Source organism: Protopterus annectens, chromosome 5.part0 (genome assembly GCF_019279795.1).
Source record: "Protopterus annectens isolate FY-2018-M chromosome 5.part0, PAN1.0, whole genome shotgun sequence".
Classification (NCBI taxonomy): Eukaryota; Metazoa; Chordata; order Ceratodontiformes; family Protopteridae; genus Protopterus; species Protopterus annectens.
Genome location: NC_056735.1, coordinates 1,792,283,539 through 1,792,355,627, shown reverse-complemented (window position 1 = coordinate 1,792,355,627; position 72,089 = coordinate 1,792,283,539).

The following is a 72,089-nucleotide window of genomic DNA, read 5'->3' as shown; positions in this document are numbered from 1 at the left end:
GAATTTGGTGTAACGTCAATCAAGGACGAGTTTAATTCTTCGTCCTGTTCCTGTAAGTCTTCTTGCTGCGTTGCCCTAAAAAATTGTTGTTGCTATTCCCTGCATTATGTGTAGTGTGGCTCCTGTTAACATTAAAGCCCCTGTCACTTCTCTCGTGACTTCCTTTGTCTTTGGCAAAGCCCTTAATTCTATTACTCCTTCTAGGTGTTGGAGTGACGTAATCGTCATTGATGTCTTCTTCAATAAGGTCATCTGCCCTATTTTCATCCTCACCTGATGGAGGGAAAGGGTTTTCATTATTACTACTTATACGAACATGTCTAGTTCCCTTTAAATTAGGGTAAGCAAAATTCTTACCATAGGCATCTCTGTCCCTACTCAATTTTTTACTCTTATTTCCCTTTAGTTTAAGTAACAGGGTATCTATACTGGACAAAATACGTCCATAATCAAACTGATATCTACTGAAATCTAGGTGCTGCTTAATCTCATTATCTAAGTCATTGATTTCTTTCATTAAGACATCAACATGTACACCATAATGCTTAATAATTACATTCATTAACTCGGCACCATGTTTTTGAAATAATGCCTCCAAATCAACCAGAAAATCATGATCTGGAACTAAACCAGAAGGCATAAAGTTGTTCCGCAGGCCTTTTGGTACAATATTTTCGTTAATGCATTGTTTAAAGTATGCCGACTCAAGCTGAAGTTTTTTTAATTTTAGTAATTTAGAGTCAAAAATTTTAAGCTTTTCTGATAGGCATATGCTATCATTATTTGCAACAGTACCTGTGTTCATCCCTTGCTGGTTGAATGAAAAGTTAGTAATATCCAATAACCAGCCAAGGTCTGAAGTCTGTTGTTAGACCCAATATACCGGTTGTCAATACTGGTACCATCCGCCACTCCATTCCGAGCAGTTAACTGAACAGTGGTACGTTCACTGGATGCTGCTGCAGCATACGAACCAGTCCGCCTTGCTACTTCCACGCCACTCGCACCTAGGCCGGAAAGCTGCAAACTGCCTCCCTGACTGGCGCTTGTGCCAGCAACATCGGCGGTCAACAAAATCCGAGGGTCAGGTTGCGCTGCTGGGATCCAATCTTCATTTGATCCCTGACTCTGCTCCAATGTCATTATGTTCCCAATCGGGCCATTTCTTAATGCCTGAAAAGAGGCTTGCATCCCATCCATCCTGGAGTTCATATCATCCAATCTTGCTGATAGACCTGCTATCAGCGAGGTTAAGTCCTTATCCATGGTAGCACTACCAGTCGCCATTCGCTCAGGTGCTTAACGGCTGCCGGTAAACAAGAATTAAAACTCGGGAAGCTGCAAAGCTGCAAAACCACAGGAATCCTCCAAACCACAGACCACGAAAACAAATTGCAAGCCAACCAAACCGAAAATACACAAAGGAGGAACCTTGTTTGCAGTCAAAACACCACCAAGTCGAGAAGCTCTTAACGCTTTTATTAGAACAAACCAACAGAGCGTTTTCGCCACGGACCACCGTGGCTTCTTCAGAGACACAAATTCAAACAGAAACACTCCATTTAAAAACTATTAAATCAGGAAGTGACACATTCCTGTTTCCTGTTACCGACAGCTTGTGTTTAGAAACACATGCAAATCATTTAAAATTCAAAACATCTGAAGGTTAAAATCATTTCAAAATAACATAAATTAGCTTGTATGGATAAAGTCTCAACCACTTAACATAAATGTGGATGACAATAAAAAGTTGTCGTTAATATTTACAACAAGCAGACATGTAAAATATGTAAGTGAATATATAAAATATATGTTTAAGACATGGCAGATCAATGTGTCTTGTAACATTTTTGAACACATATAGTGAGACCGGTCGGTTGACTGATCTTTTGGTGACATAGGGTTTGATTCAAGCTAACAGTTAGGTATTCCCATACTGTTTATAGATGGCCCCCTTAGGAAGATATAACTGACACTTGCATGTAGAATTATTAAGTATGCACGCACTTCTGAAGGGGAGCGTGTAGGTCTTTTTCAGTAGTGCATGGACATCACATAAATAAAATGACTTTAATGACGCTTGTATTGAGTACACATGTGTAGTATATATACTTTATACACTTGTACGCTTTTTATGTTTAAGTAAACATATATTTTATATATTCACTTACATATTTTACATGTTTGCGTGTTGTAAACATCAACGACAACTTTTTACTGTTATCCATATTTATGTTAAGTGGTTGAGACTTTATCCATACAAGCTAATTTATGTTATTTTGAAATGTTTTTAACCTTCAGATGTTTTGAATTTTAAATGATTTGCATGTGTTTTTAAACACAAGCTGTCGGTAACAGGAAACAGGAATGTGTCACTTCCTGATTTAATAGTTTTTAAATGGAGTGTTTCTGTTTGAATTTGTGTCTCTGAAGAAGCCACGGTGGTCCGTGGCGAAAACGCTCTGTTGGTTTGTTCTAATAAAAGCTAAGAGCTTCTCGACTTGGTGGTGTTTTGACTGCAAACAAGGTTCCTCCTTGTGTATTTTCGGTTTGGTTGGCTTGCAATTTGTTTTCGTGGTCTGTGGTTTGAGGATTCCTGTGGTTTTGCAGCTTTGCAGCTTCCCGAAGTTTTAATTTTGTTTACCGCAGCCGTTAAGCACCTGAGCTAATGGCGACTGGTAGTGCTACCATGGATAAGTGATTAACCTCGCTGATAGCAGGTCTATCAGCAAGATTGGATGATATGAACTCCAGGATGGATGGGATGCAAGCCTCTTTCAGGCATTAAGAAATGGCCCGATTGGGAACATAATGACATTGAGCAGAGTCAGGGATCAAATGAAGATTGGATCCCAGCAGCTAACCTGACCCTCGGATTTTGTTGACCGCCGATGTTGCTGGCACAAGCGCCAGTCAGGGAGGCAGTTTGCAGCTTTCCGCCTAGGTGCGAAATGGAAGTAGCAAGGCGGACTGGTTCAGATGCTGCAGCAGCATCCAGTGAACGTATTCACTGTTCAGTTAACTGCTCGGAATGGAGTGGCGGATGGTACCAGTATTGACAACCGGTATATTGGGTCTAACAACAGACTTCCAGACCTTGGCGGCTGGTTATTGGATATTACTAACTTTTCGTTCAACCAGCAAGGGATGAACACAGGTACTGTTGCAAATAATGATAGCATATGCCTATCAGAAAAGCTTAAAATTTTTGACTCTAAATTACTAAAATTAAAAAAACTTCAGCTTGAGTCGGCATACTTTAAACAATGCATTAACGAAAATATTGTACCAAAAGGCCTGCGGAACAACTTTATGCCTTCTGGTTTAGTTCCAGATCATGATTTTCTGGTTGATTTGGAGGCATTATTTCAAAAACATGGTGCCGAGTTAATGAATGTAATTATTAAGCATTATGGTGTACATGTTGATGTCTTAATGAAAGAAATCAATGACTTAGATAATGAGATTAAGCAGCACCTAGATTTCAGTAGATATCAGTTTGATTATGGACGTATTTTGTCCAGTATAGATACCCTGTTACTTAAACTAAAGGGAAATAAGAGTAAAAAATTGAGCAGGGATAGAGATGCCTATGGTAAGAATTTCGCTTACCCTAATTTAAAGGGAACTAGACATGTTCGTATAAGTAGTAATAATGAAAACCCTTTCCCTCCACCAGGTGAGGATGAAAATAGGGCAGATGACCTTATTGAAGAAGACATCAATGACGACTACGTCACTCCAACACCTAGAAGGAGTAATAGAATTCAGGGCTTTGCCAAAGACAAAGGAAGTCACGAGAGAAGTGACAGGGGCTTTAATGTTAACAGGAGCCACACTACACATAATGCAGGGAATAGCAACAACAATTTTTTAGGGCAACGCAGCAAGAAGACTTACAGGAACAGGACGAAGAATTAAACTCGCCCTGATTGACGCTACACCAAATTCATTGGTGGCAGATATCTCTTGTATTGTCGATGCTGATGTTTTAAGTTCACCTTCTAACTGGGTTCCCTGTTATTCTTACCAACATGAATGGTGACTTCATGATTTATAATTTTTCTGATATCATCTTAGATCAACAACTGGTAGAACTGTTAGCTTTGGCAACACCTTTGTTCCAACCACGATGGGAATGTAGCGAAGAAATCATAGAACTTAAGTGTTTCAGAAGAAAATGAATCTTAAGTTACTGTTCAACCAAGAAACTGAGTCCAGAACCTAGGTGAAGTAAATACCACTTCTAATCTAGGTTCTTTGAAATTGTCCAGTGTTTTCAACCCTCCGCTGCACTCTACTTTGGAATTGTTTGAGAATATGTGTGAATTTGACTTTAGATTTTTAAGCAACAATTATAACGATCAAAACAAGATTACAGCTTCCAACATTACCAAAGAACAACGGTTATTGTTGGATCTAATTCAGTCAGTTGCCCATACGGTGTTAAAACCTGACAAGGGAGGAGGGTTGGTGATTTTCCACAATTCTACCTACAACGAGAAGATGGTTTCCTGATAGTGATGCCTACACAAAATCTTCAAGAAATGAAGTTAATGGTAGTATACAGAGGATCAGGGATACTTTAGGGACCTTTTCTTAACGGGGAAAATTGATATTAAGACATACAACTATATTGACATCATGTCCCCTAAGATCCCCGTTATGTTCGGGATCCCTAAAATTCACAAAAGTGTCATTGATCCCCCTATGAGAGCCTTGATTGATAGCAGATCCTCTATCACTTATCCATGTTCCAAACTAATTACACACATTCTGGATAAATACATCAAACACATTCCAAGTGTGTGCAAGGATTCATGGACATTTTTGGACAGTATAAACAAACTGCCATTTAACAGTGATGACAACTTGTTAACTATAGACGTCATTGACCTTTACACGTGTATACCGCATTTAGAAGCGGTTGAATGGACAGGGTCAATGTTACAGCGCTTTGGGGCGTCTAGGTTAGAGGTTGACCTTGTCACGGAATTACTTGAAATAGTTTTAACCAGTAACTATTTCTTATTTGATGGTGATTTCTTTACAGAAACGGTGTATGGGCTCCCATGTGGAGCAGGTGTGGCCAATTACGTAATGGGTTATTGGGAAGCTAACATCTTGCATAAGCTTCCTGGTATTATGGCCCCTGTTACTTTTTACACTCGTTTCCTTGACGACATGTTCTTGTTGTTCAGGGGGTCGGAAACAGATGCGAAAACCTTAGTGGATAATATCAGTAACTCTACTGAGTTCTTGAAATTTACTTTTAAATTTTCTACCATTGAGATGGATTATTTAGATGTCAAACTTACAAAGGACCTTTGTCAGCAGTCCTTTAAGTCCACCAGATTTAGGAAAGCTACATACTGTAACTCTTTCTCAGACTTCACCAGCTTTCACCCTTACAAACAGAAAAAGATCTATAGTGAAGGGACAGCTGGTGAGGGCAGGAAGAATGTAGTACCTTAGTAGATTTCTGCTAAGGAATGTTCCTTGTTGAGGGAGATGTTTACTAATCGGGGTTATCCTGAGAAAATGGTTGGTGAACTCATTGAGGAAGTTACACTTAAAAGAACCAGAGGTTTTTATACCCCTTTATTGACCAAGCAGAAGGTCCCCTCCCTTGCAGACAGCAGGTTTACAGAAGATGTACCTACAAGGGACATCATGAGTAACAATGAAGATCATAGCGGGTCAGATACTGATTTGTCTTTGAGTTTTGCTACTATTTTTAGTACTAACTCAAAAGCAATCTTGGACATTGTCCGCAAAAATTGGAGGTTGATTTCTTCAAATTCTTTACTGGCAGGAAAACTAGGAGGTGAACCTAGATTTACTTTTAAACGATCTAAAAACCTTAAAGAATTATTACAAAGGGATGTACAACAGCACAGCTTTTACAAAAGGAAAGGAATGTCCAGATGTGGATTCTGTAACTTTTGTAATAATGTCCGAACAGGTGAGTCATTCCAAGTTAGGGACAGGAAGTATGCCATCAGGTTTGCACTCAATTGTGAGAGCAAATCGGTTATATACATCGCCATGTGCAACTGCTGCCCGGTGTTCTACATCGGAAAAACTGATAGGCGTCTTCGAGATAGGATGTATGAGCACCTGTACGCAATTAGGACATGTAAAGATGATAATGCACTGGCCAAACATATTGTCCTGTACCCAGGTCACAGCTTTTGCTTTATGGCTATAGATCATGTCCCTTTAAAGATCAGGGGGGGCCCTTCATCTTTAATATTAGAAAACTGTGAGTTAGACTGGCAGTTGCGCTTAGACGCTTTTTGTTTCCCTGGGCTGAATACCAACTGTAACATTGCCCCTGTACTTAAACTAAAAAGTTACTTTAGGTAAAACCTGCTAGTTTATATTATACAGCCAGTTGTTACCGTTGTCTGAATTTGGGCATAGCATTTTGCAGCTATTTGAAGACATGGCAGATCAATGTGTCTTGTAACATTTTTGAACACATATAGTGAGACCGGTCGGTTGACTGATCTTTTGGTGACATAGGGTTTGATTCAACCTAACAGTTAGGTATTTCCATACTGTTTACAGATGGCCCCCTTAGGAAGATACAACTGACACTTGCGTGTAGAACTATTAAGTATGCACGCACTTTTGAAGGGGAGTGCGTAGGTCTTTTTCAGTAGTGCATGGACATCATATAAATAAAATGACTTTAATGACGCTTGTATTGAGTACACATGTTTTGTATACATATTTTATACACTTGTACGTTTTTTATGTTTAAGTAAACATATATTTTATATATTCACTTACATATTTTACATGTCTGCGTGTTGTAAATATTAACGACAACTTTTTATTGTCATCCACATTTATGTTAAGTGGTTGAGACTTTATCCATACAAGCTAATTTCATTTCATTATATTTCTTTTATGTTTACACACTATATAGCAATTTGTGCATTGGTTACTATGTACAAGTTTGATCCTTTTTTGGATCTATATACATAAGTCTACATCATGTTCTATATGTCACATCTCTAGTATTTCTGCACTAATACACTTTATATTTTTTAAACATTTATGTTTATTCATAATATTCTGTTAAACATAACTTGTAATTTATGATGAGTAGATGAGTATATACAGATATATTATTTAAATGTAATAAAACATTATTGTAGTTTAATTGTTATGCAAAAAACAGGAAGGAGGATTTGTTTTTAGTTTTTGTTATGATTTGAATTGTATATTGAGACTATTAGTTCAGTTATATATAGGCAGTATACATGAAGTATATATTTATGTGCAATATTGGTTATATATATTTTTTATTATAGATTGTAGCTCTTAGATTTGTTGAGATTAAATATAATTATTCAATGATATCTTTTTCTACTAAACAATATTAAGTATTGAAAAACAAAATGTAAATTCTATGTTTCTGCTTTATTATGAACATATGCTAATTGTATATATTTGCTCCAGCACATCTTGGTTTGTTCTGTTTTGATCTGAGCTGATGTGCTGTGGTTGCAAGGAATACACATTTTTTAAGAAGCATTTTGACTTTAAGAATATAATTGATTCTTTCATTTGGATCAATTAACCAATTAACGGATATAGTTGAATGATATATAAGTCAACAGTGTTTTAGAGTGTTTTAAACTTGTCTGAAGAAGCGTGCATCTGGCAGCACGCGAAAGCGCTTACATCCTGGATTTTATGTGAATTAAAGCTTTTTCATCAATCGTGGTGTTGGTCTACTTCGTTTTTACTATTATTGGCTTTTTGTGGCTGACCAACTTCAAGGGGAAGGTGCGCTCTCTATCTCAATCATATTTTTTGTTACTTGGCTTTCACCGGATCCCTACACGATGGAGAACTCAAATATTGAACTAGAATATCACCCTGAAAGAAATACTTCCAATTCCAGATGGGTCCAACTGATGGAACAGAGGCTGAACCCGTTACTGAATATGGATTTATCTATTCAGCTGAATGCAACTGAAACAGGTACTGCAAGTTTGCTTAATGACTTTAATCCGCTCTATAAAGAGCTTGAAAATGACCTGTATAGACAATTTAGGCTAATATGGCAACGCCGGCACTTAGAGGCATGCCTTCATCATAAAGTAGTACCCAGGGGAATGAGGGTACTATGCATGCCCTCGTACGGCAACAGCCATCCCCTGCTATTAAAGAACTGGCAAAAGTTGAACATCGAATTAGGTTATAAATATATACAACTCATCATTGACTATTTTCAACCTATTGAGGATGAACTAGCAACGAAAACTGAGTCATTGTTTAAAGACATTTGCAAAAGATTCAAAGGTGAAATGTTTACCAACAAAATTGATAGCCTCATTAATCAGGTCAGTGCTTATGGGGAACGCTTGCAAATCTCCAAACTACGTAAATTGCAGCGAGATGTTCATGATTTCTCCAATGGCCAAGTGTTCTTATGGCCGCGTTACAATCAGAGGGAAGGACGGCAACAAACTGAAGTTTTTGAAAGAGAGACAAGAGGTCCAGTCGAAATTGCTGAATCTGTTTCTTTAAAAGACTTAGTAAACTCCGGTGATGTCATCACGGCCAGTGCGATGAACAGCTTACGCACTTCCACTGATGACAGCACACCTCCACCCAATCAACAAGCGCTGACACACTTACGTGAGCCGGGAGCCAAACCCAAACTACAACAGTCCAATCTTGATTCTTTTTTACCTCTACCTGTACGCCAACGGAGAGAGTCCAGAGGGAGATCGATGAGCCATGGAAGGCGGAAAAGACATGTATCAGGGGAAACGACGAACAAAAGGGGACGAAGAAAAGATTAAAGGACTTAGTGTTTAATCTATCGGATAGAACGCTAACCCATACGGACTACCAGGTATTAAATAGAGGATTGAGCTTCATTCCTGCTCAAATTAGTGATGTCTCTACTTTGTTAACTGAATTACGTTTTTTCACCCGCAATATAGCGTTGGCTTTGTTTCATAAACCATCTATTTTGAATAATGATGTTTTAAGTGAGGAAGTGGGTGCGTTTGAGTGTTATAGAAAGAAAAGCACCTTTTCACCTGTTTTACATCCTTATGTTGAATGTTTTCTTAAAGCTTGTGAAAACGACCTATACAAACACTATGATAGTCTTGAGCAAGGCTCTAAAATACTTTTCCATAACATCTCCAGGGAAGAAAGATTAGCAATGAATGCCCTCTCGAATGACAAAGAGGTAACAATTAGACCAGCAGATAAGGGAGGGGGTATCGTCATTCTTAACACAACTGACTATGTTGAATATATGGTTACACATTTAAATGATGACCTCACCTATAGAGAAATAGATAGGAAGACAGTTGATACGCTGGTATATGAAGTACACCATGATTTGTATGACATGATGGTAAATAGGCAAATCAGTTATGATTTTTATTTGTTTTTGTTAATTGAACATCCGCTTATACCAAGTATCAAGGGGCTCCCTAAGATGCATAAGGGTATAACACCACCACCCCTTCGTCCAATTGTTGCAGGACATCAGTGGGTTACAGAGAATATGTCTATATTTGTTGAAAACAAGTTAAAACCCATAGTAAATAAAATCAGTACCATTTTGAAAGATTCCTATCAATTGATTGACCATCTTAACAACATACAGGGTAAGATTCTAGAGAAACATCTACTAGTTACATTAGATGTTAAGAGTCTTTTTACGGTGATACCCAATGCATATGGCTTAGAAGCCATAAGACATCTATTGAATGTCTTTGGCCTTTATAATAACAGTGAACAAATTTTATTAAATGCTCTACTAGAATTAGTACTCACAAGAAATGTTATGATGTTTAACAACGCCTATTATCTACAACAGTGGGGGGTAGCCATGGGCACCCCCTGCGCCAATTCATATGCTAATTTGGTGGTATATGAATGGGAGACTACTAGTCTGTTTCCACATATAGAATTTAACAAAGTAGTAGCTTACTTCAGGTTTGTAGATGATATACTGATGATCTGGGATGGGACACCAGAGCAACTCGAAGCTTTCATCAAAGATCTAGAAAGTACTACAGATTTTCTGAGATTTTCTCTAGAATATTCCTATTCAAATGTTAACTTTCTAGACCTAAACATTAAAAAACCAAAGGCAGGTAGGATAGTCACATCTCTTCACAGAAAAGATTGTTGGAAGAACACATTACTAGTACATGATAGCATGCATCCTAGGTTCATCTTTTCAAATATAATTAAAGGACAGTTCAGCAGGATAAATAGGATTTGTCAAGACAAAGATGAACGTGACATTGAATTTGACAAACTTGAATGTCTCCTCTTAGACAGAGGGTACAATCAGGTAAACATAGCACATGTAAAAGAAAGATTTATTAATGATGAACAACATAAACCTAGGGTAATGCATCAATATTATTATGGCTATGGACAGCATAAATCCTTAGAACAAAAGCAAGTAAGATGCATTATTAGTTATACAAGTGATAATAAGTATATCACTGATATAATTAGTAAAAATTGGTCGATTTTGACAACTAGTGATGAAATTAGGAACTTAATAGGAAGTAGAGCATCATTCACATATAAGAACATGTTAAATCTGAAAAGGATTTTATGTAATGAGAGGTCCAATGACAATACTATTAGTAGTGCCATTAGAGGCACTATTCCCTGTGGAGGATGTACATCTTGTAAATGGGTATCTACCGACAAAAAATTCTCTAGTCCTGAATTGTTAAAGGAGGTCACAATTAATTGTTCAGCTAGCTGTAATGATACAAATGTTGTTTACTTAGCTACCTGTATGTCCTGCCCTGTTTTTTATGTGGGCATGACAACAAGGAGGCTCAGGGATAGGATACAAGAACACCTGTATGCAATAAAAAAGAAGGACCAAAAGAATGCATTGTTTAAACATGTCTCTGAATATCCAGACCATACCTTTGCTTTTAGAGTTTTACAAAAAAGGACACCTAATTTAAGAAAAGGTGACAATTTTAATGACTTAGAGAGCCTGGAGCTGAAATGGATATTCAGAATTAGAGCACATAAATACCCTGGCCTCAATAGCTATGTTAGCATCAGATCACAGCTAAAGAAAAGGAAATATCATTCATAAGTGCCCTGCAACATATATGCATATTCCTTTGGAGTTTCTGTGTGCTTGGTATGGCAATCCTAATAGTTAGATGCATATTATTTCTATACATTTTTTCTTACACAATATTTAGTTTGTACAAAGTTTTGTCTAAACTTTTAAAAATGTATGCTTATTTAGTACCATATACATTTCCTTTTGACCATTTTTTAGTTGATACTATACTTATTAAACTGTAGACACGACTTTCTGATTATTGTAAGAAATGTAATCTTCTCTGATAGGTTGCTCCACATAGTCTCTAAGTATTCGGCCCTTCAACCCCTATACATTTTGATACAGATATTATTGGCTATTGTATTTTAAGTAACTTTACATGTCTCCTGTGTTTGGGAGCTATCCTATTTTATATTTTAGTATTTTTCTACGCAATATCCAATGGTTTATTTAATGAGTTTTTGCAGATTGTATATGTCTGTATAAAATATGAATTTCTCTTGAAAAGAACATTAGTAATAGGATGAGACATTAAAAATGTATATTATTATACTTTCACAATACTCAGGTCTCCACCCAATTTTGCTGTTCTATAAAGAGCAGTAATTTTATTTATTATTCTCTAATTTCATTTCATTATATTTCTTTTATGTTTACACACTATATAGCAATTTGTGCATTGGTTACTATGTACAAGTTTGATCCTTTTTTGGATCTATATACATAAGTCTACATCATGTTCTATATGTCACATCTCTAGTATTTCTGCACTAATACACTTTATATTTTTTAAACATTTATGTTTATTCATAATATTCTGTTAAACATAACTTGTAATTTATGATGAGTAGATGAGTATATACAGATATATTATTTAAATGTAATAAAACATTATTGTAGTTTAATTGTTATGCAAAAAACAGGAAGGAGGATTTGTTTTTAGTTTTTGTTATGATTTGAATTGTATATTGAGACTATTAGTTCAGTTATATATAGGCAGTATACATGAAGTATATATTTATGTGCAATATTGGTTATATATATTTTTTATTATAGATTGTAGCTCTTAGATTTGTTGAGATTAAATATAATTATTCAATGATATCTTTTTCTACTAAACAATATTAAGTATTGAAAAACAAAATGTAAATTCTATGTTTCTGCTTTATTATGAACATATGCTAATTGTATATATTTGCTCCAGCACATCTTGGTTTGTTCTGTTTTGATCTGAGCTGATGTGCTGTGGTTGCAAGGAATACACATTTTTTAAGAAGCATTTTGACTTTAAGAATATAATTGATTCTTTCATTTGGATCAATTAACCAATTAACGGATATAGTTGAATGATATATAAGTCAACAGTGTTTTAGAGTGTTTTAAACTTGTCTGAAGAAGCGTGCATCTGGCAGCACGCGAAAGCGCTTACATCCTGGATTTTATGTGAATTAAAGCTTTTTCATCAATCGTGGTGTTGGTCTACTTCGTTTTTACTATTATTGGCTTTTTGTGGCTGACCAACTTCAAGGGGAAGGTGCGCTCTCTATCTCAATCATTTATGTTAAGTGGTTGAGACTTTATCCATACAAGCTAATTTATGTTATTTTGAAATGATTTTAACCTTCAGATGTTTTGAATTTTAAATGATTTGCATGTGTTTCTAAACACAAGCTGTCGGTAACAGGAAACAGGAATGTGTCACTTCCTGATTTAATAGTTTTTAAATGGAGTGTTTCTGTTTGAATTTGTGTCTCTGAAGAAGCCACGGTGGTCCGTGGGGCGAAACGCTTCTGTTGGTTTGTTCTAATAAAAGCGTTAAGAGCTTCTCGACTTGGTGGTGTTTTGACTGCAAACAAGGTTCCTCCTTTGTGTATTTTTTGCTATGTGAAAATACCATACAGCCATAGCTGTCAACTGTACAGGTTTCTGCAGAATACCCAGATACCTGCCTCACATACTTCTCATGCTCCTAGAGCAAGAAAGCTGCACACAGCCATAAAAGATGGACAAATTTTAAATATTGTACTGACAAACCCAGAAAGCCGATAGAAAAAAAAGGTGTCATTATCATGGATGTCCTCAAGGGTATGAAGTCTGAAAACCAAATATCTGTCAGTATGTTCTGACTTAAACCCCGTGTGATTTGCCAATGATCTGCTAGAAAAACACAGTCAAACTTCTTAAGTTTGTAAGAGCAATAAATGACATCTCTCCCTATGAGTCCCTTTACAATCACCCGTACTGTGACTGACAAGGAGTACAGATTCATATAAATAAAGTGGTTTTATGAATTGTTTTATTTTTTCCATTCTAAGTTATGTTTAAGCTTAGCTGAGCAGGTGTGCACATTATGGCCCTCTGCCCAGCATTGCTTAAACATCCCACAGGAGATAAATAAAAATATACAGCTGAAATTCTCATGCTGAGATAGTGTAGTGATTAGAGTTCTGGCTTTGCATGCTGGCGTTTATGGTTTGAGTACCAAAACAGCCACTTTTTTTTTACATGGGAAAGCAGTGTTAAAATTAATAATTTAATTTTAAATTAAATTTTAAATTATGTAATAATTGATATTTGTAAACCAGGGTAGTATAGCTGGTCTAAAATGTAAGTGTGAGTGCATATAATGGGAAATCACAAGTGTCCCTTACAGTATAGTCACACCTCATGGTAATGTAATGAAAGCACATAAACGGATGTCATGGAAAGTAAATCATATACACTTACTAATATGTCAGTAATGATTAATTAAGTCAGTATCCTGATATTTTCTAAAATGAAAAGTGAGCAATGGTTAGCACTGCTCAGCTATTCTTATTCAGTGTTAGCATTGCTTACATGTGAATGCTAAGCAGCAGTCAGCTCAGCTAAATGGATTTGTGCACTAGTAAGCAATTCTCAGCAAATACCCCTTTAAGCACTGTTCAACCCAGCTTAGCTCAGCATTTTCAAAATGGTCCAATTATGACAAAAAGGTGGGAATATGGCCTTATTTAAACCGTGCAGACAAGAATGCAGCCATAACCTGGTTAGTTTGATCTCTGCAGGAACATGTCTGGCATTGGAGAGGGAGTGGGCTTTTGGGCACAGCACTGGGTCATCCTGGAGTCTAGGGTCATGGCTGGGCTTACAGAGTAACCCTTCTATGTCAAGTATGTAACCTTGACATGTACAAGCCCCCTCCAGTAAAGTAGCCACAGTGTACCCAGTCTGCCCCATACAGGTTAACAGTCTAACAGGTATGTATGTGCCACAGAAGCTATGGGCCATAGGTAGATGCAAAGTTAAGGCAGACCTGTAGAGTACTGAGCAGTACTGTTGTGAAAAATAAACACCAATACAGTTGTTAAAGGACTTTATATTCTCTCACCCCACCCATCATCTGCATCTAAAATTATTATTCATATACTATATACCCAGCCACTGGGGATGCACAAGCCAGTGCATTTCTTTGTGTTGGTCCCAAGCCCAGATAAATGGGGAGGGTTGCGACAGATAGGGCATCCTGCATAACATTTTGCCAAATCATACATGCGGACAACAGTACAGATATACATACCGGATTGGTCGAGGCCTGGGTTAACAATGACCACCACCAGTACTGTTGGCCAACAGGGTGCTGGCAGAAATTGGGCTATTGCTGGCCAAAGGAGGAGAAGAGGGGGAGGCATGCCCAATGGCAGGTAAAGGCTAGGACTGTGATAGTGAGGGTTGGAACTTTGAATGTTGGCAGTATGACTGGTATAGAGGAGAGAGCTAGCTGATATGATGGACAGAAGGAAGGTTGGTATATTGTGTGTGCAAGAGACCAGATGGAAGGGGAGCAAGGCTAGGTGTATCGGAGGTGGGTTCAAATTGTTTTATCATGGTGTGGATGGGAGAAAAAATGGAGTAGGGGTTATCCTGAAGGAACAGTATGCTAAGAGTGTTTTGGAGGTAAAAAGAGTGCTGGATAGAGTGATGTTTATGAAGCTGGAAGTTGATGGTGTAATGATGAATGTTGTTAGTGCATATACTCCACAAGTTGGGTGTGCGATGGATGAGAAAGAAAAATTTTGGAGTGAGTTGGATGAAGTGGTAATGACTGTACCCAAGGATGCGAGAGTGGTGATTGGAGCAGATTTCAATGGGCATTTTGGTGAAGGGAACAGAGGGGATGAGGAAGTGATGGGTAGGTATGGTGTTAAGCAAAGGAATGCAGAAGATCAGATGGTAGTGGATTTTGTGAAAAGGATGGATATGACTGTGGTGAATACGTATTTTAACAAGAGGGAGGAGCATAGGGTGACATACAAGAGTGGAGGAAGATGCACACAGTTGGATTATATCTTATGTAGAAGAGCCAGTCTGAAGGAGATTGGAGACTGTAAAGTGGTGGCAGTGGAAAGTGTAGTTAGGCAGCATAGGATGGTGGTTTATAGGATGACATTGGTGATGAAAAAGAGGAGGAGGAGTGCGAGGGCAGCACTAAGGATCAAATGGAAATTGAAAAAGGGTAATTGTGAGGTGGAGGTCAGGGAAGAGTTAAGACAGGCACTGGGTGACAGTGAAGAGTTACCAACTAACTGGGTAACTACAGCAGACATAGTAAGGGAGATGGCTAGAAAGGTGCTTGGTGTGACATCTGGAAAGAGGAAGGAAGACAAGGAGACCTGGTGGTGGAATGAGAAAGTACAGGAGAGTATACAGAGAAAGAGGTTGGTGAAGAAGTGGGATTGTCAGAGAGATGAAGAAAGTAGACAAGAGTATAAGGAGATGAGGTGCATGGCAAAGAGAGCGGTGGTGAAGGATAAGGATAAGGCGTATGAAGAGTTGTATGAAAGGTTGGACACTAAGGAGGGAGAAAAAGACCTGTACAGATTGGCTAGACAGAGGGAGTGAGCTAGTTAAGATGTGCAGCAAGTAAGGGTGATAAAGGATAATGGGGGAAACATACTCACAAGTGAGGAGATTGTGTTGAGCAGATGGAAAGAACACTTTGAGGGGCTGATGAATGAAGAGAATGAAAGGGAGAGAAGGTTGGATGATGTGCGGATGGTGAATCATGAAGTGCAGTGGATTAGTAAGGAGGAAGTAAGGATAGCTATGAATAAGATGAAGAATGGAAAGGCTGTTGGTCCAGATGACATACCTATGGAAGCATTGAGGTGTTTAGGTGAAATGGCAGTGGAGTTTTTAACTAGATTGTTTAACAAAATCTTGGAAAGTGAGAGGATGCCTGAGGAATGGAGAAAAAGTGTTTTGGTAACGATTTTTAAGAATAAGGGTGATGTGCAGAGCTGTAGTAACTACAGCGGGATAAAATTGATCAGTCACAGCATGAAGTTATGGGAAAGAGTAGTGGAAGATAGGTTAAGGGAGGTGATCAGCAGTATGGTTTCATGCCAGGAAAGAGCACTACAGATGTGATGTTTGCTCTGAGAGTGTTGATGGAGAAGTACAGAGAAGGTCAGAAGGAATTGCATTGTGTCTTTGTGGACTTAGAGAAAGCATATGACAGTGTGCCTAGAGAGGAGTTGTGGTATTGTATAAGGAAGTCAGGAGTGTCAGAGACGTGTAGGTTCATAGGTTGGTGCTAGGCTATCGGCCCTAGGGCCTATACAAGCCTAGCCATAACAATTCCCTGGCTATTTCTTCTCACACTATTTACTTCCCTGGACCCCTGTCTAGCAGGGTGACTGATGTGACTTTCGTATGTAAGAGTGGTACAGGATATGTACGAGGGTAGTGTGACAGTGGTAAGGTCTGTGGTGGGAGTGACGTATGCATTTAAGGTGGAGGTGGGATTACATCAAGGATCAGCTCTGAGCCCTTTCTTATTTGCAATGGTGATGGACAGGTTGGACAGACGATATCAGACAGGAGTCCTCATGGACTATGATGTTTGCAGATGACATTTTGATCTGTAGTGAGAGTAGGGAACAGGTGGAGGAGACCCTGAAGAGGTGGAGATATGCTCTAGAGAGAAGAGGAATGAAGGTCAGCAGGACTAAGACAGAATATATGTGTGTGAATCAGAGGGAGGATAGAGGAATTGTGAGGATGTAGGGAGTAGAGGTGGTGAAGGTGGATGAGTTTAAATACTTGGGATCATCAGTTCAGAGTAATGGTGAGTGTGAAAGGGAGGTGAAGAAGAGAGTACAGGCAGGATGGAGTGGGTGGAGAAGAGTGTCAGTAGTGATTTGTGACAGACGAGTACCTGTAAGAGTGAAAGGGAAGGTCTACAACAGGGTAGTGAGACCAGCTATGTCATATGGGTTGGAGACAGTGGCATTGACAAAAAGGCAGGAGTCAGAGCTAGATGTGGCAGAGTTAAAGATGTAAAGATTTGCACTGAGTATGACAAGGGTGGACAGGATTAGGAATAAGTATATTAGAGGGTCAGCCCAGGTTGGAAGGTTTAGAGACAAAGCCAGAGAGGCAAGATTGCATTGGTTTGGACATGTGCTGAGGAAGGTTGCAGAGTATATTGGGAAAAAAATGTTAAGGATGAAGCTGCAGGTAACATGAAAAGAGGAAGGCCGAAGATAAGGTTTATGGATGTGGTGAGAGGACATGCAGGTGGTTGGTGTAACAGAGCAAGATGTAGAGGACAGGAAGAAATGGAAACAGAGGATCTGCTGTGATGACCCCTAACAGGAGCAGCTGAAAGAAGAAGAAGATACTGTAGGTATGTTATTCTCAAATACTATTGTTGGGACATGTGTTCTATTATTGTTCATATATTTCATTGGTTGCATATTAACATACCTTGTTCAAATACCATTATTGGTGGCCTGTTGCAGTCAATGTAACTTGCATGCCATTAAAATGCTTACTGTTGTTCCATTTATGCATGTGTTCTGTTTACTATGCAACTGTTTCAAATCTGTTGGTTTGGGTTAATGGGAACACCCACACATGCTGTTATAACTAATTTTGAAATGTGTTGTTCATGACTAACCAATATATCCTGGAAAATCACACCATAGCACATTTGGGAAGGCCAATCCTGGTGGATCTGCCTATCCCACCTCATTTGGCCATGGCACCAGGACCCAGCATGTCTGGGACCCAACCCGGAACATCCTTCTCCACTGGTCCTGCACCACTTTTGGATGGAACCACTTCAGGGAATGCGGTCCGTTCCCCCACTGGGCATTGGTGTGGAGAAGAGCTCATCAACCGCCAACAGTTCCAGGGTATGGTGCGCAGCATCATCCACTCAGAGTTTGGTGGGCAGCTGTGCCAGATGGAGGGCCACCTGGTGCACCTGGAGGGGCAGGCTGCCCCTCTTGTCCAGCCCCCAGCACAGCCACCTTCGGGACCGTGAAGGTACAGTGGTGACTGCTCATGGGTGGGGATCTCAGTCCCACTGTATCTGTTTAGGGGCTCATGGGCCTCTGATTCCCAACCACCTCCTTGTCCAAGGTGTTTACCCCCTCATGTGTCATATACTGCCCCTGTCTGCTGTCTTGTGTGTCTTGTCTGTCTGCAAATGCTACCTATCCTACCAAATCTACCTCCCCACAAATATCCACAGCCCTTCCCCAACATCCCATTCTTACCTAAGAAAAAAAGGGCATCTGTCCAGCAAAAAAAATAATTGCCCCATACATAGCTTTACATTTCACCCCCATGTACAGTGAAATTAATCAAACTACCCACAAATTATTCTCCAAGTGTTTGTCACCAACACCCCTCCCTGTGGGGTGTGAGGCTATAAATTCCAAATTCTACAAATTATCCACAGCTGTTGCTGCAGAAGAAATGTAGAGCTATGGTTCTTTCCTCTATACCCCATCCTGCACATCCCTAGCTGGTTTTCCTAGTGTTTTACCCCTTGCTTGCACCCATTTCACCACTTTCCTATCACCCTTTTTTCATTTCTTTAATTAAAATTAGTGTGGGTGTAAGTGGGATTAAGCAGTGCTAAGTGAAGCTAAGATGGTTTAACCGTCAGTTAGTAACACTTAGCTTCATGCAAAACCACACAAACCTGCTTACAACTGCTTAAAAGTACCTTAATCACTCTGTCTCCATCAGGCCTTGTTCTACCCAGCAACAAAATAGCTATGCCTGCCAAGTTTCAAACCCAGGATGCTATGCACTACGATCAAAGCAACATACCACTACATCATCTGAGTTGCAGGAAGTTCCAATGCTTTTACAAACATATAATGCATTCTGGTCATTTAACATTAATGAAAAAAAAAAGCATCACTTCCAAGTCTTGAACCCAGGACACTGTGCACTACAATCACAGCAATATACTTCTACACTATCTGAGCTGTAAGAGTTTGCAATGTTTTAACAAACATATCATGCAGGACAGTCATGTAACATAAGGGAAAATATATACCCTTAATACTCTGATATACATATATATGTATATGTACATACCAATATATATATATATATATATATATATATATATATATATATATAAACAAACTTACTGCAAGACATCTACAAAAAGCCTGACAAAGTTGAAGGATAAAGGGTAAACAATAGTGACAACTTTGAAATATGGCTGTCATATGCATAGATGTCTGCTAGAGTGGCATGGTTTGCTGTAACATATAGTTCCAGATAGATTTGTGGTCTGAAACACAAATGAATGTCATTATTTACTGATGTCAATGCTCACATCATCCCAGTGATTTGTCAGAAACCCACAACTGTTATGGGCAACAGACCAAACATATGAGGCACACATCTGGGCAGTGTCTAGACATCTGGACAGTGGAGTGGTATGACCGCAGTTATGTAACACAGTAGAAAAAAAGTGACAGCTGCCAGCCATGTCTCCCAGCATCTTCTGAACCACAGGAAGACTAACACAACACTACCCCAAATCAGCTCTGGGGAATTACCCATGTATATCCAAATATATCATGCACTACAGGAATGTAATTGTAGGGAACAGCAGATATTGGTGCAAAAATGTCCACCCACAACCATTTGCACCACAGTCATAGTGACATACCAGTACCCCAAATTAAATCTAGAGTAGAATGACTGTTTGAACAAGCATATCCTGATTGCCAGTCACACACTACACCAACATATACTGGCCAAACTCACAGTCTACTGGGAATCCTGAGATGTTACAGGACATTTCTCAGTCTGCCCCTACAAACATACACCTGATAGACCACCAGCAACTGTAGCAGCATGCACAGTCAGATAGAAAAAGGATCTATGACACTCACATCTGTTACTCTTCCTAATCAGCTCAACAAACATTTACACACAACACTGCTACACAGTCTTGGCAGTCTGTTAAAAATGGCCAGACATACATAACTCTCAACTGTACAGATTTCCACAGAATGTCCAGGTTGTGGGACCATATTCATGGCCACTGCCGCATACCACTTCCAGGAGTCTTCTAAGTTACTGAGATGATACCTGGAGTGTAGTCACTAAATAATGATATACCATACCTCTGAACCTCTTACTGCAAGACATCTGGACAAAGCATGACATACTTGGGGGGCAGGGGTCCAGACAGAGGGACATATCTCACATAATGGTGTTACAAACTGAAACAGTTGCTGATGTTACAGGCTTTGTTGTAACATACCATCCCTGAAGAATATGATGTCTGAAACACCAATGGATGTCAACATTTACTGACTACAATCCTCACATTGTCCTACTGATTTCACAAAAACAGATGTTGTCTGAAGAACAGACCAAACATAACAGGCAAACCTCTGGGTAGTTTGTGGACATCAGGACAGTTGAGAGGCATATCAGAGACATATCACTGTCAGACATCAAGTCACACAGAGAATGCATGTCCAGACAAACCCTGCTAAACTAGCAACCCTCTATGTGTGTAACAGCACTACTTACTTACAATCTCTACCCAATTCTCGAGCTTTGTCCCCCATGTTGTTGGGCTGTCTCCACATATCCTGTCCTGAAAGGTATTCCCACCTACTGTCTGTGAAGCTGTTTCCCCCACACCTGCCTAATGTCCTCCACATAGGCAAGGAAAAGGGGCAAGGCCTACATGAAGGACGTAATTATAGCACTATGTTGCTATGGCATTGGCTAATGGAAAGACAACACAGCTGCTCTGGATGCAAGTAACAAGTGTGAGACACCGATTGATGCACAGGCCATCACATGCTCATGAGTATTACCTACAAAAGGCAAGCTGCTGCCTATGCAACACAGGTCTCAACCCATCTACACAAAGACAGACTGTGACTACACAAATGTAACTATTTGCATTATTGTGAGGAAACTCTTCAGCATTATAACAGGTATGTCAATCATATAAGATTGTAATGGAATGCAGAAGGGGGTGCAATAATGTCAAGTAGGACATTAAACACTAGGCTGCAACAAGACCTGCTGGACTCACATGCTGCTGTCCAGTACCTATGGCCATTCCAGCTTGCCCTTTCTGCACTGACATGGATCACATCTCTGGCACCTGAGTCACTCCAGCAAAGGTCAGCTCATGTATGACTACTACTGGAGTGTCTGTTGTCTAATACTGAGTGTGGAACTGCTAGTCCAGCTACCTGGGATGTTGTAATTATTCATATGTCACCTGTGAATGCTACTCTGATACATATGCTTGTCTTACAAATGTAGGGGACTTATACAGGGTATGTGCATAGTACACAACAGGTGCAGATGAGTGTGTTGAACTGTATGTGATATACTGAGTCCATACCTGACAACTTTCTAAAGTTTTGTAGACTGACCACATGTCTGCCTCATATTTGTAGTCAATGCCTCATACAGTTGTTTATTGTCTGGCACATCACTGGTAACCCATTACAGACTGCAGTAATAACATATTAGCATACATTTGATTGTCAGATGTCATATCCTGCAGAGCAGACCTGTGAATGTGACACCATCTTTGGTGGCAACTGTGTTTCAGCTAGATTCATGAAGTGACACTATTTACTAGCCTTTTCCCACCAGTGATGTGTGCCTTTGTGCAGATGTCTTGCACTAACAGGTGCTAGGTGTCTTACCATGAAACCCATGTCAATGCAAATGTACCTTGTCCTGTAGAATGCCGACATTTGTGCAGTCACTGACACCTGCTTTGTAGCTGTGGAGAGAAGACCAACCTTGCCAGGTCACTCATTCCATCATACGTTTAGACCCCAAATGGAGGCCTGCAAAGCCACAGGAGGTGGAGTGTTGAACATTATCATACACATACACACCTCTAGGCTGGCCAAGCAGTATGATGCATGGGAGACATCCCGAGTGCAGTTAACAGGTGACAAAACACCTACTCAAATCATAGCTAGGTACAGGCCTCTAACCATGACTATGGACACCCACCACATCTATTGTGACCTGCTGGAATCTGTCAGGATTCAATCATCTACCCTGCACCTGGGTGACTTCAAATACTCAGCCATAGTGTGCATGACCTTTGCCACCTCAACATGAATGCACATAGATTCCCCGACTTTGTCAATGGCAATGCAGTGGATCAGCCAGTCAACACTCCTATGATAGGTGGAAATATCCTGTAACTGGTCCTAACCAGCATGAGTAGCCACTGTGGCTCTCCTACAGTGCCATCCTCCTTGGTAATATCCGATCACGTAGTCATCACTGTTCAGGTCACCATCTCACCTGCCCACCCCCCCTTACAGTGTCAAACAGAATTAACTGTACACAAATGACTATAAATACCTCAGAGCAGGTAGAAGTAGCTGTACAGCCAACATCCCATTTGTTGGATCTAACAGCAGTGTCCAGGCCCACACCACAATACTATGTGGGTGCCTACATAGCTGCATGGACACAGCAATACCTGACAGGACAACATCGTCTCAGTCAAGGTAGGGTAAACGCCAGTGGTGGACAGCAGCAATACACAAATACCATAATAGGTGGAAATAATTGTTGGATGGGCCAAGAAGGAACAGGTGCCTCACTGGAAGCAATGACACTTTGTTTTGCACAAGCATATAAGGTCACAGGTGATTTACCCTAAAGTTATGTTTGAGTGAAAATTGGACATATCCACCAAGAACAATCACTAGACCTTCCACATATGTGTCTGCAATTACAGAGGCAACACACACATTTTCTCTGTAGTGGTGGTCAATAACACCACATGCACATAAGGCATAGATATAGGCAACCAGCTGCAGACAGGTGACATGTAAACATCACCCCCCTGTCCCCCCATTGGTACACATGTACATGCACAGCACCTGCCCCCCTCCCCTCATCATCAGGAAGCAGGTCCATAATACTCTCTCAAAGGCAACACACAGCAGTCTCCATAGGCCTGATACCATCCCTAGCTGCATCCTACATGAACACAGGAATGGGATCTCAGATCCATTCTGCAATGTAGTCAACCACAGTCTGAGCACTGGTGTCATCCCATCTGCACAGAGGACAGCCACTGTAATCCCTATACATAAAGGCGGGGCAATCCACTGACCCAGGCAATCATATGCACATCAGCCTAACTAGCCTGCTCTGCAAGGGCATGGAAGGCAATATCAAGGACATTATGAACAGGGACATTGGCAATATTGAAATGCCTGAGCCCACACAGCATGGTAATGTCAAAGGGAGATCAGGCCTGTTAAACCTGGTCAACCTCTCTTAAGTGATCAACAAATACTAGGACAAGGGGAAGATGGTGAACAGTGCCTACCTTCACTTAGCCCAATTCTCTCACAATAATCCCCAGGCAGCCAGGATACATATGCCTACACAGTTAGGCACCAACCTGTATGTTACCAGATAGGTAGCTAACTGGCCCAATGATAGTACCCACTCAGTCAAAGTGGTAGAACCCACCTCTATTAGTTGATTCTACCAAAGCATTGTACTCCAAGTATCAGTTTGAGGACCTCTACTGTTTGAAATATATGTATCTGAGTTACAAGACAAAAGCAGTGGTCTGTGGCTGACCAGGTGTACAGATGCATGCAAGCTGGCCACGTTCTTACATTCCCCTACTGATGTGAGCATCCCCCAAGAGGTACTCACCCAATTAATGACTGGTGCAAGAAGCATTACAGCAAATTGAATGCCAGGAGAAGCATCATTCTCCCTGCTGTGGCAGATGTCATCCACACTAAGTATGACAGTAATAATGTACTGAGCATGCAATCAGATGAGAGGCGACTTGTACACCAAGATTGGTAGCAACCTGACAGTTTCCCACCATGTGGGCACCATTGTACAGAAGGCTGTCTACATGGTCCACCTCACAAATATGGGTATGTCATCCCGGAACTAGGAGGCCACAACATCCCTGTACTCCACCCTCATCAGACACATTACCAAGTACAATGGCTCCTTTGGCATATACCTTGCCAAGCAAATACAGATGTTGCGCAGACCACAGAGGTTCCTGACCAGGCAATTCCAGGGTCTACAACACCTATCCTATACAGGTAGGCTGGAAACCCTGTCCCTGTAGTCAGTCTCATACAGACCGATCATAGGTGACCTGTGCCTTTCATACAAGGCCATGTCCAAACCAGCCTTGATGGCATTTCTGCATATTTGTAAGACAAACTGCATTCAAGCATCACCCACACAAGGCCCTCATCTGGTCTGTGAGATGTATAGCACTTGTTGGCAGGATAGTGTGGTGTCCCACACAATGCACTATCTGTAAAATACACTCACTCCCCATGTCCAGCAGTGTACGTGTATAGCCCTCTGGAAGAGGAAGCTGGATGACTGCATGGGAAACAGATGAGACACCCCTGGGATCCTGCGTGTGTCCCAGATGGACAGGGGAAACAGGTGCTGGCTTGGAAGTGGCATGCTTGAAAGTCTGGTCCAGGCTTATGAGGGCATCAGAGCCAATAGTTTGGTATCATCTTATGAGGCTACACACCTAGTACTTTACGTGTCCTGTATGAATTGCAGACTGTCCTGCAATGTTGTCTGAAATGAATCCCTGTGAGTCTGAACTGTGTATGTGCTGCAGTGATAGTATACAGTCATGTCCCCTCATCAGTTATCATCACATATTGTTACACTTTGTCAGTGTGTGTGGTCTGTATGGTAGTAAGTCAACTCTTACAGTAAGTGCATATGCACTTGGTGACAGTGTATAGCTCACGCCAATAGCCTTGGTCTTGGCCAAAATTACCATTCTGCTACTAGGCCCATCACACAGTAGGATTTGTCATCCTTTGTTGTGGTCCGGACAATAGCAGTGATAGAGATGGAGTGTGGCAGGCAGAACTACCGTAAGGGCCCATAGATGTCACAGCTGTGCCAGACTGTACCAGGAGTGTGTGTGTGTGTGTGTGTGTGTGTGTGTGTGTGTGTGTGTGTGTGTGTGTGCATGTGTGTGTGTGTGTGTGTGTGTGTGTGTGTGTGTGTGTGTGTGTGTGTGTGTGTGTGTGTGTGTGTGTGTGTGTGTGTGTGTGTGTGTGTGTGTGTGTGTGTGTGTGTGTGTGTGTTTGTGTGTGTGTGTATCTCAGCAAACATAATACTGCAGGGTATTACTTTACATATATTGTGCTCCCCTCACATGTGAACACAGGGATTGGTGTCCCTTACTCTCACGACCTGATGTTAATGTCTTAGCAGACTCCCATGATGATGGTGGTCATAGTGAGACACAGGTGGAGTCGTCTATGCCTGGACCCATGCTGTTGTTTTGCATCCCACTTTCACCCACCATGTCCCCACACACAGTCAGTATGCCCACACATGCCCAGTCCCCAGCAGCCATGGATAGTGGACAGGGTAAGGGTGGTGGCATGGAATGGCTAGTGTGTTGAGTATGGCGAGTGTGAGTGTAGGCACCAGCCATAGGCAGAGGGCAGGTGAGGTCATACACAGGCATATGGACAAGGGTGCTCAGCAGAGGACTGCTGCCCATTAGGCCCCTGTCACAAGTACCATGGCAGGAGTCACCAGATGCATGTTATGGTCCATCATGGAGGCACAGGAGTGTACTGACTCCAACACCAGACAGATGCTCAGGGTCATGCATGCAGCACTCCCTGCCATGTGTGGTGACCTCCATAGCAGTTGTGATGCCATATGTCAGCCTGCTAATGTTGGGGATAGACAGTGGGGTGAGACATTGTCACTGCCCGACAATGCATTGTCTGTGCTGAAGCATGTGGTGGGAGTAGGGTATTGGCCAGGTGGACATAGGTCAGTGACATGATCAGCTGTGAGCCCACATGGCCATGCACATTCACAGTGCCATAGTGGCAGTACCAGCAGCACTACTGAATGGAAGGTGCTGTCCAGACCACACCAGAGCAAGCCATACACATGTTGTCCTGGCCAGTCCAATCAGGGATGCAGGTTCAGCAGACAGCAATCACCATCAGGGAGTAGTACTGCACCTGTCCTTGGGCCTGGCAATGCCAGTGATACCTCTGGCAGAACCAGTTACCACATCCCTGCCAGGAGATGGTGAACAGTACATCCTGCCATGTGCTGTTCACAGCTGTCCAACATAGACCTATGTTGGGCATCCACATTGCTTGCAAGTGTGTTGATGAACACTCACACATCCCTATCCTAGGCCAGTCATCACCAGACATGCACAGCTTCTCTGCATGGCCCAGGTGAACATCATCCCTCCAGACACACATGACACATGATGTCAGCCATATGGTCCAGCATAGGCCTCTGGCAATCCAACACCACACCCTATGCATGTGATGATACATGTTCTACAACCATGTTATCCCTACCATTGATGCACATACATGACCATATGAGTCTGATGTACAGGATGACTATGGTGCAGTGTAGCAATATCATGCTGTAGTAGTTATGGGTACACATTAAGGTGTATGTACCTTGTTAGCCATGATGCACTATTGCTGTTAGTACTACTGACTGACTGTAGTGCCACATACTATATTTTGGTTGTGTTCCAGGTGTCTGTGTGTCTACAGGCTGTGGGCCTGCTGGCAGTAGCAATGTTGGGAAAGGCAGAGAGGTAACACATTCATCTTATCATTGCCAAGGTACAGCTGTACATGTACATGTTCACCATGTGTGTTTACATACAACAGTGTATGAAGGGCAATTGTGGCAGAACATGTGACCTTGCATACATACCCTTGACACAGCCACCTAGCCTGCATACATGTCACTTGGGTGTTCCATAGAACTGCAGGCTCACACATACAGAGGAGGTTACCTGAGTACTGGCACTAGGTCCTTGACCAGCTTAGCCATTAGATTCACTGCAACAGATTTGGCTATCAGCACCTGTTGCCCCTGCCATTTCTGTCACATCTACTCGACCGACATGCAGTTGATGAGGGTTTGCCTGGTACTGTGTATAACAGGTGTAAGGTATGTATTCCTGGCACAGGTCAGCCTGTGTTAGTCTAACCTGACGATCACCAGCATGTGTGTCTGCTATCTCATATGCATGTCTGGCCTGTCATGCTGATAGTACACACAGAGTCATAGTCCTTTACATGGGGCAGCTGACAAAGGGCTGAGTACAGCCCCTACCTGCATGGTCTTATGAACGATAGCACTAGATAAATAACACAGATAGCACAGTGGTACTGTAGTGTGGCAGTGCCTGCCACTACTATTGAAGTGGGGGACAATTGCAGAGACTGTTAGGATTGGCAATAGTGGGTACAGAGGCCCTTAACATGTTAGCACCATTTCACACACACACACACACACACACACACACACACACACACACACACACACACACACACACACACACACACACCCACACACACACACATGCACATTGCTGCATGGAGACATGCATTGGTACACACATGCACATGGAGATGACACTTATCAGAGTGGATGACCTACCCATCTATTAATGTACAATACACAGTGATACAACCATTGCATCATAGTGACTTGGTGTTATAAACTGTGCTTGTATGGTGGATAACATCTGTATGGGCCAACACTAGTTTGCCAATGGGGGAGTTTACAGGGTGGAAGAGGCACACAACATGGTATAGCATCACATATACACACTGAAGACAGCCACAGGGGCTGTGTAGACTGAAACACATACACAGTTGCCAATAGGCATATTAGTAACCCTATGTATCCACTTGTATGTACTACAGTGCTGCGTACACATGCCATGCTCAACATACATTATATGCCTGTGACATAACACACATCCTCTTACAGCAGGTAATGTTGCAAATGCCTACATGGATGGTGGGATAACCCACAAGACATAGAAATTGGTCTTGTCTACTGCTCCTACATACCTGCACAAGTGATAGTGTGACAGACTTTGTATTAGCATGATGTGTCATTCAGGTATGATGTCTGATGCTGGCATGTGTCTCAGTATGGTAACTCTGACATGTTTGGAAATAATATCACAAGAATGCTCATTGTCAGGGGATGCAGACAAAATATAGGTTGCAAACCTCTGGATATGCCATGTACAACTGTACAGATGGTTGGTATGGGCAGTATAGTGTTACATGGTGTATGTGAGGCAGATGCCATTAACAGGGTCTTTAAAGTAATGTCATGGGCAGGGGTCAACAGGCTTTAAAATGGTATAACCTACACATATAACAGCCACTGTGGATAAGCTTCACACACTACTATAGTTGTCGGTATTAAGATTAGAACTCCTACCTATCTATTTCCACTGTACTATTACACAGTTATTGCACATGCCACAGAGCTTAGAGTGCTGACAAGTGTATACAGGTACATCTAGGATGAATGACATCAACAGGCCTTGTAAAGTAGGGCAATGGAATGCATACTGGGTGGTGCATGCCTCAAAATGGTATAACCCACACCCACCGAAGATATGATTCTCACCCAAACACACAGTTTCACAGTTGTCAGTATGGAGATTAGAACCCGTACCTATCTAGTTATGTATACAGTGTTACCAGTTATCAAACACACCATGGAACTTATAGGATTTAACAGTGTCACAAGGTATATCTAAGGTGATTTCGTCAAGAGCTCTTGCAAAGTATGGCAATGGGAAATGTACTGGGTGGGAAGGGCATCAAAATACATTACTCTACACACACCCACACACACCCACACACACCCACACACACCCACGCGCACACACACACACACACACACACACACACACACACACACACACACACACACACACACACACACACACACACACACACACACACACACACACACACACACACACACACACTTGCCACAACTGAGTGTAGAACCCCTGCTTATCTAGTTATCTGTACTACACTGTTACGTAGTTATTACATACACCACTGAGCTTATATGGTGGAGTGCTGTCCAAAGGTGCTTCTAAGGGCAATGACATCAGCAGGACTGCTAAAGTAGGGCACTAGGAAGTGTTGTGGGTGGGAAAGACCTCAAAATATTTCATCCTACAAACATACATACTTATAGACTCTTGCACATACACCTATGCAGACACCCATTTGCCAGATCTGAGAGTATAACCCCTGCCTAGCTAGTTATTTGTACCATAGTTTTACACAGTTATCACATGTACTACAGAGCTTATAGGGCTGACAACTGCCCAAAGATGCTTCTAAGGGGAATGACATTAGCAGCACTGCTAAAGTAGGGCACTGGGTGAAAAAGTCCTCAAAACACTTCATCTTGCAAACTTATACATACACACATTTGCTGGACCTGACCATAGAACCCCTGCCTATCTAATTATTTGTACTATAGTGTTATGCACTTACTACACACACCACCGAGCTTACTGGGCTGACAACTGTCCAAAGGTGCTTATAAGGTGAATGACATCAGCAGAACTGCTAAAGTAGGGCACTGGGTGGAAAAATCCTCAAAATACTTCATTCTACAAGCATACACACTTACACATATGTTTATACACACACACACATTTGCCATATCTGAGAATAGAACCCCTGCCTATCTAGTTATTTCTATTATAGTATTACACAGTTAATGCACATGCTACAGAACTTACAGGTCTGACAAGTGCACAAAGGTGCTTCTAAGGGGAATGAAATCAGCAGGGCTGCTAAAGTATGGCACTGGGAAGTGTTGTGGGTGGGAAGGTTCTCAAAACATGTCATCCTATAAACATACACACTTACACATACTTCTGCCAAAACTGGGAATGGAACTCTTGCCTATCCTATTTGTACTATACTGCTTCATAGTTATTGCATGTGCCATGGAGCTTATAGGGCTGAGGTTGTGCAAAGGTACTTCTATGGAGAATGACATCAGCAGGACTGGTAAAGTGGAGCACTGGGATGTGTTGTGGGTGGGAACGGCCTAAAACTGTTTCACCTATAAACAAACAAACACTGCCTCACTCTCTCTCTCTCTCACACACACACACACACACACACACACACACACACACACACACACACACACACACACACACACACACACACACTCACACTCACATTTGTCAGGACTGAGATTAGAACCCTATTTAGTTATTTGTACTATAGTGTTACGCAGTTATTGCATGCACTACAGAACTTATAGGGCTGATAGGTGTCCGATGGTACTTCTAAGGTGAATGACAGCAGCAGATATTGTGAAGTAGGGCATTGGGAAGTGTACTGAGTGGGAACAGTCCCCTAATACTTAGACCTGTGGACACACACACACACACGCACACACACACACAATCGCACACACACACACACACACACACACACACACACACACACACACACACACACACACACACACACACACACACATCCGCACACACACACACACACACACACACACACACACACACACACACACACACACACACACACACAAACAGGTGATGTGATATTATAACCCCCACCTCAGTACTATTACACAATGGGGCTCACCTTTTATGCTGGTATGTGTGACCAGTTACAACCGGCATGCCACTATCCACAGCAGGACATCACTCTATGCCATTCAGGGTATCTGTGTGTGTGACTCACTCTGTGTGTGTCCCCCTGTGTGTGTCTCTCACTATCACTGTCGGTCTCTCACTTCCCCAAGTCTATATGTGTGTGTATGCTTGATATATTGTTATAAGTTGCCCATATATATTTATGTGTATCACATGCAACAGATGCAGATATATCACATCTGGTCCACCTACAACTAACTGAGGGTAATCCTGTCTGGTGGGTGTGTGTAGGGATAGTTAAGGTGTACATAGATATTTGTATGCACAGATATATATACACAATACAGTCATATAGTCGGATGTGGTTCCAACATGGCCTGTGATTCTCTAAGTGTAGGAGCATGCCCAGTGTGACCTTCTATAGTGAGAGTGGAACTTCATTCCAGAGATAGGTGTACTCAGGTCCATGGTTTTGTGTGCTACAGCCATACCTCTCAGGAGTAAACAGGACTTTCTTAGGGGTACTGGGTTTGTTTAGCAGACATTTTCTGACATATCTGTAGTCTGACACTGCAATGTATTTTGTCATTACAAAGTGACAGACATCCTCAGATCATCACAGTGCTTTACCAAAGGAATACAAGATGTTTGATGCACAGACCAATATTATGAGCCCAGCTATGTACATTCTTGCCCAACAAGACCAGTTGGGAGGTGTGTCTACAGCCAGATAACTGATGATGCTGTGCAAACAGTCCAGCAACTCGGTGATATACTGGTTGGGGATCTCCTGCTTGTGTAGTATATTTCTTACCTGAGATGTCATATCCTGGTGTGGCCATGCCTCTCAATTGTACATTTTTTGGCAGATTGTCCAGGTGTTTGCCTAGAGGTTTCATCAAGTCTGCATAAACGTGTGTTTTTATGGCAAGTTAGTTGCATATAATTGAAGACTAATGTTACAAAATAATGACAGACATTACTGTTTCAGACTACATAAACTTCAGACAATTCCCACTAATGCAAACCCCTGATCCTACCAACTTTCTCAGTATATTAGGACAATATTTACAACACATGCCTATCATTGTGCCTTTGCCCCACTTTTATTTCTGCCCTTGTCCAGATGTCTTGCTGTCAGAGGTTGGGAGGTATGGCTGTGGGTACAGAGTGCAATCTACTGTGCAAACGTGTCCATTATATGTGTAGTATATTCCACATAACATTGTGACTTCCAGATATGTCAGTGGCAGAGCAGTAGGTGTAGCTGACATAATAGTTGGCACTGCAGTTATTTTCACATGGCTCTGTCAAAGACAGCGCTGTACTTAGTCCACTACAATACAACAGCTATGAGTAAATGCTGGCCAGATCCTGACAGTATTAACCACACATATACAAAGCTCATTGACCCCTGTATATTCTGGACATGCAACATTTTTTCATGTGTATTGAGACAGCCCTGGCAATGTGAGCTCTGCTGTTATTTCTCTGCAAACATACATGTTACTACATTTCTGAGGGAATATGGGGGGCCGACCTGTCGACTGTACACATTTGCACAAACTGTGCTGATATTTGCTTTACATTTTGGTTCCATTTAGCATACTATTGTGCCCTGTCTTAGGGGCTAGAGGCATACAAGACCACAGGTCAGATTGTAATGGCATACATTTAAGTTTCAAACTTCTTACCCTTCAGAGCCTTACTGCAACTGCAAGACCTGCTGTGCTATCACTGTATAAGTCTGTATGAGTTAATTCATCATTGTTGCCATTTGTGGGCCTTTACCAGACATTTCTTTATGGTTTGCTACAGCTGACTTGCTGGGTGAGGCTGAGGGGTGAGTATAGGACCCCCACACTGACATCCATGCCTGTGACCTATGACCCCACAGTTAGTTGGCCCCCCACATATACTGCAGTGGGATTTGCCACCTTGGGTACTACTGCATAGTGTGAGGAGGCCAGTATTGAACAGACATTTCATGTTGTCCCACATAACTGTCAGTTTGCTGCTGCTATCCCAGTAGGCCACCCCATTCACTTGCATGCAGGCAGCAATAACATAGATATGCTACCAGAACATACTGATACATTCATTTATTGTTAAGAAGACTGACTTACCTTGTGCCTGAGGCAGTTGTGTGGATGGTGCTTGATGGAGGCCTATGTTGGATGCATGCAGTACACTGCCTATACATGGTAAGTTACAGGTGGTGTGATGTGCGTGTCATCCATTTTTACTGTGTGTGCAAGTCAGAGAGAGGTGTCAGTCCCTGGGTGCCTACAGTGTCAGTGTGTGTGCTATGCATTGCCTTTTTGCCAAGGCCAGGTCATACTGGGCATGCCTCTGTCTGCCTACAGGTGCTGGCTCAGGGGGTTCCTCCTCCAAGTCTTTCTGTGCCTGTGGGAACCTTGGCAATGTTAGGGGCTGTGTGGCCCTTCCCCATGCTGTTCCTGCTGCAGCTGTTTCCTCAGGATCATATTGTGGAGCATGGCACATACTATGAACAAGTGTACACATGTAGCTGGAGAGTACTGCAAGGCTCCACCAGATATGTCAAGGCAGTGGAACTGTGACTTGAGCATCCCAAACACATGCTCTATAATGATCCTGATTTGTGCATGTGCCTCATTATGATGTTCTTGATTGGGTGTGTGTGCATTTCTGATGGATGTCATCATCCATGGCTTCAGTGCATAGCCAGCATCCCCCACCAGATAACCATATTGAATGTCCTCCCTGGCAAATACCTGATACAGCTGTGAGGAATGCCAGATGTGGGAGTCATGATAGCTTCCAGGGCTGCCAGCACACACATTCATGATAATGCCCTGGGCATTGCACATGACCTGGCAGTTGATGGAGGGGCAGCCCTTGCAGTTTATGTAGACCCTACCCTGCTCACCGGCTGGTGCTTTGATGTGGATGTGTGTGCAGTCTATGGCATCCAGTACCTCCGGGTATTCTGCTACACAGTGGAAGAGGTGCATATTGCTTGTCAACTCCTCACAGGTACTTCGGAAGTAAATGTGCTCACTGGCATGTGGTAGCATGGCATCCAGGAACTGGTGGAGTACCCTGGATGCAGATGCCTGTGAGACCCCCATGATGCCCCCAGTAGGTCTTTGGAAAGTACCTGTAGCTAGTATTCTTAAGGCTACACATACCTTAGTATCCACTGAGATGGGTTCCCCTCTGTTGGCTCTGGGTCTGAGTTGAGGCCGGTACAGCTCGGTGATTTGCTGAAGTATGTCTCTGTCCACCCTGTAGCACTCTACTATCTTTAGATCATGTAGCCCCTGGTAGGTTACCCTGGGTCTGAACACTCTTCTCCTCCTCCTTAGTCTGGGGTGGTTATCAACATTATTCTCCTCATCGTCTTCAGCCTTCAGCGCATACTGATGTGTCAAAGCAACAGCAGCCCCTAACATTTTGTTGGTTAAAATTCCCCCGAGTGTGCACCCCAATGGTGCAGAGTTTGTGGGAAAAACTAGACTGAAAGGTGTTTGCACAGTTTATACTGTTGCGCTGCAGATGCTGCCTGTATGATTGGCTGGCTATGGTACATTTCACCTGCATGCTATTTTATCTGTACTTGATTACTTTTATTCTGATATTTCCCTTTTTTTTTTCCCTTCCCATTTCTGACCTTTTTAAGCCCCAAGGCACGTCATGCAAACCAGTGCCCAAATGCAAGTAGTTCTGCTATTTCTGGGCATGGGTTGTTTGTTTTTGACATGGTGTGCACCGCACAAACCCGTTTAGCTAAAGTAAACACTGAGAAATGTCCCCGGATGCGAACATGCTTTTCATTTCATGGAATAAGTCAATACAGCCTCAGACACACCCCCTTGCTTAGCTGTGCTTAGCTAAGCTCAAATGGGAGCTGTGGAGCTCCAATATGCTTACACCAAGCATGACACACACCCTTTTCATGTCAGCTGCTTCTCCTTCTTTCACCACTGCCTTATAGCTCCTACATGGTTAGGTACAGCCAAAGAATGGTCTCCCATTTAGCGATTCAGTAAAATTTTCTCATTTGCATATCCCACTGCCTTAGTCCCTTGTTACACCACTATGCCACAGCCTTCCACCTTAGCAACCAGTGTTACCTGTTATTGTTTTGATTCTGCATGTCATACACTATAATGGCAGATTTCACTTAAAATTGCCTTTCCATTTTTTTTTTTGCGCGCCACTGCCCTATATTTAAATGGCCGAAATCAGCCAAAAAAAAAAAAGAACTTTGATTTTTATAATTTTGTAACACTTTTCCATGTCATTGGCCATGTATTTGGCCAGTGGCATGCCTAAGGATTATAATACATGCTTTACTTTCAGCTGTCATGCCTCTGTTTTGATTTTTGCAGAAATGTCTTTGGCTAGTAGCTGAATATATTTCTGCAGTGGACACTAGTCTAGCACTGATGCCTGCCTGCTTATTGAATTGCTGATTCACCTTTTTTGCATGTTTTCACCAGCAAATCAGGTAATTAGCATTATTCAGTGGTGTCCGTGCAAAAATAGTGCTGGCAGGCTATTGCATGCTCTCAGCCTTGTTTACTGGATCGCTCAGCGGCCATATTCCATGCAGCAGCTGGTACACTCTCCCTGCATGGAGAAACGAGTTTACTGAATCCCAGGGTTTATTTTGTTTTCAGCTTGCTGTCAGTCGTGATCTAGGCTAAGATTTTTTTCTCTTCTCCAAATCTCTTCATAAAAATAGTTTATAATTCGCTCAAGAGCTTTGTGCATTTTCATATCATTCTTTGAATGATCTCAAAATAAATATATAAATAAATAAATTCATTAATAAATTAATTAATAAAAATAAATATATTTTAGAGCTTGGCCTTTTTCTAACAGGAAGTGAAATCCCAGGGCTGGATTCCAAAAGCTATTTGCGGACAGCGCAACACACCAAAGGAAGACTTCAATGCATCAGCTGCAGATGTGATTTCAGAAGACACACTGCAAGCAGTCTGAATGTTTAACTATTCACTGTAGGATAATTAGAGATTCTGCACATGCCTGTTGGATTCCAAAACACATCATGCAGCCCAATCCAACTTAAATGCAAAAAAGTGCAACACCGACTCTGCTCCTGAAATCCTTAGTGTATGCTATACCACATCACAAGGAATGGAAGCTATCACTACAGAATATGATAGAATCCATAATAATACCACCAAAAAATACAAAAAATACTACCTGCAGTGAATGAACTGCAACAATCTGCAGTACTGCAATCCATGGAGGAAGATGTGGCTGTGTACCTAGAAGACATCCAACTAGAGTGGGAGCAAGTTTGCAACTAAACCGATTGTCAGACCAGCAAATAATTGACAGGTACTGCCTAAACAGACAGCTGGTGTAGGCTGTGTGCAACATGTGTGCCCCACACATGTCTGTACAGACATTGCAAGGCAATCCCATCCCTCTTGACACAAAAGTGTGTCTCAGGCTGGGTGGACTTGCATCTGAGATATTCCAAAGACACATGGAGAATGCTGTAGGAGTGTCACAGACATTTGCTAGTCATATCCTGTCAAAATTCCTGGCAGCAAAGTACATCATGGTAGATCAATACATACACTTTACATGTACCCCCATGGAGCAGAGGACATCAGTTCTATAACCTTGCAAACTTCCCACATGTGCATGGTGCAATAAATTGCATGCACACCCCTACCAAGACCCCATTTCATCCAGAAGCAGACAGATACATTAACAGAAAGGTCTGGACATACTTAAACTGCTAGTTCATGTGTGCAGCAGATGACAGCATAACAAGCATTATAGCAACGCACCCTGGAAGTGTCCATGATGCTGCCATATGAAGAGAAAGTGGTCTGAGGGCTGCATTCCAGCAAAGTGAAATAACTGAAGGACTACTATTGGGTAAGTACAAGACCACAGCTAGGATGTAAACTAAGGTCATCCCTCCCAACAGTATTTATGCTGACAACATATGTGTTTACTCCCCATAACAGGTGAGTGCTGTTATCCACTTCAGCCATAGCTAATGATCCCATATAGAAAACCATCAAACTCTACAGAGGGGGCCTATTATAGAGCACAAGCAACAGTATGAAATACCATTGTGCATGTGTTTGGTGTACTGAAAGCTATGTTCATCTGTCTGGACACGTGGGGGGTGCACTGCAAATTACACCTGAGAAGGCAGCACAGATAACAACTATGTGCGCCATGCTACACAACATATTAACAATAGCACATGGTGGTCTTCAGCTGCAGGTGTTGGTGAACTACTCCAAGAACTCCAGATGTTTGAAGATGACATCCCTCCTGTATCAGAGGAGGAGCAGGAGGACAGAGGGTCAGACAACATAGCTATGGGCAATGGAGGATGCAACCACAAATGAAGGCCTAGGCAAAACTGCACCATCTGGCACACAGATTTGAGTCATGACAAGCCACACATACAGAAGTGCACACATTAAACATTGATGTTCAGGTGTTTCCCCACCTCAGCAGCACAGATGGCATCTAATGGAAATTACCCAGTAGATGTACACACTGAGCATCAGACATAACAACATAATCATAATATACAACTGTATGAACATATACAAATCTATCATAACATGGATCATCAACGCAGGCCACAAATGACACAGGTATGCATACAGACTCATATTGGTGTATCTGTGTATGGTAGACAATAAGGGAAACATATCTGTGCAACACATTTCTATATGTCCACTATAAAAATATACAAATAGGAAAACAACCTGGGACATAGTGCAGAATTGTTATCAATATCACAAGCAAAATATATCACTGTAAAGTATGAATAAAGTAATGTAATAAATGGAGTCAGTTATGGTAAGTAAAACTGTTGGACTACCCTGGCATCAGACTTATCATCAAATGCAGACAGATGACATTGTCAGTAGTCTGCGCAACAATCATCATCACCACAGGGTGAAACTGACACTACTGGACAGAGTGGATCAACTGTCAGTGTTAATCTAATGCAGTCTAGGGTGCTCATCCTGATGGCTCACACTGTGGTCTGGTCTGCCCCTACCATTTATGGAAACACTTAGCCCAGGTTGCTTCACAGAGGAGACTGATAGGGTGGTGCCAAATGTGGAAATACCCTGTGGGAAGGAGGATGACTGCAGCTTGACTGGTTGTGACTACCAGCTCCACATCAGATGAGCCAGCAGTGGAAGTGTATGCACATTGGAGAATAGAAATTGATACCTGATGGGCAACATTTGTTCTGTTGAAAGGTGATCTGCCTCTCTTATGTGGCAGTTGGCTAAGCAGAGTCAGGGCAAGCAAGGACCCTACTTGTACTGTGGCACTGCTGTAGTACTGTTGTGGCCAGGGATCCTGCAGCCCATGCCACAGATAACACACTTTCATTCTGTGCAGCCATTACTTAATTGTATCTGCACTCCTGTCCTTCATGCAGCACATCCAGCTGGTGTGCAAAATGATCTGTGGCACAGGCTAAGGCACAGATGTTAGAACCATGAAGTTTCTGGGAACATTAATTTGCCTGTAGAAGTAGGTGGACACCTTCTGACATGTACCCATGCGCACCAGCTGCATAGTTACATCTACTGTGATGGACAGTATCAGTGTGTTGTAGGGAACTGTCAAAATCAGTAGTGGTCTCAACATGGGTCTGTTGCCCACAGACCTCATCCTGTTCACCATCTGATGTCCCCTCATTGTCAGAATGGCTGGGCAAGTTTTCCTTTTCCTACATATCTGAGGTTACAGCTGCATCCACACTACTGTCACCATCTGGACTGTATCACCATGTCAGTGTCCTGTTCATCAGGAGCCACGCTACCATACTGAGACACATCAGATCCCACATTAAGATCAGTGGATGGACCAATAGAGATAAAGACAGCTGATGTGCTAAAAGAAGAGACAGATGACACAGGTCAGGGCAATGCGCTTACATCACATGCTGTATATCATTAAAAGCATATTACACATATATATATATATATAACCACAATGTTACAGATAATAATGACTTACCACGAGGTCTTGTCTGTATATGGGTCATGACATTTATACAACAGGGACTTAACAACTATGTTAAATGTCCAACATACCTGACATATGTGAGGAGTACAACACACACCTGATGACAGCATGGGAGGAAAGGGATGAAATGCAACCATTGTAGGGAAACAAAGTCATATAATTATTAATCAGATCATTACCAGCATGGACCATTCCAACTGCATTAAAACATACAGTAGGTATTACATAGACATACCACTTGTTTCTTCACTTGATGATGATGTACTCTATCCTACGAATGGGTAGAAGGACACAACATTAATGAAGGACAACAAGAGGAATACATATGTGAAAGATAGGTAATAGCATATCACTAAGACTCCTGGTGCAATGTGTTGTACTGCAGATTGTGCAATGATAAAGTAAAGAGAAAGACAGCACAGTCATGCATGCCGGCAATGGAATAGTGAGATTATGACATATACGACACAGTAACAGGGGCTGCTGGTACCCCTGTGACATATGGTGCACCTGTTGGCCAGATGTCACTATGTAGAACAAAAGTGACATTAATGTCATGCAAAACAGGTTTGCTACACATTGCTGCAACCTATGAACATGTTTTGGTAACATATCTGGTCTGTTCTACTTGCATATGTATGGCTTGTGCCCCCAGCAGTGGGTATACAGCAATCTCCACTTGCTGTATGCAGAGATGCCAAAAATACTGTGATCTCATCGGGGGTAATGGTGGTCCACTGCAGTGACATGCTTTGACCTTTCATACTGTCGTACCATGTTGGCTGCACAGAAGATCATGTCAGAGCAGCGTGGGTCTCACAGGATCTGTTGTGACCTCCCACCATATTCATCATGTTGGTGATGTCAGCCCAGATCGCATATCTCCATACTACATTTCCTGCCCATCCAAGGAGTCTCCATCCATGTTGTTGCAGAGCATGTTTTATAATCTCATTCTCCTATGGGGAGAAATTGTTGCTCCTAGGTTTGTTTGCCATCTGAAAGGCAGTGACATGCAGATATTCAGATTCATGTAGAGGCCCACTTATGGAGATGATTATGAGGACAGAGTATGCCACTGTAAATACTATGTATTCCTGTGCAATGAAAAAAATTATATGAAATACTCACTGTGACATATAGTAATATGACATATAAAAGCATACAACAAGGTCTGCACAAATAACACTTATAAAAGCAACATAACTTGTGATAACTGCAGAGGCTGTCGCTGTCTGTGGGATTCAAATCCCTTACAGTAGGCAGCTGGGGAATGGAGGTCCAAATGCAGCAACATCATGCCACAGGAGCCACAGTCTGCCTGTATTTCACATTAACATAGTATACAAACATATGTACAACAGAAATGTGTGGTGGCTGCAGCTGTAATACAATTACAGTATAAAAAGACAAGTATTCAAAAACAATCTGTCATATGACGTTATACATGATGACCTTATATCAACACAATCATTAACAGAGCAGTGAATGCCATCCACATCTGCAGAGAGCATCTGTAAATTTTCAATTGAATAACTTACAGAAAATGTCCAAAAAAACTCACGATCCATAGGCAAGCTGCATATAGTATGGAACATTTTTGCATTGACTCAGTAGTTCTAATTCTTGCTATAAGAATTATCAATAAGTAAATAACCATAACAGAAAAAGGAATACATAGTACACAGCAACATACAGATAATGTCATAATCCGTAGTTTTCTGTACATACACCACAGAGTGTATGGAGTCACCTGCAAGATAGACGGATAATCCATAGATACTTCTTTATGTACTGTTCAGTTTTGCTGTTTACAATTATCTGTATAACTGCATATGGGAAATTAATGCATATCCTTAATGCAGATGTCAACACCTGCATGCATACATGTAAATCACACACCACTCAAGGAAGTCACAAGTCACAAATGTTTTCTGTGCAAACATCTTTTAAGTTCAGTTTGTGATATATATATATATATATATATATATATATATATATATATATATATAAAATGGGTCATTAAGATTCAAGTTTTTGGAATCCCATTTGTCCATGTCTTGATAAGTTTTCAAAGTTTGTCACATTAACCAATAGCTTGATGTAATGAGAAGGTGCTCCATGCAAGCATCCAGTAGTTATCATTAAATGGGACCATATGCAGCACGTGTCCTTTATCTTCCAATGATTTGATAACATGACATAAGCGCCACTTTTAAACATTGATCTTGATACCTTTACAGATCAGACCATTGCTACCTGTGGACTGAATGGGACCTTACTGAGAAATTTTCAGATCTGTGAATTTCTTCATTGGACTATGGACATTACTTAGATCCTTACTTCCTGGAGGCCTTGACATGTCACCCATTTGAAACAAGGAGGAGACCACCCAGATGCTGACTGTCTACAATGGAGTGGAGCACTGTATGAGAGCCAGGAATACATGATAACTGACATTTGAAACCAGATTGTGAAGCAGAATTGACAACATACTGGGATCTACGGCACTGTCTGCAGATTCACCACTACTATGATGACCTGCTTCGGAGGGACACAGAGGAGCTTTGTTAGAGGTTTACTGAGGTGGATCGACAGATGGTTGATGCCTACAGTAAGTGTTATAATATAGCAATAACCAATGACTGGGTGTGGTATATTGGCAATTTACCCAAGGTTGATGTGGTTTAATCACAGGGGCTATTATACAATTACATTATTTAACAAAAAAAAATCTTACTTACTTTTCTTAAATAATGTCTTTGAATAATGACACCATGGTGTTCTTCCCAGGTGGTAATGTATCCTGTGGCTTTGTTGATGTATTGCTCATGCGTATGGGATTTATGTTCCCACACTTACGCAATACATAAGTGCTTTAGAAAGCAAGCAATGGAGATGGCAAGATTTCTGTTGCTTTTCTTTTTTTTTTTTTTTTAAGAAACTGTGAAGTTTGGAGAGTTTTGAGGTAGGAGAGAAGACAAAAATACAAGGAAAATCAGGTATGGTTCTTTAGTTTGCTATACTGTACTTGATTTTCTTTGTATTTTTATCTGCCCTCCATATGTACCTCTCAACCTCTTAGCTCAAGAAAACTGCAAAGCCTTGGCATATATTAATAGAAGAAAGTCCAGGTGACTAGACTTTTTTCTATTGGTATATGCTCGATTTACAACAGGCATGCTGGTTGGACTGACCTATCAGCATGCACGTTTATGAATGTTAATGACCTGTCATTATATAATCCAACATATACCTGAGCATTCCTACAGAATTTGGAGATATAGCTGTGTCCCAAATATATCAGGTACATGCCTTTTATAACTGTTAGGTAGCTATTCTGACAATTAATTCATCTAGATAATTAAAAAGGCATGCTTATTGTTCTTCATAAAGAATGGTTTCTATTCCCCTGAGGTTTATTTATTTACTGATGTTAATAATCTACATAGTATCGGACATTGTAGATTTACAACTGTTTCCGACATAGAATGACATAATTGCACACATCCAATATATTTGTGTGTCACTGACTCCTATAGCTCCTAAGCTGCTGATGACTATACATTTCATAGTTATCCATAATCTTCGGACAGTATCTCCTAGCCTACCTGTTCATGTGTGAATAATAATGTATAAATAATTTCTTTATACTCTATTCCTCTTTATAAAGTGAACATTCTTATTACAGTCCCATTTGTTTAACCCAGAAAGTATGCTTGTCCAAGTGCATACACATATCTTTTAATTTCTAATATGTGTTGATAGCTGTTATTTGTATAGATCATGATGACTTTCAGCGGTTATGTGTCAGATGTTTCCGTATTCATCCATTATCCACAGGAATATGGATACACACATGCAGTAACTGTTTGCTAGCAAGAAACATGTATTTGCTATAGCTTGGCATGTAAAGAGACAGGCCAGCATGCATATCTGTTGGTGTGTTGTTGGTTTAACTCCACAGAGGGGAAATAAATCATTGTGTCTTTCACATATTGTTGAGAATTCTGTTCTACATTTCTGCTTATTGCTATTAATTGATATTTTGTGCATAGTTATGAATAACTCAGTTATTCAGCAAATTTCTATGAATATCGTTGTAATCCATTATATTCTGTCAACAGCATCTCTTTAAGTACAGTGTTATGTATAAAGCTGGAACAGACAGTTATATTTCTGCCAAAAAAGGTTTGGGCAATATGCAACTGATTTGCAAAACTGCTTTCAAGTTATTTTTTTCATTCATTATTAAATTTGCTTCAAAAACAACTTGATCCTTATTGTTGGAGGGAGTCCGATGGTGAGGTATACAACTGAAATGTAGAACAGAGAAATACAGTGATGTATGCATTTGATTTGTGATGTGCACTTTGCCGATGAATGCCTTTAAATGTTGTACTCACACACATTACTGTGTCCCTTATATACAGTATCTTGTATTTGTCTGTTAACAGAAGTTGTGTGATACATGATACTGTTCCACTGTCGTAGGATGAAGGTTTTCACTTGCTGTTGTTGGTTGAGACTACTGTGCTGACATGAATTAATTCTTCAGAATTATTTACCTAAATGTCCAGTACATTGTCCTTTTTGTAAATTCTAAGCCATGATCCATATTAATAACCCATCCCCGCTTATTCATAACCCCAAGTCTTTTCACTGTATTTGCAGCATATGTTCTCAGTTAAGATGGATTAGATGGCAGGTAGGCATCAGGATTAGAGTGCAGGCGTGGCTTAGAGTTGCAGGTTTTAATTTCAAGTCCTCCACTCTCTGTTCAATTCTGTTCCAAGTTGTAAAGGACTGAGTCAATAACATTGCAAAATGTATATGGTGATTCTGTGATGATCTTCAAAAGAAAAGTTTTTATAACCTGATCTGAGCAATGTGCATCAGTGTTATTTGAGGACTACATCATTCATAGTTATTCTTTACTTTTTAAAGGTGATTAGGACAGGTCCCGTAACCATGCCCTGTGCATCGAGTGGGTGCATAGGCTGGAGAAGCAGAAGAGGTATGTTGCTTACTTTTTCTATTTTGTTAAATAAAATGCATCAAATCCTTGTTACAGGACCATATTTTTGACATTACCATACATATTGCTTATAATGCAAGAATACCCATCATGCATCAGTAAGGTATGTGCAATAGCCACACTTACAAGTCTGATTGGAATGCAAAAATGTTTAAATATCATTTAGCAGCAAGCCATGCTTTCTGAAGATAGTTTTTGAAATGTAGGCCAAAACCTAAATGACAGTCAGTTATGTGTAATTGTTACAGATTTTGTTAGGTATGTTTCACATACAAGTGTATTATGCTTTGCTTGCTGTTTATAATACATGTGTGTTGATAAACTTGAATTTTGGCTGGTGTTCTCAGTGACCAATTTGTTGTGCATAGCCTGCCTATTCACATAATGTGTGGATATTTGCTATATTAGTGTTCACATTGTCATTGACAAACTGTATGGAATGCTTTCAGTTTAACATTGATACTGTATTTCCCTACAACACCTCTGATGGTGTTGTTAAATCATATTTGTATCCTGTGTTTGGGACTAATACTTGTGAAAATAGGGATTTATTTGCACTATTTCATAATCAGCAAGCAGAGTAGTGATTGCTAATAAATGTAGGTAGATCATGTATACAGCTGTAGACAGCTAATGTTTGTACAACATATACTAGATTCTGATATGCTACAGGCTGTGACTGTGTTTATGACTGAACATTATTACCATTTGGTAGTGTTATATTCCTTATATTGATGTGGGGTAAGCCAATGACCATGCTGCCTGGCCCAGCTGTTTGTTATATGGCTTGCATATTTTCCATGTTATTGCCACTTCACTGCATCTTCATTATAACAATGTTAATTGGTGGCAGTCCATATGACACATTACATGCACAGACACATGGAATCCAATTTACATTAACACACACAGACATAACTGCTCAGAGAACACATGCAAGAGAAAAAGAATGGAAATACTGATATTCTGTCAAACACTCAGCTGAACAGTCTACTGAGGTAGACATCATTATTAAATAGTGCAGGTCCCAATACTAACGCTATGTTGTCATTTTCAAATTTTTGCCAAATTTCAGTTATGGGAATGTTGAGTGAGGCAGTCTCAGGCCATGCTTCCTTCAAATTTCAGGATATATATTACATGTACTTGCTTTGCATATGCTTGCCATGCTTAATGCTGGCCAGTAAACAACTGTACAGGTCATGTTATGAGTTCCACTGGTACACTGTGTTATGCACATCCTTGATTATGCTGCTCACATTGTGTGATGGATGCATTGTCCCTAACATGTTCTATTATTGGACATGCCCATAAGTATAGATAATGTGACATAGGGGGGTATTATGTGCATGAAGAGCCATACTCTAGCAACAAAACTGTTGATTAAAAGTGTGATACTTGCTAATGCTTGCACCATTTTATCTTGAACTGTGTTTTAAATCAGACCTTCGATGTATGCTAGTACACCTTTGTTCTCATAGTCTGATATGCAGAACTAAGATGTGGCAGGGTGTTAATTAATGTATCTTAGATTGCAAATTTACACATCAGCTTCAGTTTAATGTCAGTTATGATCTTTGTTGGAGTGTATGGCCTGATAGACATTTGCTTTTCATTGTTATGGTTTTGATTAGTGACATACATAGCATATGGTGATACAGTGGACTATGGTCATAACATATTTTAACATTTCATGAGGACTGTTTTCCACTTGTTCATTGTATCACAGTGATTATGTTATGCAGACAGGTAATATCAGATATGTATATGTAATTTCTGTTCTGCGTTGTGAGTCATCTTGACAGAGCATGGGGCCCTTGAATGATCAATCAAACAAAGACAACGACTACATGCCAGGCTACTGCCTGAGTCCTCAGATGATGACTATGGTGATGACAAGGATGACAATGAAGAATATGGACCTGCACGTGCCATCATCCCTGCTTGCCCCTTGGAGGAGATGATGCCAGAAACAACAGAGAAATGATTATCTGGAGCAGATCTTGCAGGTGGTCACAGTTGTGTTTCATACACAGATGATGGACATGACAGGGAATTTTTTCAGGATATGGCACTGACAGCATGGGACTCATTCAGGGAGATAACCCAAGAGATCATTTGTGATGTTCATCCCCATCAGGGCAGTCCCTCAGGTCCATAAATATTATCTATGTCCTTCAACTGTGCAATGTTACCAACATGCTGTTTACCATATCAGTGATTGGACTGTATATGCACTCTTGTGCATTCATACCATTTAGCTGCCATGCTTATGTGTTACAGATACAAACATATAATGCAGATATCATCATATAACATTTAGTTGTTTCAACGTGTGCATGACACACATTAACACATTACACTTTTGTTCCATATTAAGCTGTCTATGCATTATGACAGTTAACATGCAGCTACTGCTGTAGCGATTACACTGTAAACATGTGTTTTAGTGACAGAAATTCACATATACCACATGTTGGCCATACTCCAGCACTATCACAGTGGGATGGTTAAGATCTCTGTATTGCCATACCACATATGTTTAACAGAAGAACATGTCCTTGCCCACATGTTTTGGATGACATCTATCATGCTGTTCCACTGGCATGATGTCAGGTTGTGTGGCATGTGTTGGTAATGCCGATGCTGTGTTGGGTCATATAAAGGTATGTCATACATATAGGCAGTCCTCTTTTACTGACTGTATAGAATGCCAATTTAACATTCATGTACATACTATAGTAATGATAATTTATTCAGTAACAGTGTAGTATGCCTTGTTTGGTCTGTGTTACATTTCCACACCAATTCTTTATTCAGATAAGTTCAGATATTTTGGCAAATGCTGTACACATTAAATGATGTATGTACATGTCTCTGCACATTGTCTGATCCATATGGAAACACAATTGTACCTTTGACATGTGAGCATTCATTAATTTATCGTTGATGTGCTGTAATGATGCTCACAGGACTATCCTCTGCTCAGTAATGAACAGGGTCTCTGATATATAACTTTGATAGTTTATTCTACATTGACATGACAGTGTAAGCATATGTAATGGTAATTCTTGGTTACACCTGTTGATGCTATGTGATTGCGCAATATTGTGTATGTGTGACTTATATTGCCCATTTTTGTTGACATCAGCAATGCAGTCTGCTGTGTGACATACATTTTCAATTTGCTTAAATGTGTTTTGGATTGGCTTCAACAGAACCCTATGTGGTATACATATGCATTTGCAATGTGTAACCTTACCTTATTGTCCTGCTTTATCACTGTATTCCTTGATGTGAGCCCAGGTTGTCTACCTCCCTTCCACCTTTATAGTTACTTAATATATTTTACAGATATGTTTGCCTTTGGTCCAATTATTGTCCATTGTCTTGTATTATTTTGTTTACAAGGTCAATGCATACCAAACCTATGGCTATTAAGATGCAGGACATATGCACACATGTCACTGGCTTCTGCTTGCAATACATCCTTGTTTTCATTATACTTGTATGTTATCCATTGTATATTGTTGAAATTCACGCGGACAACCTGATATTTATTTAAGCTCTACTGTTATATTTATGAACATATATTATTTGTACATGTCATTGGTGTGTGTATGCATATTGGCATTGCTTTCATATATGTTCCATTTAGGTCATTGTCAGTCATACAGATATGCCTATACCTGTGTGTTGAATTTGACATGACATATGTGTGCCACATATATGCATTCCATTACACGTTTGTTTAGGTTGTGTACACTGACTTGTGTATGTAGTAGCCAGTTTGCTGCTTTGCTGCTGTTTGGCACTGTACTTGGTTATTTGCCTTGCACATGCAAGGTCAAAGGTTCAGTTCTGTCCTCTGCTAGAATTACTTAGCATTCTAAGATCTGCATTTCTTTATGTGTGATGTTGTTTGGTTTATGCTTGCACTGCTGACCGACTACTTGGATATGTGTTGATTTATCTCATGTGTATTATGGGATACACATGGGAAGAGGAAATTCATCCCTGGTTTGGCACCTATGTTTCTAATGAAAACAGGCAACCTATAAATGTTTCATTTCCCAGGCCTCATCTTGTAAATGTTTAATCTCCCAAGCCCCTGCTTACACTTATCAAGGGAATCAGAACTTGCCAGAGATTTGAGATACATGTCTAGGCTTAAAAAGGCCCTTGTGGATGTTAGCCTACTAAACATCTATCAACCTATGAACCTATGTTCTCTGTTTATTACCCTATGACACACATCCACCATTGGTCATACACATCCAGGTAAGACTGCCATACAGTTTATAACATGTCATAACTTGGTAGTACATAGGTAAATATGTTTTTCTGCATTTCACCATGAATGGTATGCATTTGTTTGATAACTTTTCATTGCCACTGCTGTGGAGTGTGCTGTCTATGTAACTTACCTGTCCTTACTGTTTTTTCCAACCTTAGTCTGCCATGGGGTGTGATATTTGTTCTATAGGTGTACCTGTGGAAATGGCCTTTTCCTCCTCTTTTCCTCTCTTCATCTTATCTTCTATTCTTAAAAAATAAAAAATAGGGCCTATTTCCACCAAAAAAAAAAAAAAATTGCTCATATGGCTCTGACTTTCCCTCAGATTTTCCTATTGCAACATACCTCTTGTGTATCCCTTTTCTTCACCCATACCCCATGTTTACTTTTCTATCTCCCATTTTACTTGAATGTGTGCGTTACCTGTGCTCCCCAAAGATGCCCCACACCCATTGTTTGCTAATGTTAGCTGTGGCAATGTGACCGTGATTGCCCTTCATTTTTATTATTTTTTATTAGAAAATGTATGGATTTTGTTGGAATCTGTAACAGATAGCATATTTTAATATTAATAATAATGGACTTAAGGAGATATTCCATAGTTGTCTATAAGCTTACTTTAGAGATTCTGTTATAGATATGTATGTATGAATGTCAGGCTGCTTAGACTGTGATATTCTTACTGCAACATTGTTAATGTATATCATGCTTTGACAGTGATTTTTTATTACTTACAAATTAGCTGCAAGTGATATATAGTATGTCATTACTACTCAGATACTCCATTGTGTGCTGAGATATTCTGAGTTCACTGTTGCATATTTACATATTACATGGTTATCCATAACTTTTCCACTGATATCGGCATAATGTGTTGGATTCCACTAACCTTTTGGAATCTTCCCTATCAGCAAACGTGATTAAGCACATAATCTCTCTAGTTAAAACAAATTAAAACATACCACTCCAATGGTTAGAAAGACAACATTCCCTTTGATATTAGACAGGCAGTATTAAAATTATTGTTAATGGATTTCCTCATCAAAAAAAAATAAATAAAATACAATAAAATAAAAAAAGTCATATTTGAAAAAGCGCAAAATGAAAAAAATTGTATTGTATTGTTATAAAATATTTTTTCTAGACTGTGCCCTAAGAAACACTTTTGATCTCAATAAATGTAATTCTTTAATCAAAGGCCAGTGACAGAGTAAAACTCTTCATGCATCTAATCAAATTTATTGAAACATACATTGGAGCTAAATATGCAGAATGAGGTACTAGCCAATCTAAACTACACTTGTGCCTACTCAAATCATGGTTGAAATAATATTGCCTCAATTAACAGTAATTCAACACTTTATATTCAGTCTCAAGGTATTTTATCACCTTGCATGATAACAGTGGAAATATGTGCTTCTTGTAATCTGCATACAGATAACATTTAAAATTACTTAATTTCTGTGACACTTGTTCACAAATACTATTTTGAAAAACAAAATTAGCTTATTAAGGAATAATTTACGTCTAAAAGAAATCCCAGATGCAATTTCCACTCTTAAACCTGGCAAGAACCCAAGAATGGATGGGTGTGATGCTTCCCTTTATAAAAACAGTTCATGGTTAATAAATAGTCCCATATTACTTAAATTAAACACTTTAACTCTCATGGTTTAGTATAGAAATATTTAATCAGTCCAAAGCAATGTTTATCTTGAAACTCAGTTCAGACAATCTATTAAATAATTGCCCATCTCCCCTAGCAATTTTGATTGAAAAATGATGCAACCATTTTAGCAGTCAGGACTCATGCAAACCTGATAAATGCAAAACATGATATTAGAATTCATTTTTCATCATAACGCAAATAGATGTAATGAACAAGTGGTATTCTCTCTAGGTGCCAATAAAGCGTTTACCCATTTTATGTACATTTTCTTTTGATGTGTTGCTTTTCTGATATGTAGACAGCTTCCAAATGTTTTCCTGTAAATGACTGGTTCTGATTCAAACAGAATTTTGATTGGTACTAGACAATGGTAACCTTATCACTTTATATTTTTGTTCTCTTGTTAGAACCATTGCTGGCAAAGAAGTAAAAAAAAAAACAAAAAAATCAAAAAAAAAAATCAAAAGAATAATCTCTTTGCATTTCTGGTATCACAATATTACCTATTTCACTGATCATTTTTATTGTAATTTTAGAATTCTAACTTAGTAGTTCAAAGTGTGTTAGTAATTATTAAGGACTACAGCAAAGAATTCAAGAAAAGTAAATGTAGTCGAGAAAAGTGTACTTTTTATTTCCTTAGTAATTCCAAAGCCTGAATAATGCCCTCAGCATCATCTGTAAGGACCTCATTAAATGAACTGAAATACTTTGTGTATAAACCAGATATTAATTTTTACTGGCACTAACTTTAATGGATCTATAAAGCTGCAATAAATTAAAACTTGGAATTTCTGGGACAGCTTCAGTGATCAAAATGAATATTATTTCTTGATTCTTTTTTAATTTTTGTAATACGTCAATTTTATATATTTCTTAAAAGTGTTTGTAAGTTGGTAATTGAGTGTGTTGTAAAATTCTCATGGCAAAATCTTGGTTTAAAGCTGCAAAGAACACACCGGCAGTGCAGGGCTAAATTGCCTTTCAAACATTTAGACCATCTACTGCACAGGAAAGGATGAAAGGTGGACGTGTTTCAATTTACATCAAAAACAAGCACACCTCAAGGCTGGTCAATCAATGCTATCTGTTTCAGCTTTTCCACATCCAAATTGCGACAGGCAAAGTCCCATAGTATATACTTGCAAGCTATAGGTCCCCTTCCATGATCCAGGAAATCCATTACAAATACTTAAATGCACTGGAGGTGCTTCCCATTCAATACAACACTATATTTAGGAGTGACTTGAACTACCCCACTATAGACTGGGAATCATATATGATCCTTATTATACATGCCAAGAGTTTCATGGACTTTGTAAACACAAATACCTTGGCCTAGCTAGTTTGTACTCTAAGCAAGGGTGCCAACATCTTTGACCTGGTCCTCACAAAAAATGGGAGAACATTGCACCATCCCTAGTGTATTATCCTCATTGGTAAGGTTGGATCATGAAGCTGTCTCTTTTTAAATAAACATAAAATCCAGAACTCCAGCTAACCCTGGTACTTTTAGGAATTATTCTAAGGCAAACGTCCTACTATTAATTGATACCTTAGCAAAATTGCAAGTCCCTCCCCCAAACTCTAAGAACACCACTGGCTATGTGGAATTGTTCAAAGCAACCCTGTATAATTATCTTAACAGCTACATAGAGACAGCTGTACTCACCCATAACAAGTACAGGACTAACGCAAAAAAAAAACATTCCATACTGGTGGAATCCAAGCATCAATAGGTTGCGCAACAAAATGAAGAAAATCATGGCAAAAATTAGGAGGTGCAATGACCTGCAAGGTAAAAACTCCCTCATTAAAGTAAACAAACAGCTCAAGGGGGACTTAGCAAGTCTATCAAAGCCAAATTTGAGGTAAAAATAGCCTCCCAGGCCAAAGACAATCACAAAGCTTTTTTTTTTTTTTTTTTTTACTATGCCTGCAACCTCAAAAGCTACTATCACTATAGAACAAGTCATCAAGGTACTCTCTAAAGCTAAGAGCACTGCATCATTAGGCCCTGATAATATCCCAGGATGCCTCTTTAATAAGATGAAACATGAAATTCTGGGCCCACCAGAATCAGTATTTAACCACAACCTCCAAACAGGCTTTGCGCCAAATGAATGGAGGACTGCAATGGTTATTCCACAGTACAGAGGTGGGTCATCCAGGGACCCATGAAAATATTGGCCCATAAACCTGATTAATACAATATGTAAAGTCATGGAAAAAATAATCATGGATATGTTAAATCACAACATAAACAACCTACAGAAACTAGATCCAGCTCAGTTTGGTTTTGTTAAGGGTAGGTTATGCCTACTCAACTTGGTGGACTTCTTTGAGAAGGCCACCAAAGCAATCGATGAGTGCAAGATAGTGCATACTGCCTACCCTGACCTGATCCAAGCATTTTACCCAATTCCCCACTCAGGCATTGTAAACAAGCTCACTGAATTAGGTATTAATCCCTATGTCACCCACTGGATAGCCAACTGGCTCACAGACAGGACCAAGAATTTAGGATAGGGGAGTCTACTTTCCCAAAAAAGCCAGTCACTACACTAGCAAAGTGCCTCAGGGCTCAGTACTGGGGCCACTCTTGTTGGGCATCTACATTTCTGAAGTCAAGGCTAATGTTAAAGGTCTCTAGCTGACAAAGTTCACAGATGATTGCAAATTAGGTGCAGTTTCTGAATCCCCAAGACACAAATACCCTCCAAGAAAGCCTAACACAGACTAATAAATGATGTTGGAGTCATGAACTTAGACTCAATGCCAAGAAGTGCATAATGTGATCTTTCAGTAAGACAGACACCTCTGCAAATTACTACATTGATAATACATCCTTAAGAGTAGGCCCAGTAGTCAGATATTTTAGAACACATGTAGACAGCAACTTGGCCTTTGACCATCATGTGTTTGCAGTAGTAAGGAAATTATTCTATGTTGTACAACTTATAAGTCAGGGCATGGTATCCAGATCCAAAGATGTCATCATTCCATTCCACTCTGCCCTCATAAGACCAATCATTGAATACAATACCCCCTTTGGCATGTACCTGACCAGCAGGCATCTGCAACAAATGGAGCATCTACAATAGTTTATAACAAAAAGAATACATTATTTAGAAAACATGGTCTATCTGGTCTGTCCAATGCTCTGTCTCCTACAGGCTGCTGAGAGGGCACCTATGCCTGGCCTACAGGGTGTCCCCTGATCCAGCCTTAATGGACATGTTACACAGCCACAAAACACAGCATCAGAAACACCTGATCCAGGGACCTAAACCTTGTCTGCAACATAAATAGGATGTGCTGGAGGGGCAGGTATGCACTTCACAGGTTACCTTTTCTCTGGAATAGGCTTCCCATCTCATCATCATCAACCCACCTTTTTTCCATTTTCTATATGGGATCGGGGTGTTATGTCAACTGTTGCCATGTCTGTCTATTCAGTGCTACTCTCATGCTTTCTTCAACACTCATGCCTGACTTTCACAGGTCTTCTCTCACACAAGCTATCCACCTTTTTAATCTTCTTCAGCAGATTATCTTCTGCTTTCCTGCACATATGCCCAGAACTGTATAATATATTCTCTTTGACATTTTCTGCAGTTGGAGCTACTTTGCCTTCTGCTGTTATGTCCTCATTTCTTTGTCTGTTCCACAGTGAGCATCCCACCACCTGTCTCAGGCACTTCATCTCCATCACATTTAGCTTCTTTAACCGCTCTGCCTTTACTGCCCAAGTTTTTGTACCAACCAATATTACTGGTAGCACTACTGTTTTGTACACGTTACTGTTCAGCTTCTTTGGCATTCTTTTGCAGTATACTTCACCTGAGACTCTGTCCCAGATGGCTGAAGTTCCTCTAATTCTAGCTTTGACCTCCTCATTCAAACTTCTCTTCTCCTCAACTGCTCCTCCCAGATGCTTAAAGCTGTTAACCTGTTCCACTGTCTTCCCTTATATCTCAATTCTCAGCTTCTTCTAAACTCCACCATCAGCTGCCATTACAACTGTCATATCTGTGCTCAGTTTCATCCCATGTGCCTTTAGTTTTGCATTCCATTCCCCTATCCTTTGCAGAAGTTCTTGCTCCGATTCTGCCTGCGATGCCACATTGTCTGCATACAACAGGTTTGTTGATCTGTCCACTCCAACTTGTTTGCTAATGTAGCACATCACCAGTATAAACAGCAGTGGGCTTAGGGTTGAACCCTGGTGCACACCCACTCCCACTGCAAACTCCTGTATGAAACTGAACACTGTTCATACTTGAGTCATTGGGTCCTTCTACAGATCTTGCACTAATTCTCTCAATGTTTCTGGTACTTCGAACCACAATAGGACTGTCCAAATCAGCTTTCTTGGGACTTTGTTATATGCTTTCTCCAAGCCTAGGAATGCTCAGTTGAACTCTTTCCTCATCTCTAGCTTCTTCTGAACTATCTGTCTTACTGCAAACATTAGGTCATGTGTGCTGCATCCTGATTTGAATCCGAACTGCTCATCTCCCATCTTATCTCTACCACTTTGCATATTCATTTGCCTATCAGCCTCCCCAGAATTTTCATGCAATGTGACAGGAGTTTGATACCTCTGTACTGCCCACAGTTGTGAATGTGAACATTGGCACTAGTCTGTTTATTCTCAAGTCATCTGGGAATATGTATTTCTCTCCATACTGCTATGAGTATCCTAAAGAGCCATGTCTCCCCATCTCACCTAGCATCTTTATCATATCTGCTGTGACCTCATCTGAGCCTACTGCTTTCCCTGACTTAATTTCCCTTAATGCTGTTCTTACTTCTTTTATGTTGAGCTCATGCTCTTCTCTCATCGTAGGTTATATCTCGGGCAGTACAGCTTCTGTGGGGTTTTCTTTATTCAGAAGTTGCTGGAAGTATTCCTTCCATCTGCCTTTGATGCTCTGTGAACTGGTGAACAGTTAGTTGCTGACATCCATTATGAAGGGTGTCTGACTACCTTCTTTATCTTTCTGTCTTTGCCTTGCAACCTGATATAGTTTCTTTGTGCCATCTACTGACTTACTTTCCAAAAGCTGGTAGAGTGCCTCTGATGTCCTGTTCTTTGATATTGTAACTGCTTTCTTGGCTTTTTTGTTAGACAACCAGTATTACTTCCTACCCTGGTCTATATTTTCTGCCTCTAACTTTTTTCTGCACTCTTTCTTTCTTTCTTTTGAGGACTTTCTGGCCTTCTGGATTCCATCACCAGCTTTCCTTGTGTATCTTATTTCTATACCTGGTTCAGCTACATATTGTTTCTGTAGTCCACACACATGCTGTTTTGAGGCACTGCCAATTTTCTTCAATTCCACCAATTTCCACCAATTTCCTCTTCTTCCTGAGGTACTATAGCCCTGAATAATTCCTTGATCTATTGTGCTTTCTCTCCAGTCAACTTCCAGGTCTTCAGCATGGTCTCTGTTGACCTTACAGCCTTCTCTAACCATTGCTTGCAACTGATTTTTTATTGACTGGTTTATGCTGTGGGCCAACTGTTTCACAAGGGATGACTTTGCCATTGCTGATTCTACTCCAGTGTCCTTTCCTTACTAGGGGGAAGTCTATCTGAGTTGCATATTGGCCAGTCTTATGTGTGATCTTGTGGGTATCTCTTTCTTTCTGAACCATGTGTTGGATACCATCAAGCCATTTGCCAGACAGAAGTCGAGAATGACCTCTCCTTCTTTATTCCTGTTGCCGTACCCATGTGGGCTCAGGCAGTCCTCATACCATGTTCTGTTTGCCTTGATATGTGCATTCAAGTCACTCATTATTACCACCAATTCATGTCATCCTGCTTTATGTTCTAGGTCCTGTAACTGCTATTTGAATGCAGTCTTTCCTTTAGGCCGAGATTATGAATACTGATGTATCATTAGGCTAGAGTCTGATTGCCATGAGTCTGTCACTAATTTAGATGACATCCCTCATTGTCTTCTGAAACTACTCCCTCACCACAACTCCCACACCATTTCTAACCTGCCCCCTCCTTCTGAGTAGTAGATAAGTGTACTGCCCCTCCATCCTGTCTCCTGGCTACATAGGATGTCCAGCCTACTCCTTACTATCTCTCCTCTTCCAAGCTGCATACTGTCAGTGAACCTAGTAATTCTTAATTCATGTTGAGGGGGTTTACATCCAGTTTCACTCAACAGAATCCCAGGTAACCTAAGCTGGGCAACTGAATACAGGCTGGTCAGTAGCTTATTGACCCAGGTCTGCTGGGTTTTATAGTGGGCACACACTGACCAACTGGTGGACCTACACCCTCTCAACAAAATTGTCACTGGCATCATGCCCATTTGGCAATATTAGTCAACACAAATCACCTACAGACATATTGTATACTGTACAGTGGCTAGCTCTGCCACAACGTGCAGTCTGTAATCTGTGTTCTCCTATCATGAGGATACTGCACAGTACAGTAGATGCCCAAAGTGATTGTTTTATACAACTCTCCTCCCATAGGGCACCATGTAAACATTGTGCTGCTACCTACAGCTTCATTCTTTTTTTTAGTGAGTTTAAGATGGAAACATTCAGCATGTTTTTCACAGGTGGGGGGAACTCTACAAAGACACAGGGAGAACATGCAAACTCAAAACAAGCATTGGCTAGAGGTCAGGATTGAACACTGTATCCTTGTGCATGTGAGGTAAAGAACTTAACCATTATGCCAACTGGTCTCTTCAATCTGTGAAGCAAAATTCTTCTCTGCATTTATTCAAGCAAAACTTGGATAAGTGGGTGGGGAATCTTAAATTTATCGCTGGGTCTAGCAGACGGATAGACAATCAGTCCCAAAATGTTAGAAAACTGATAAAACAAATTAACACAGTAATCAAGACTATTAACAGAAATTCATGCAATATAACAAATGTAAATAGGAAATATTACTATGCAGCTAAATTAATAACAGATAAAGTCTTACCACAAAAATACAGAGCAGTAAGGGAAAGGAATGGAAAAAATCAATTGCCATGATGGAAGTATTGAAGAGAAAATTATAAAGCAATTAAGACTAGAAGTGTCACTGTTAGAAGAGTATAAAAGAGGGAATAGATCCAAAAACGTTCTTAGAAAGATAGATGCGATATTATAACAGACCAGTATCTTTCATACACTATTGCAAATAATAAACTAAAGATATCAGCACAGACAGAAAAAAACTTAGAAGATATGCAGATAAATATAAAGGGAAAGTACAAAATAAGTTATTCATTGAGGATCTAAAAAAGTTTTATATAGAACTGGGCAAACAAAGCAAAAGGAAAAGAAACACCACCATAAATAAGAAATATACACAGTTTGGAGAAATGTCTATGAAGACCCTGTGGAATATAACAAAGATACTGAATGGATAGAAGAAGTAAATGAAAAAGTAAGAAGTTCAAATGCACAGAATATTAAATGGGATGAAATAATGGCCAGAGAAATTGAAATAAAATTTAGAAAAGCTCCTAACTAGAAACCCCAGGCCCAGATGCAGTACCTAACATCTGGCTAAAAGTATTAAACATTGTTACACAAAGATTTAGCCCTGAGTATGAACTTCTTATATGTGCACCCCAAACAGACACCTACCTGGTGAACAGCAGGAAAAATTATACTCTTCTTTAAGAGTGACCCTGCAAGCTATCTTAAAAACTATAGACCAATAAGTTGCCTTCCAACAACGTACAGACTATATACAGGAAGTGATGCTGACAAAGTTTATAGTCATTTATAAGAAAACTCAATCATGGCAATAGAACAAAGGGATAACAAAAGAAAGTCATATGGAACAAAGGATCATTCATTGTTAAATAGAGTCATAATGGAGAACTGTAAAAATAGGAAGAATCTAAGTATGGAGTGGATAGATTACAAAACAAAAAACATTTGACAGCATCCCACATTCATGGATAAAGGGGTACCTACAGATGTACTGAAACTGAATAACTAAATAAAAAATAAAAAAATGAGAATCCAGGCCACAGGTGAAGGCGTATAAAACTTTATGTATTAGCGCTTTCGTTTAGAAAAGACTTCTTCAGATACAATAACACAGGTGCTACATACTACTTAAAAAGAGCTTCATAAATACATTCAATTAAAATTTAAAGAAACACTCACATTAAAAATGTGTAACCTTAAGAAAAATATTATGCATGATGATAGACTGTATACCAGCTATATCCATGTGTATTACACATCAAAAAACATACATGTATAAAAATAATAACTAAAACATTACACATCCAAAACAGGATGATATTTAAACTCTAACTGCTTTTGCTATCAAAACTGGCTAAATACTAACATATTCATTAAGGCCAGGTGGTTTATTGGCCTTAAGCCTAAGCTGCCACTTTAATTCTCTATTCAGCAATATATTTTTACTATCACCCCCTCTGGCATTATTTCTGATCACATCAATAATGCCAAACTTAAAACCACAAAAAGATGTACTTGACTCTGAATGTTTGAACAGTGCGCTGGTATCTTTACCTGTCCGTATGTCATAAATATGTTCATATATTCTATCTTTAAATGCTCTCTCAGTTTTTCCTATATAAAATGCAGAGCATTTAACACATACAGCAAGGTATACCAACATCTTTGTTCTACAGTTATCTTTACAGAATTTCACAAAACTGCTCAGCCCATTGTTCAATCGTATATGTGTTTCCCTAATGATCTGTGTGCATTGACTACAACTTCCACATGGAATAGTAGCTTTATTTATTATCTGAACATTAATATCTGTCTGTTCAAACATGTTCTTAAAATTTTTTCACCTGTGGCCTGGATTCTCATTTTTTATTAATGTACTTTTGAAGAGTTGAATGTACAGCACACAGTTATCATAAGCGTAATAAAGAGTAATACATAATTCTCTTTTTCTGCAATTTGTTGTCACATGGAAATATTTTGAAGTAGGACTCCCTATGTGGTGTGTTAAGATAATACTCAGGTCTGAAGATTTTTCTTGGAATACTCTCAAGATTCAAATCCAGATGTATGCAACTGTGCTTCTGAATAATTTGCATGACTCCTTTAAGTGTAATTGGCAGGTACACTCACTGTTGGCTACACTGCTGTATAACATACACCCTGCACTGATCAGTTACATTACACTGCCAATGAAACAGTGGCAAACTGCTTTGCAGTTAAGCCATGATAAAGGACAAATTATTATCCCGGGGATAAAAATTCAAAGGGGGATAGTCCAGGGTGACTTTTTGTCACTGCTGCTCTTTTGACTTGCCCTAAAACCATTAAGCTGTCTACTTAATAGATTAGGTCATGGCTACAATTTGGCTCCCAGACAACAACAAAGTGTAAAGACTTCTCATTTTCTTTTTTGGATGGTTTAAAACTGTATACTTCATCAGACGAGGAGCTAAAAGCACAACTGGAAGTGGTCAAAACTTTTTCAGATGATATAAGAATGTCATTTGGTCTTGATAAATGTGCAAAAGCAACATTTAAAGCAGGAAAGCTGCAGCACCAAGAAAATATCATTCTGGAACAGGAATGTGATTTAAAGGAACTTGAGCAGGAAGGAGTATATAAATATTTAGGAAATGGTAAAGGATTGACAATAAAACATGAACAAATGCAAACAAAACTCAGTAAAGAATATTTTAGAAGACTAAAAATAATACTGAAAACAGCCCTGACAGCTAGAAACAAAGTCCAAGCTATACATCAATTTGTTCTTCCTGTTCTAACTTACAGTTTTGGGGTGATTGAGTGGTTCCTAAAGGTATTGGATCAGTTGAACAGGAAAACATGAAATATGCTTCACGCTTACCAAATGATATATAAAAATCAGTGTATGACAAGATTATACATCCCTCATTCTGAAGGAGGTATGGGCCTTTTCAAAATTGATTACATATATAGATCTACCTATCTGCAGAACTTATCAGACCCAAAAATAGTGAAAGTTTTGAAACATGAAGAAAATAAATCTAGATGACTTCCCATCTTAGTTTAGTAGAAGCATATCGGTGTCAAGTGAGAATGGAAATTAAACTAGGAATAGACAAAAATCAGGCATCAACTGAATGTGCCAAAAAACAAAACAAAAAAAGAATATAAGGAGAAGATCAGATATGAAGGAAAGAAATGTGGAAACAGCATAAATATAGTTGCAAGTACAGAAAACTCCTGGAACAACCTCATATTGATCAGAATCTGACATGGGAATGGATAATGAGAGGTGAAGTTAAACAAAAAGTAGAAAGTTTAATATTAGCAGCCCAGGATAGTGGACTACATACACATTGGTTTACAAAGTCCATTGAAGATGTGAGAGAAACATATAAATGAAGGGTCTGTAAAACAGAACTGGAAATAGTCGTACATTTTATTTTTGGGTGTGATACACTAATGGCAGAGGACCTGAACACTGAAAGGCATAATTATGTGGCAAGACTGCTGCACTGGGGACCGTGCAAACATTACAATACTGGAATAGCCGAGAAGCATTGGAAACAAAGCATTGTAGAAAATGATGAAGTTTATATAACATGGGATCACCCATTACCAATAGTTCAAAAATTACATGTGAGAAAAACAGATATAGTAGTCCATGAAGACAGAAGTAGCACAGATCATTGAAATTGCCACACCCAGTGATTACAGTGTCTTACATAAAGAGAGACATAAGTCATAAAATACCAGGATTTGCAGGCAGAAACAATGACAGTTCCAGTAGTTTCTAGCAGCAATGGGTTTCATAAAAAATGCAGTCTTATTTAAATATGTTACTAATGCATGTAACTCTGTATGAAATGCAGAAGGAATCAGTACTGGCATGTTGCAGGTGCTTCAAAGAGTACTTTTGGCTAACATCAAAGACTGAAGCAAGAACTTTAGTCATACTGTGACTTAGGAATGGGGTTCAGCCCCATTATAGTATTAGAAACCAAAAAGACCTGCCCCTGGATTTACTAATCTTCCGTGCAGGACTAATCTAGTCCTGCATGGAAGCGGCAGTTTAAGAGGAGGATGGCAGCATGCCATGCATATTAATGAAGGTGCGCTGCCTGAACTCCTAATGGTACACGTAGCATGGACGAGTGCAGGGGGCATGTCTGAGAGCAGAGCTCTCAGAATAAACATGCCCCTGCAAAGTAGAACAGAAGAATGTGCAAATAAATGAGCGAGACTGCTCATAAGTGTCTGCATATCCCCACCGACCGTTCCCATGTGTTCAACAGCAACAGTACACTTAAATAAAATGAAGAAACCCTTGTAGTTATTTTTTTTAAAACCCTGAGTACAGCTAACCATAGGTGCGCAGGTTTGCCCATCGCTTAGATATGGTTAAAGCAGCTGAAAAGGCTGAAGAGAATAACAAGGAATATATATGCAAATGAAGCAACACAGCTATAGTATAGTGGTTTGAGCATCCACCTAACAAACAGGCAGTCCCGGTTCAAGTCTCACTGCAGTGCATATCATGTTCCATGTGAAATCTGTATATGAACATATTTGCACATCTTTTTGCCGTATAACCTACATAATAACATTTAAATGTGAACTGGAGTACTGCATTAAATGCACATGTGAAGTGTCAGTGTCATAATGAATAAGGCACTAGCAAACAGGTGTAAGCAAAAATAAACAGTAGTAAGCATGTTTAAGTATGTATGCATGGGGGTAAGCATTGCCTACACAGATTAAGCAAAGTAGAAGATAACTGAGTGTAAGAAACTGTAACCAGAGGTTAGCAGTGCTTACCGTCACGCAAACGCACGCAAATCCGCTCACAACTGCTTTAAAGTGCCTTAATCATTTTGTATCCAACGGCCCATGATCTGCCCAGCAACAAAATAAACTGCTTCTGCAAGGCTCAAACTCAGAACCCTGTACACTAGAGTCACAGTAGTTAAGCACTAAGCCATCATAGCAATAGATATGAATGAGGTATCAGCAAACTAATCCTCACCACAGGAAAAAACAAACCAAACATGGGAACTGAATCTATGTACAGTGTGAAGTGGTATAACCTTCTGCATAACATAAATATATGAACTGGAGTACTGCAGTAAGCATAGACCTGAGGTGTGATTGTTATAAAGTGTAGAAGTCCCCAGGTCCCCATACAGTGTATGTACAAATGAATCATGGATACCAGACACATATATAACCTATAATGAGGAATAAATCATTGCCAAATGGCAAATATAGTGATAATTAACTATTAAGCAATGCTAACTGCAGCACAGCTCAAGTTAGTAAGTGTAAGCAATGTGTAGGGGAGCCAATTCAATCTGCCTAGTGGAATACCTCTTTAAGCAGTGCCAAATTTATGTAAGCAGGTGTGCCCATGGCTTAGCCTTTTCAAAATTGGCCAATCATGGGAAAGTGTGGGAAAATGGCAGTATTTAAACCCCACAGGTGGGAATACTTCCCATAACTGGTTGTAGCTTCCTACTGCAGGCAGAATAGCTGGTGTGGGTGAAGGCACTCCATTTAGAGCGCAGCACTGGGGCATCCAGGAATCAAAAATCATGGTATGGCTCTTGGTAAAACACCATGATCAGAGACTACTGCAGGGTCAGTACAAGGGCTCGCAGTATAAAACGGATGCCTGGGACAGTCTCGCCTGTGACCTCACCAGTGCCACAGGTATCCCACAGACTGGCGAGCAGGTCAGTCACCACCATGCTGACCTGAAGTGGCGAGGAGGGATGTACTGGAACAGTGGATCCAGGAGTCTCGGCAGATGCCCAATGCCCCAGTACTGAGTAAGTGCTCATTCTACTAAGTAGTAAATAATTGCCTAGCTTGTGTATACTATGGATAGGTATGGCTAAATATCACTGCATTTCTCTGACAGCTGCAGATGAGCGGGCTGTGAACCAGCAAGCCCATGATGCTAGGCTGCAAAGACTGCATCACGAGGCAGGTTAGTAATCAGTCTGCATGCACTGTCATAACAAATAAATATAAGAGCCTTAGAAAGTGTTGTACCAGTAGAAATAAATGTGTCATAGTCTGTGAATAAAGGTATAACCCCTGGAGTGCTTCTGTTTACTCTTCTCTCATATGTTGATGATCTGTTCCATACTATTAATAGTACCGTTGTATCTTAAGCAGTGTCACCCACATGGCGGTATGCAGATAAAATGGGTATGAAGTCCTGCATAACAATGTTGGAAGTGCCAAGAGGTCAGTCATATAGTACAAGTTAGGGAGACTTAGACAGAAAACAGTCAAAAGCTTAGCATCAATTCCCTGATAGCACAGTGTACTGTGATGTTAGCTATAATTTTTTGTCACACACAGCAGGGGGTTGAATCCTGGGAGTGCTACTAAGTTGTATGCATAATCATTCCTCACAACTGTACAGATTTTGATACAATGTTCAGATAGAAAGCTGTATGCATAATTACACCCAACAACAGTACAGAATTTGCTAGAATGTTCAAATTGTAAGTTGTATCCATATTCAGACCCCACAACTGTTCCACTCTGTTCAGCATGTCCAGATAAAAGGCCCACGCCACCAGCTTGGTACATTGTTCCCCTGAAAATCCAGTGTGATGATCCAAGAAATGTAGGCAGCTGTCAATGACATATAACTGATATTCAAACGTGTACATAGTCAGAGAATGTATATGGAAACAAACCTGTCATTCTAGCACCTCACCCAAAGTGTATGACAGCAATTCTCAACATATGTTGCATTAACACCTGCAACCTGTCATGCCTGTATGTAAGACACAGGTCACGTATATAATAATTTATAAACATACCAGTGTGCAATATAAGGCCATTGTATAGTGTAATAATACATGTAAGGGAAAGATCACTGCAGTGCCTAAGAATGTTGTGAAAACTACAAGGATATATTAGTTGTTAATTGAACTCTCTCTCTCACCTCTACCATATGTGCATAATAACCCAATGACACTCCTCAACTGGTATGTGTACACTCCAAACTATTGTTGGGACATATGTCTTAATGGTTTATAAATATTTACATTTGTTTCTATGCATGTGCCATGTTAAAATACACCCATATTGGTGGCTTGTTGCCATCAATGAAACCTGCATGCCCCTGTAATGGCCACTGTTGTTCCATATATGCATGTGTTCTGCTTGCTCTGTAACTGTGTTAAATCTGGTGTGTGGGGTTAATGGGAATACCTATGCATGCTGTCATAACTAATCCTGAATGCTGTTGACTGTTACTAACCCATATCTGTCATAAATCTGTGACAACAGAGCTCGTATGGGAAGGTCGGTCCCAGTGGATCCACCTGTCCCACCTCAGCTGACCATGGCACCGGGCACCAGCACATCTGGGGCCCAGACTGGGAAATCCTCCTTTGGAAGTAACCACTGCAGGGGATGGGGCTCAACCCTCTTGGAGCGGGCGCAGAGTGAAACCTGTCACCCGTCAACAGGTCTAGGCTGTGGTTCGTAGGGAGCTCGATCTAGAGTATTGAGAGCAGCTACGCCAGCTTGAGGGTTGAGTGGGACTATTAGGGGGTGAGCCTACCCCTCCTACACAGCCCCCAGCACAGCCACCTTTGGGGCCGTGAAGGTGCAGTGTTGACTGCCTATGGGTTGGGACCTCAGTCCCACTGTTTCCAGTTGGGGGGGCTCATGGGCTTGCGACTTCCAAACACCCCTCCCTGTCCAAGGTGTTTACCCCCTACATGTGTCATATACCAGCCCTGTATGCATCCTGTGTGTCTTGTCTGTTAACCTACCCAACCTACCTCCCCAAATATACCTACTACCCCTCCCCAACAACCCACTCTCACCTGAAAAAAAAGGGCAATCTGTTCCCACAAAAAAAAAATCACGCCCCATACATAGCTGTCCATTTCGCACACATGTCCACTGGACACATGTAGTCTGGTCTAATTGGCATCACAATGAATATATGTTGTCCTCACCTCTCTCCTAGGGGTTTGAGGGTCCAAATGTACCTGCAAATATAGTGTATATGCACAGCTGTTGCTGTACAAGAAATGGGCAGCTAGGGACCTTTCCTATACCCTTCCTGCACATGCCTAGCTATTTTCCCTACTGTCTTTCCCTCTTAATGCCCCATTTTTCACCACTTTCCTATCAACCCCTTTTTCTTTTCTTTTAAAGGAATTAGCACAGGGGTAAGCGGCAGTAAGCACTGTTAAGCAGCGCTAAGCGGGTTTGTACTGGTTTGAGCGGGGGTAAGCTATGCCTACACAGGTTGAGAAATTTGAAGCTAATTGACTGTAAGAAAACATAAGAGGAGGTTGTCAGTGCTTACCGTCACGCAAACTCGTGCAAACCCGCTTACAACTGCTTAAAAGTGCCCTAATCTCTCTGTAGCCAACGTCCCTTGTTCTGCCCAGCAACAAAATAAACTGCCTCTCCAAGGCTCAAACCCAGGACCCTGCACTCCATACACGAAGTGATTTACCACTAAACTATGGCAGATATATATGATCTAAAGTTTTCACAAACATATCATCCAGCACAATAAGTCAACAGCACAGGAAATGTATTAATATCATACCACACAACCTGTTAATGCAAGACGTCTGGACAAAGTATGCCACACTGTGGGTACAAATAGGGATATATGTCAACTAATGCTCTAATACACTTAAAATGTTGCTAGTTACACAGTTATATGTGTTAGAACACATATGTAGAAGGAGATGAAGTCTGAAACACAAAAGTGTTGGCACTAGTTACTGACTTCAATGCTGTGATCATCCATGACAATTGCCAAGTGAAGGAGGAGCAGGCCAAAATATGAGCCGAACATGCATGGACATATGGACAGACATATATCTGTAAATGTAGACAGATGGACAGCTATATGTAGATATATATATTAATGTATGACTCGCAAATAATCATATAATATCAACTGTATATAGATACATACATATGTTCATATGTATGTATACATATATATATATATATATATATATATATATATATATATATATATATATATATATATATATATATATATATATATATATATATATATATATAGATCTACAGATGTATCTATCTATATATATATATATATATATATATATATATATATATATATATATATATATATATATAGATGCATATATATAGATATAGCTATATGAGATATTTATAGGTACATACATATATACACACACAAAAGGTATCAGTAGCCATACATATGTAGAAGTAGTGTGGAAGTACTGGGTGCAAAGTATATCCCTCAGCCACAAGCCCTTTAACTGCCACCTGTGAAATTTGTAGTGTGGCAACCATTCCCACAAATGAGAATACTGACATTAAACATATACCCACCCACAATTCAAAGGACATGACACGACACACAGGTATGCATACACAAATAACCTTTGTTCGTGTACTATACAATAATGTATGCCGGTACTTACACCGCATAAGGTTTGAAATATGTCATCAGTGATGAATGCAAGACCCACACAAAACAGTAGATGCAAGCAATGTGTATATATACCATACTATGCTGTCCAGGCCAAGGCCTTCAATTATTACAACAGTAGAAACATGATTTGCCTTCAGGATACATAACAATCAACAATTACAGATGTAGTTCAGCAGCCTCCAATTACACCCTGTAGTCAAGCCCTAGGGGGAAAAGTAGCACTTGTGTCAATGTCACAATATCTTGTACATAACATTGCTTAAGCTAACATCTCACTATCACACTGAATGACCTTCGTCTTAACAGTTATATCCCTGAAAAGGTGTCATAGCCTAAGTTAATGGCATTGAACCCCCTCCACCCATAAAAGGCAAGGGCAAGGAACACTGTGTACCACACACTTACTTCTGGAATGTACAAGGGCACATATGTGTTCTCCAGCTGTTTCCCCCATATTTATGGACTTGGACCAACAGTTGGTGTGGGAGTCCATGACATGACTGGGATGACAGCAGTAATGCTAGTGGTAAATAATGATAGGCCATTACCTAACAACCCTTCCTGTATCACAGCAGGACAAAGACTGGCATATATGTGGAGGACAGAGGCAGGAACATAGGGCCATATTTGCATTATTGCTGTTACACACCCTGGAAATTGCTGGTGTTACAGGATTTGTTGCAGCATACCCTTATGCAAGAATATGACATTGAAATACAAATGGATGTAGCCTTGTATTGATCGCACACAACAGACAGAATGCCACAGATGTATCTGGGACAATACCTGTGTGGTGCACAGACAAAACCTAACAGCCAATCCACCTGGTATCATATGGATAGGCCCACAGTTGAGAGCTATGCAGACAAACAACATTCCATGAAAAAGTACCATGTACACAGAAACCCAGTAAGAACAGCAAGATACAATGCACACAACAACACTACTCACGCTGTCTGTAGGTCTGGAACCTTACTCAAATGTGGATGTGGCCTGTGTCTGCAGTTCTGCTGTAAGAGGTATTGCTACCTGCTGTCTGTAACACTGATGTCCACACACAGGAAGGATGTCATCCATACTGGAAAGGTGATGGAACAATGCCCACAGAAGACAGCAATTTAAAGTACAGGGTTGCCATGACAGTGGTTATCTGAAGTACTACACAGCAGGCTGCATGCGATTAGCAACTGGTGGACACTGACTGGTGCAGAGGCCACCACTTGATCATGTGCAATACCAACAAAAGCATACTGCAATCTATTCAAACCAGCTCAATCACTCTACTGGAGAGATGGAGAGAGAGAGAAGGAGAGAGAAAAAACTTCAAGAAAGGTGACAAAGCTCAGGGTTGTGTTACAGTGGAAAAACCATAACAGGTATGTGAAACAGATATGCATTTACTTGCATGTAGTATATGGCATAGAATAATAGGATGTATAATGTGAAAGGATGTATATGTGCCATCAGTTACTTGTTCCTGTAATGATGTTCTGCTCAACAACTGCACTAGACAATAGTGTCAGTCCCTGTGGGCAGTGGGACATACCTCTCAAATGTGCAGATCAGCAGTGAATGGCAAAGATGTGACCCATGATATCTGTGTTCTGTAAATTACTGTGCGCCAATGGCTGGTGGGGGTATTAATATTGTCATGACAGACACATGGGTGAGAGACCACACCACCTGCAGGACAGTCATGTTAAAGTGTAGCATGGCATGCCCATGTGCCATAACAGTATAATATGCTTATCTAAAGTTTGTCACTATATATACCCCCCTAATGTTAGTCTGTGTTCACATGTGACACCTGTCTGTGTTGCAGCAAGACAGAACAGTTCAACTGTGAAGTAAAGAGAGCTACATGAGCATGGTCCAGATGTTCGTATGCACTCCATATACAGATACATATATGTGTGATACATATTCATAGCTGTGTATGTCTACAGAACCTCGGCCAGTTATACATTTATATAGGTATATAAACAACACATAAGAATATCTACACATATATGCACATACGTATATATACATACACACACACACACACACATATATATATATATATATATATGTATACATACAGATATATATATATATATATATATATGTGTGTGTGTGTGTGTGTGTGTGTGTGTGTGTGTATATATATATATATATATATATATATATATATATATATATATATATATATATATATATATATATATATATATATATATATATATATATATATATATATATATATATATATATATATATATATATATATATATATATATATATATATATATATATATATATATATATATATATATATATATAAAATATATATATATATATATGTCAATACATGTCCCCTGCCATGACATGTGTGAGAGAACATCACACATCAATACACAACATACCTACACACCAGTACATGGCTGCAAGATGGAGTGTGGAGTGTGGTGTGTAACCCATGTTGGGAACGCAATTCTTTGAGAAGGTGGGATATATATGCTGGTGAAGGGTATTAGGCACATATTGGTATGTAGGTCTGGTTGGGTGACAAACAAGACAGCATACAGGGCTGGTATATGACACATGTGGTTGTTAAACACTGTGGATGGGTAATTACATTTGGAATGTGGAGGCCATTGAACTCCCACATGGGAACAAAGGGAGCATGGTGCCCATCCATGGACAGTCATGACAGTATCTACATGGTCATAAAGATGCCTGGGCTGTGGGCTGAGCAGGAGGAACATGCATGTTGAACCTTGTGTATGTGCACTGCATGCCTATAGGTGATGTAACACATTCCCCATGTCTCTGTGGAGTTCCCTTTGCACAAAACCCTGGACCTAACTGGGTGACAGACATATTTCTGTGTAGCACCATCCCCTGAGGTGGTTCCGCATGAAGGTAGTGCCGGAACAGTAGATAATGAAGTTCCATGGTGGGTCACAGATGTGATGTGGACTGGTAACATGTGCACATTAGGTGGGAGTGGTGTTCCTGCTGGCAAATAACCCCTACACATACTGGTGTGTAACTGTCATGGAACATATGTGGGTTGTAGTAGTCCACACAATCCCAGAACATGTCCAACAGCATGCATAGATATCCCCAATATCACAGAATGGCAGATGTGTAGCAATCACATAGCAGGCATACCACATGCATATGTGGAAACATAGTGGCAGTGACAATGGCATGCAGGTGAAATACTCTGTAACAGCCCAGCAACTCTAGTGTCCCCACAGGGGATGTCTATAAACACATAGCAGAAAGTGTTGTGCAATACAATATATGACTCAGTGGTATATATACAGGAGACATACCACTAGCATTGTGTGAACATTAAGTTGGAGCTGATATGGTGGCAGGAGACTGATATGTGTATTGTATTATTGCAAACTTGCCATATGAGTTGTTCAGACATATTTCCATCATTATGTCTTTCAGGGAGTATGGCGCTCCTGAGGAATCTCGCTTACAGTGCCAATGAGGATGACATTATAATCACCAGCATTATCCAGAACTGCCAGCTATTGTTCTCTTGGACAAGCCAGGACCAACATGAGCTAATAGCCATGTGGAATGATGTGGTCTGCAGGGTGAATGAGGTGAGGATGCACAGGCGTACATATGAGCAGGTCCGCCACCATTGTAGTGACCTGCTCCACCATGTGCTTTGCCGTGCTGCTGCTGTGCAGGGTGACCACCTTGCAACAGGGGGGCCGTAACATCCATCCCCCCTCACCATAGTGGAGGAGCTGCTCTTGAGCCTGGTAGCACCTGCCCACCCATAAGAGCTACAGACATATACAGTCATGGAGGTGGGTGCTACACACACACCAAACATGAAGCATGCAGGTAAGGTTCCAGGGCATATCAGTAGACATCTGTAGTGTATGCATCTGTACAGGTAGATCATGCATATGTGAGATGTGGAGCCTGTTGCTGTGTAGTACTGATAAGCAGTAATGTATAATCTGTAGTACTGTGGACTTCAGCTGTTGTTGTACTGTAATACTGCAGCCACCCTGTAGCAATGCCACAGCTGTGGCTACTGACATCAGCTCTATCTCATCTCAATGTAGGTACCTCTGGGATACCAGCAATGCAGCGGCTGGATACAGGTGAGTATGGTTTAAGGTTATGCTTGGTAATTCATTGTGCTTGTCATAGCTAAGGTGTAGGCCATGTACACATCTAACATACCTACCCATAATGCATGCTGTACATGTTCACTGACAGAGCACACACCTCACTAATGGGATTACCAGCCTCAAACACATGCAGTACACAGACCTTCTCAGACAAATGTGGCTACACTCCAGTGCTCATTACCCAGGCACAGCTGACATCTGCCTAACATACACAGCTATGCCATACACAGAGCAGTTGAACATGCTACACATAAAGACATCCCAGTTCCTCTGCAAACACATGCTCCAGGGTCCTAAACCTCATCAACACATTACACAGAACATACTGGAGGGATAGGACCCTGTCTTGGGGAATTCCCTCACTCTGGAATGGACTACCCATACATGTCAGGCAATGCTACTCATTGGCCCTCTTTACAAAAACACTTGATAACTGGATGGGAAATGGGGAATTCACCCTGGGTAGTATGTCCATGCCACAGCCTGACAGGGGCACAGGGGAATAACATTAGTGGGTGGTGCATGGCTGGGAACCCCTGTGGCTAGGCTTATGTAGGCCCCAGGACCAATAGACCAGTACTCACCTATGAACCTATGTGTACCACAGGCAACATCAGCCAGGGCTCAATAATGGTTAATAATGGTCTCTACACTCACCATAGGTACAGTACATTGTATCTGTGGTCAGTCTAATGGTAGTCTATCACTCATACATGCACTACTGATGAGGACATCTGTGAATACACATCAAGCATTCACTAAACACATGTCCACATGTAATCCAGAAACACACAGAGACTGTGAGCAGCAGCAGAAACACAACTGACACACAGATACACATCCTGCAATGGTGTGTACACCTGTGAGGTATGGTGCACAGTACATGCCAGGGTGCTGAACAGACACACAGCAATGCTGTGGACATGGGTGCAGTGAGTTCCAGGGGGAGGGCCATCACCTACAAACAGAAGCCATGCATCACAGCCATGTACAATGTTGGTAACGGGGATTGACTACAGTTGCACTGCATGCTGTTGAGCACCACATGTCCTGCATGCTGACATGTGTGTAATTACAGGTTTGTTTGTGATACTGTACTGCACCATCACCTGCTATTGTGTGTGTAATGGGGGTGCGGGAGCTGTCTGTAGATGCTGTCTGGTGGAGTGTATGGTTTGCCATGTATGTCGACTGCATGTGTGTATGTCTGTGTGTGTGTGTGTGTGTGTGTGTGTGTGTGTGTGTGTGTGTGTGTGCGTGTGTGCGTGTGTGTGCGTGTGTGTGTGTGTGTGTGTGTGTGTACTCTTTAGCAGTGATGTACAGGTCTTAGAGTCTGTTCTCTGTTTTCCCCTCACAGGTGGCGAGGTGGGGCTGGGTCCCCCCCACAGGGAATCTGATGTCACTGATACAGACAGTGACCATAAGGATAGGTGTATTAAGGCACAGGCAGGGTCATCAGGGGTTGCCACTGGGCCACCAATTGACATCCCACACGTATCCACCCCATCCACACACACAATCACACTGCCTCTA